General features: G+C 41.1%; 1 long non-coding RNA gene across 1 annotated transcript; it reads left to right on the forward strand.

Moving 5' to 3' along the window:
- Positions 1-3,404: 3,404 nt before the first annotated feature.
- On the forward strand, positions 3,405-21,943 carry LOC116485332. The gene is made up of 3 exons (XR_004252852.1): positions 3,405-3,491; positions 7,836-7,840; positions 21,933-21,943. It is a non-coding gene; the product is annotated as an uncharacterized LOC116485332 (long non-coding RNA).
- The last annotated feature ends 50,146 nt before the right edge of the window (positions 21,944-72,089 follow it).

Here is a 72,089-nt window from a genome sequence, read left to right on the forward strand (position 1 = left end):
TCTCTCTTCTCTAACATGTTGCTCTCTAGATTCTGCAACTAAGAAAAAATGTGTTAAAATCTGGATTAATCTCCTGTGAGCCAAACTTTTAATTAACTCGTGGAAGAATATTTCCAGAAATGTGGCAGAAGGTTCTGCTGAGTCTATATCTTTGTATTTAAGTTCTCTGCTAGTGTTACCACGGATCCTAAGTCCCATCTCTTTACTGTACTGCATCTCACCATGAAGGTGGGCAGCTGCCTAATCACTTTTAGTGTGAGCATGTAGCCAAAAGTCTGCATTATTCCATCTAGAAGAGTAGTTGCTGATGGAGATGATGTATTTAATAAAATTTTGTTTATTTACAGAAATGTATCAAATCCTACTTGCTTGATGCAAGAAGGATCCAGAGACAGGTAGTTTCATTGCTTGAAGGTCCTTTGCACCTTTGTGTAATTTCTGCTGCTCTCAGGTCATGAGTTCTTCCAAAGTGGCTGATGCCTCTGTTTTCCTTTCACATTGCTCTGTGTATTGCCTACTTTCTTTCACACCCTCCCCCATGCTTTTCGCAAAATATCAGAATATTTCTTTTCTGTGTCAGCTTTTTTTTTTTTTTTTTTTTTTTTTACAGTTGGTGACAACACATGGTTTCTACCATGTAGAGGTAGGTATCTACCCCCTACAGTTATCTTAAAGGTTGACAGCTAGCCATACTGGCCTGAAATAGGTTTAACCTGATATATGTTCTTTCTCTCAGATCAGTCCACTGAAACGGTGCGACTTTATTTCAAAGTCAAGACAAAGTTTATTCACATTTTAACAAAGCAAAATTAAAGCAAACTTAGGTATTGCTGCATTTTTAAACTCTTCCTATTAAGCTAATTTCACATTGCCAGCCTTTCTAATTATCTGAGTTGTTTTGGCCAGCTGCCAATGGAAAGTTATCTCTAATGAATCCCTGAATTTCCAGTATCCCCATATTTCCCCTGAATGATCCTGTATTTTCTTTTTGGGTGTATACTCTCCCCTAGGTGAAGCCGCTCTCCTCCCAGTACAAAGAAAATCTCAGTAGTGGTAGCCTACAAAAGAAGCAGTCACTAGCACAGTAGGCCACAAACCACAAATCAACATCTTCCTACGGCTGTATGTGTAATCAGTAGATGGGGAACTTCCAGAGTTGTCTTACAGGAGATGACAACAGTTGAGGCAAGGCTAAGTCCCAGTACAAGTTGGCACTGCAAACTTTAGAAGTCCTACATCATTTGATTTTTGGCATAGCCAGAGATTGAAGTGACTCCACGGAGACTCACTTGACATACTCTTGGCCTGAAAGCAACACTGGAGATGCTGAGGAGCCGTGTGCTTCAGGAACTGAAGGAATGGTCACCACCCAGCAGAGACAGTGGGAATTAAGACCACGTCTCTGGTCTTAATGCCAGAAGGTATTAAGTTATCCTTCCAGGTGAAGGGTATATTTCTATTCAGATTTCTGTTCTCATTGAGCTTACAGAGAGGTCTTGGTGCTATTCACAAGTCCACAACTGTACAAGAGGAGTCATATAAAACTTCTGCCTCTATGAGAACACGATGTATATGTAACTTCCATACCATCTCAATTTTTGTCTGTCTTGGGACTTATTCCATCCACCAATTCAAATTTTGCAAGCTTGCCTTCTTATTCTTTCTTTACTTACAGCATCTTCTGCTTAACAGCAAAAAACAGGGACTTGATCCTGGAACAAATTTACAAGAACTTTGTTAGGTAAAGTTTCACCAAGATTTTGGGTCATAAAACAGACTTCTGCCACTCTCCTCACTTTGCCATTGTAGAAAAGACATCAGAATGCATTGCTATTCTAATGGTTTCTATACTCGGAAACAGGACAGCTTATTTGCTGCAAACCAGTTAGAAAATCATTTGTTTCATTTCTTTCAGCTAGTCCATTTCTTTAAGAGGATTTTCCAAAGACGATATTTTCAATATACCCATCCTGTTGTTACTAGGTATGATAAACCCTATCTCACTTATTAACTCATCTGTTACCTCAGTTACTCATACATCTTGTTCACGTTACAGAGGTCCTCCTGTTGCAGAGCCTATTTTCCCAGTTTGTAGATGTGTTCATATTCCCCAGACATTCTCTACATTTGAAATCAATTAGGAAGTTCATTTTGGATCTCCCAAATCCCTAGCCTTTTTTACTTGTCTAGTTTAATAAATATAAGGTTTGAAACAACATCTACAATTCCTTCACATTTCACTGACTCTATTATACATTCAATTGCCAAAATCCCTGTTCTTGTTGTTAGCTGTCCAGACTGAAATAAAATGGAGTGCCAGTCCTGTTATATGTCCCTGAGTTTTGACCATTCAGTCTGGTGTCCTTCCATTCCCTGAGCTGAAAGAGTTCTCTGGGAGGTAATGATGGTCTGCCTAGGGCAGCATTGTATTCGTAATAACTCTTTTCACAGCTCAAGTTTTCAAATGAAGTTGACATTATTCTCAGTTTTATTTTACTGGGCCAATTTTGTCATCTTTATTATTTTCCAATAATATTGTGGGGCAGATCTGTATCCCACTTCTCTGATACAGAACTGCTCTTAGAGAATTTGTGGCAACCGTCTTTGATCCCCGTCACCAGAAACTGTTTCCTCCTTTGGTCCATTTTGGTCCATGGATGCAATGGGGAAATCACAATTTCCTTTGCAAACTCCAGAGACCTCTTGGAGTATCTCTGGCTGCTAGTCACTGACCTCGGTGTGAAAGCTTAGGTAGAGTTGAGCACCCTTGAATTGATCCATTGCCAGTTTATCCTGGAAATCCTCACTTGCACCTACACGTGCCAGAAATGAGTTTCTGTAGATTTTCTTGTAGTTCAGGTGGGTTTTTCTTTTTTTTTTTTTTTTTTTTTTTTTTTTTTTTTTTTTTTTCCTCTTTCTATTCTGGCTGTTAGTTGCATCTGGTTGATTCAGATTTATAGATGGTTCTAGTCAAGAGGCAATAGTTTGCACAAGATCTCTTTTTGGTAAATCCAATCCATGACACTTTCAGGGCATGGCTATTCAAGCTTGTTGCTAGAACTTCTCCATCTTCACCAACTTTCATTCAGTCTGTGAATTTATATTTAGTAAAGTAAATATCCAGTTGATTTTCTGCTAAAATATATTAGGTATTTGCATTATTTCCAGTACCTAACGGGGGCCTACAAGAAAGCTGGGGAGGGACTCTTTGTCAGGGAGTGGAGTGATAGGACAAAGGGGAATGGCTTTAAACTAAAGGAAGGTCGACTAAGATTAGATATAAAGATGAATCTATAAAGATCTATACTCAGAGGATGGTGAGGCACTGGCGCAGGCTGCCCAGAGAAGCTGTGGATGCCCCATCTCTGGAGGTGTTCAAGGCCAGGCTGGATGGGGCTTTGGGCAACCTGGTTTGGTGGGAGGGGTCCCTGCCCAGGGCAGGGGGGTGGAAATAGGTGATCTTTGAGGGCTCTTCCAACACAAACCATTCTGTGATTCTATGATTCTTCCTGACCTGTGAAAGCTCAGCCTCTTCCACTGCACTTTGTGACTTGCCAGTCAAGCAGATCAACTGCAGTAAATGCTTTTCCAAAGTTCTTTGCTTGGCCCAACTGAATGTCCAGGTGGCTGGCTACCATGATGGGTCTGTAACCAAAGGTTTCTTCCTGGGGCTGAAATGTAGCCAGTAATTCCTTGCTCCTCTTCATCCCTGCTAGTGGGTTCCCATCTGGTGTCTCCCAGCCCTGAAGGATCTATGGCAGTATGGTTGCCATTTTTGGGGGCTTACCAATTCAGTTTTGCAGCTGGCCTTCTCAGTCTGTTAGGACTTTTTGTAGTCATTACTCCTACAGAGAGTTCACCTCTGCCTGCAAATCACTTCAGCCATTCCTGGGAAACCTCCAGATGCTGTTGTAATTCCTTTTGTAAAGTTTCCAACTCTTGTTTTAGAGCCTTCTGGCCTTGTTTTAGTTTCTCTTACCTAGCTTTGTTTTCTGAGAGAAGATTTGTTGTTGGTTCAAGAAGAATACCAGCTCATAATTTCCCTGCTTGAATGAGGTCCCAGTGTTGACAAAAGGATTTTGTTTGTGACCTTATCAGGATAGCCCAATTAGAAAGAGAAATGGATGAATGAATTACTTCTGATACAATTCTGTTAATTTAAAATAACATGTGAATTTCTGCTTTCTTAGAGGAAGTGTAATCATGCACAGATTTCTTGCCGACGGCTCTTCCTGCTAGCAACCTGCCCCAAAAAATCCCATATAAACCTTCCCTTAGGGCTTGTGAGAAGGTTGCAGATCTTCACACTGAAGGCAAAAGTACCTTAAGACACTTGCTCCGCCCCCATACAGAGGTAGGTATATCATGCCAGAGAGTTCCAGATACAACAAATGGGAAATGCTCAGAAAGCAGTGGCTGCCAGAGAAAGAATGAAGTAGGCAAGTATATGGCATGTTTACTGGGGAAGTGCATTTTGCTTTTCACAACTGTTTCAAAATCTTCCCCAAATGTCAGCATGTTTTGGGTCCCCACATACAAAAACAGCCAGGAGAGGCTTTTTTCTTAAAGCAGAGCCACAGCAAAGCTGAGAGGACTACACATCACCTCTGTTCAGACTGTTGCTTTGTCTTTCTCCTTGTACTCTGTCTCTTCAGCACAGAGCTCTACCTCAACAAATCCCCTTTATCTAGGGGGTTAACACTCCTATATGTCCTGTATTTCCAAGGAGATAGGCGGTAACCTTATCTAATAGATACCTTAAATGAGGGACAACAAACAAACTTAAGCTCAGGACCTAACACCGCATAGACACACCGTTTCATCAACTAGCCAGCGAGATATCCGACAGCCAGCAAAAGAAACAAGGAGTCAAGACTGTTGGCCAAAAGAGCTTATGAGTTAGCAGAACAAAGCAAATTACAATCAATGTTGAGAAGAAAGAGGGCTTGGGAACACAAGTGGTGAGAAGATCAGGATAGCTCTCCCGTGGGCTTTAAGGCAAGACGTGCATGAAGGAGAGGGGAAGAGCTAACTCAAAACGGCATGAAAGAAGGCAGAAAGCAGAGTGGAGGAAGGGGTCACAGGGAGTACTGCAGTCAGCAGAGTAGGAGAAATATGGGATCAATGAGGGAAATAAGATGAAAGGAGTGCAGAGATAAGGTTGTGCATGGCCCCTAAGGAACAATGAAGGCAGCTGATGTTGGTACAACACTTTCTTCTGATTCCTAAATGCAGTTAAAGGTTGGTGCCTGTCCTGTACGACGACAGCTGCAGAAGAGGAGTACTGCTAATTGTAAGTGCTGCTAAACTCCTCACCCCTGGCTGAGGAAAAACAAAAGGGCAGTACTGGTAGGGCACACAGAGAACTTTAGAGGACTGTGCTGAGAAGCAAATTTTAAGAGCAGAAGTCCCCTACAGGAGTTGATAGCTGGCTCAGCCACTAACTATGGCAGTTTGCTACAGGAAGAGACAACACCTTAATTTAACAGATCTGCAGTGATGTAGAGGGTTTTGATTTTGCTCAAAACACATTTCTTGAGTTCCAGCTAATGAAAAAGCTAAAACAAATGTGAAATGGCCTGAGTTGGAGATAAGGTAGTTTATGTGATTAAATGCAGGTGGGAAAAAAGTGACATGTGGAGTCACTTCCCACCAGCCCCAGAAATACATGTACTTTTGGCTCCTTGCCCGGTCACACTGTGGCTTCTTATAGGTATCAGCATCTCCTTGTAGTGTCTCATGACCCCCTTTTTTCCTTGCCTGTGCCAATTGTTGAATTGCTCCCCCCATGCAGAATTTGCATTATATGCACTGTGGCTCAGCCAGCAACTCCAGTGTCCATGACTTTGTTTCTTCCAGATGTACTCGCTTTGTTGTGTGTAGATCATATTCCTGCTTTTTTTAATTTGCCATGTTCAGTCCCTACCTAGGCATCTGGATACAATTCTGGTCACCTCCTTGTGGAATTTCTCATATCACTATGAGATTAACATAACATTTGAGCTTTCTTTTGTCTGCTGAACTTTTTACGGTTTTAAGGGAGGATGGATTGCTGCTAAAATCATAGTCCTTTCCTTCTGCAGTGGCTGCATCACTTGCCACTGTGAATTACTTCACTGGCTGTCTATCATCTTCCACAACCAATATAAAGGGAGGCACTGTCCATACCTGAGAACGTTGCAGTTTCCATCAGACACAAATACCGGCTGAAAGCCAATGCAGATAGGTCTTGGGGGAGTGTCAGTACAAGGCACTGGGGAAGAGGTGAGTATAAGGAAGAATATAAACGAGGAGTAGGATGTAAAACAATTTTTTGGTACTATAAGGTGATGGGATAGAAATGGTATGTGTATGTCCAAGAATAAAGAGATACATGGCAGTGAATAGAAGGATGAGAAATATGATCGTCATACAGAATAAGGAAAGAAAATAAGTAAATGGTCTGAAAAGATTAGCAATGTGGTGGCAGGATTGGCTGCCTGGCAGGAAAAGGAATTAGCAGGAAGAAAGGAGACAGAGGTATGCCCATAACAGTGCATAAAGAGATGGAAAGAAAAAAGGAAGAAATGAAGAAAGAGCAATGTGTGTGTATACAGAGGGGATTTAAGGGGATTTAGGAAGTTTATTAGCAAGATATCAGACAATTAAACAGAAATATAGTTACCTACACAAGAACATTTACAATATAAATACAATTTTCAGCTATGGGTTTCATTACCCATTATCTAGTGGGTAATAGCTCAAGGAATGTAAGTTGTATTTTAATTCTGACTAGCACGTAAAAGTAAATGACAATTTGCAGCATTTGGTGAAAAGGAAAAGTGTGCTGTTCAGATGCCTGTATAAATTTAAGTTTCATTGGCAGCAATACCATAAACAAGGTGCCCTACTTGTTATCTCTTCATAGAGGATTCTTGTTGTGTTCAGCTTGAATGTTGTAAAAAATATAAAGTCATTACAGCTTCTGGATATTTTTCTATACTTTGGGGTTTTCATCAAGATTCAGAACCATTTTCAGAGAGTGCATGCCCTAAGACCCTCTCTGTCACTTACAGAATGCTGCAAATTGACTCTATCACTTTACCCGCTGCTGTAAATTGGCTCTGAGCACACATAATGTGTCAGGTTTGCCTACTCACTTTCAGTTTTCACCCGCCTCTACTGGGCATATCTAGGAGTAATGGGATGAAATTGAGCAAAGGAAAATTTAGACTGAATATCAGGAAAATTTTCCTAACAGTGAGATCTATTAGAATGTGGAATAGTCCCCCAGGAAAAACGATGGAAACCCCGTTGCTAGAATCATTAAAAATAGACTGGAAAAAAAACACAGTAAAAATACTGTAGAAAATAATCTGCATTGTCAGGGGATGGACAAGATGATTCCCTAGGTTCTCTCAGGCTCTAATTTCTAGGATTTTAGGAGCTGAGCTCCATCAGTATTAAATTCCCTGAATGCCCAAGATCATCTAATTGAAACAATAGAAAGTTTGCTCATAGGCATGCCAGGGAGAGTGCTCAGTAATGATCAGGCTGCATTACTGCTGAGAGTGTATCACTTGATCTGCACTGTACAAAGAAACAAGGAAGGAGACAATTTTTGTCACAATTTACCCTTTGCTAACGCTGCTCTTGTAAGTCAAATATGCTGGCTTGATTCTGCGTTGCTGATATTATAGGAAGAGATCTTTAAAGCTGGTAATAATGGAGTCCTGATCACAGTCTGTACTGGTGGATTTTTGTATCAAAAGCTAACTGCATGTGTTCAGAATCAAAATTTCCCCCCGCAATACATGTACTTTTTACCACAACTGTGCTCCTTTCCCAGGAAACAGATGAGGTGTGCTGCCATTTCATTTGTCAATGGAAGCCTTACTTGTACGTCAGGGGATAACAGATTAACTCCATAGGGAAAGGACACTGATTCTGAGTATTTCCTCTCTAGGTTGAGCTTTCTATCAAGATTTTCTCTTTCTCATTGGCTTTAATGTTTCAAAATCAATGTCAACATCTCAACAAATTAAAGAAATAAAACCAAATTGCCAAAATAATTTTGGGTACTGCAGCCACTTTCAGCAACGTTAGTCACTCCCCTGCTGCTGTGGGTAGGACACCAAAGAACAAGGAGGGAGAAATGACCAAGCCAACTAAACACGCAGGAGAACGGGCTACTCTGCATGCTGCAGGGACCCCACTGGCAAGTTACTTACCGAGACCTGGAACCTTCATTTCCAGGGCTGGCCAAGAGAATTGCACTGGGGAAGCTGGAAATAACATGGCAACAGACTCCTGGAGTTCTTTCCTCAGCCTTTAAAAGCAGTGAAACTTTATGGCCAAGACCTTCAACCCTGCTCTGAATGGTTTGCCTTTGTGAGGGACAGGATGAAGGTTGTCTTGTGGGGAGAGGCCAGCTGGTGGTTCCCCATACCCCTGCATGGTGGTGACGAGCTGTGGATTCAGCATGGCACAGTAACACAGCCCTGCAAGTGTTGTGCAGCCCCCAACCATCCCAGACCTCTAGGTTGCATGGCTTGGGCTCTCACGAGCTCCCACAGAGCTCACCCAGCCGTTCCCCTGCTCCTCACCCAGCTCCTCTCCCTAAATTAAGGCAGCCACTTCTCCATATCCCCCCTGAGAGTCTACAGCTCCCAGTCCTCAGCTGCAAAGCATAGCACGTTCACTGCGATCCCTCTCCCCCTTTGGGGGCTGCCCTTCACTCAGTGTAGGAACGTACCCACTGATTAAATTGTAGGGGCAACGGTGGCCTCCTCCTCCTGCTTCGAGGACTGCAAGGGTCTGGTGAGAGCCTGGAGGTGCCAGGAGATAAGAAGACTGCCTTGTAATTTCTGACCATCTGTCCCTAGCTGATTCAGGTCATTAGAGTTATTTTGCAACATTCTCTTAATAACCTGCAGACACTCTCCTCCGATGCTGAAATCATACACAAAAGGCCAAGGTTTAGGGAGATGAAGACAACACTGATAATGAGTCCCTGATTGATTAAAAGTAAATACATTTTTATTCAGAGAAAAGGGCATTTGTTACCACAAACATTTCACCTTCAGCACAAATAGGAGTTACGCTTACATTTACTAAGGGATTATAGCAGCACTACAACTAATTACTTCCCAGCAGCTATTGGCCTCAGGTTAGATGTAAGCTACTTCTGGCAATATGTGGTGTGGGTTCATGTAAAAGGGGGCCAGTATTTTCATTGTGTTGGTGGAAAACAGTACAACGGTGAGACGTGAGTGAATATACTATGCATAATGCAGTACAAAATAAGAGCTTATTACAAGGAGAAGACTCAAGGAGATCAAACAACATTAGTCCATCCCACCATTTTATGTTATGAGGGAGATATTAATTATTCTGTTTGTATTTTGTAGATGGCCTCGAGTTGTACAATTATCACATAGGAAGGTGCACATTACTTGCTGGAGACAGATTCCAGATTCAGACTCTTTGATTACCTTGAGTTACATAAAGTCAGTGGTACATTCCTGATACGACCTATGCAAATGGCACACTGCTAATCAGTAGGATGTTATTTGTCCCTGAGTAATTTACCAGACCTTCAGTGTGAGATTTGTCTTTTTTTCTCAAATCCCAAATAGTCACATCCTTGCTTTTCTGATGCAATGCTCTGAACTCTCTACTCTTCCATTCAGTGGCACATAAATTTTGCTAAGCCGCTGGCAAGTGATGAGATTACTTTAAAATATCTATTAGAATTCAAAGAAGGAGGTTTCTACAGGTCCAGGCAATGAGCTGCCCTGAAATTATTGAGTTATTCATAACTTTGAGCAGTTACAAATTACTGCTATTAACCGAATCCTATAATTACAGCAAGAAGCTAGGTTTTGTGGCATAATTTCTGGTGTGGATAGTTATAGTGCATGTCTTGGGGAGCAGAAATTAAGAACACACAGAGAAATGGCTGTTATGATCCTGTAAAAACATTTGATGTTTCCTTAAGTGACCTGCTGTACACCACAAACAACTAAAACGTTCACCTTGGATGAATGACAATTGCTACTCTGATTAAAAGAGTGTAGGAATGGTGTCTTCTAGCCCAAGTGATGCTCTCACTGGCTGGAGTATTTTTCACCATGACACAAATAAGATCCTCCTTTAATCAGAAAGTTTGCTTTGACAATTGGCCTGTAACATCAAGAAATTGCTGACTGACTCTAGAGAACCCCTCTGAGGCAAACTCTGGAAGGACTGGCCTCAGGGTCCATATCAGAGAGCAAGAAAAGATCTGCAGTACCTCAGCACAAACCTCCAATAGCCCCGTGTTACCACCGAGCACAAATGCAGACTGACTGCTCCTTTCACCTGGGCATTAGTGCTGGCACAGCCGGGTCCCTTTCTGTTGAATGTGTTTTGATGTGTCTTGAGCTTACAAGGCACTTAAGAAAAATTGTGGTAGCTTAATTGTAGCAAACAAACAAACAAAAACAACAGATCTTCAAGTTGCTGGATTTATTCCTCTAACTCCTCATGGTGGAGGTCAGCACACAAAGTATTGCAAAGTGTCTTCCATGGCTGCTGTGCACAGCAGCTGGGCGTGAAACTGGTGTGCACATTAGTGCTTCCTAGCCGCAGTAAGAATGACTCCAGTCTCTGTTTGCTACTTCCAGGACCCCATCGTTCACTGTAACTTGAGAAAGAGGCTTTCGGGAGGGTATTTAAACCTGACATATTCCTTTCACACAGTCAGTGAGAGGCAAATAGCCCTACATCCAGTCCAAGCAGAGTGCAGCAGAGTGATTTAGATTTCATACCATGTATTTTTGACCTTTCTGTTGGAGGAATAACACTGAGCTTGTTTAAGAGTAAAAGATTGATGTATGTCTCGTTCTGAAAGCAATGTTATAAAAATGGTACCTTCTTACTCAGCAGATCTGCTCCTGTTGTGCATTGAGAATCATTGCTGCCTGTGTTCAAAACTAAAAAGTTTATGGTTTCTAGTCCTGAAAAACCAACCAGCTTCAAGACAAGTAAGCCAGTTCCTCTTTATTGTATTATTAATAAAGCTCGGTACTCCTTATCAGTCACCAGGCCAGTCAGTGCACATGCTGATTGTTAACAAGTGTTCCTGGATCTCTCCCGTTTTACCCTTTAGTGTTGGCATGAGTGGAATTTCTTCTTGTATAAGAGAACAGGAGTGTTTGTGTGGTAATAATTCGTGCATATCTTTGCTGGCAGAGATTTCATTACCTGTGAGTGATGCATTAGAAGGAATGAACCTTGCTTTGCCTTCAGAGTATGGCTGAGTTTGGAAAAGAAATGATGGATTAATAGCAGAAATCAGTGAAAAGCAAACTGCCACTAAAGGGTACGGGAGACTAAACGGAAAAGAAGTAAGCAAAGAGCTCAGGATTTGGCCCTGAGAAAGTCTATTCACATGAAGCATCTCATCTTCTTTATAGAACGGACTATCAGATATGGATTTCTTAATGGAGACCATCTTTTACAAGAAGGCAAACATGCAAGGCAAACTCTCAGCTCCGAGTGTGTTTTTATTGTAAGAACAGCTTGTTTGCTTAGGTATGGATTATCTTTCCAAAGCAAGAAAAACAGGAAAATGTTAAAACACCATCCATTACTGCTGGTGCAAGAAGGGCTATATCCAGCCTGCGAGTCTGCTCCCCCAGGAACATGCAAGGTATAAGACAGTAGGGGTAGTTTGAGGCAAACTTAGAGATCCTTGGTCAGGCTTTGCACAAAGAGGCTCTGCATCAAGGATCATGCCACTTGTGCCAAAAGGCAGAATTAATTTTGTCTATCTGTACCCAGACTTGCTGCCTGAGGGAGCCTGAATGTCTGAGCAAGGTCAGCAAGCAAAGAGAATCACACTCACCCTGTCCTTTGCCATCATGCTGCTGGACTCCTATCTTCTTCTTCCTTTCAGCAGTACTGAGTCTGTACTGAAAAAACAGTAAGTGAAAAGAAGGCAGACAAAGAAGTGTGTACCCAGCTGTATTTTACAAGAATTTGAATCTCTCCAGCCTCAAGGACGTGCACGAAGGTGTACACAATAACGGAACAGTTGCTTGTTGACACTGTGAAAATCCCGTTTTTAATACTCCTTCAGCCTAGCAAAACAAATAGATGGATTCAGAGCTTTCCCCCTTCATCTCTCACACAGTGTCCCATAAAGAATCAATGATGATTGTGAAGGAAGTGATAAAGAAATCAGGATATTTCTTGTGCCAGGCTAGAGAAGGTATCCTGTTGAAACTGTAATCATACTGAAATCAAGTAATGGTGTATGCCTGTGTACATGTTGAATACTAATTGCTTCTTGAGGTCTTGTATGGCTTGCTGAGGTTGAACCATAAAGAGGCTTTCTCTTAATGAAAACTTTTTGTTTTGTTTTGTTTTGTTTTGTTTTGTTTATAAATACCATAGCTGTTCTCATGATCTCCACTGACAACTCTTCCAGTGCCATTGATCGATGTGGTCCTTTTCCTGTCACCTCCCATCAGGAGGCTGCCCAGTCTGTTGTATGTCGTGATTAGTGTGAGTAGGGAAGCATTCCTCAGTGTGTGATGGCACACTGGCTAATGGAGACTGAGCATATCAAGCCCTATTACCAGTCAGGTGCTGCATTCAAAATTTTAAAGAAAGGGTTAATGCACTCGAGTTGTCAGACTCCCTGGGGAATCAGGGTAAAATCCTTTGTCGACCTGAGGTTTGAAAAGGAAGATCAGAGCCCTGCTGCTATTGCAGGGGTTGGCCTAGGATCAGCAGAGATGAATTAAGGTTTCCTCACTTGCCCAAGGTTCTACAAGGGTCTATTAAAAAAGACAAAACTGTTTACCTGCCTTCTCTTCCTCCAAGCTTAATCACTTTCCCCACAAACATTTCTGTACAATACTGAGACACAGGCAAGAAATTTGGAGTGAAGCTTATGGAGGGGCTGACTGGCACCACTGCTTGTTTACACTGCTTACAGGGTGAAATTACTTAGGCGCTGCGACCTCTCAAGATACACTTATCGCTGTCTGAAGTACGCCTTAAAGAGCACATGGGCCTCGGTGGGACCCCCGCCACTGCACACTGTGAAATTCATCTGGATGCGATCCCCACAGCTGCAAATCCACCTTCCTTCTCGATTACCCATTCTATTAGCCTGCTTTGCTTCCCCTTCAGCACACAGCAGCGCTGCTCCTTATTTTAGCGTTATTAATTTTTGACATGAAGTCGCTCTAAACATGGTAAATACAGAAAGTAATTGGTATGTTAAACAGAGGGAGCATAATGAGTCTCATGTACAGACGCGACTCGCTGCTGCTGCAGAGCCGGACTGAAACAGAATACACAATCGCGCTGCCAATTTCACAGGAACTTCTCCACCAAGTCCCCGTGGTTTGCAGGCAGTGCCTCGACCTCTCCTGTACTTATGATACATCCAGCCACAGTTTAATGGCTGAAATGACTTTGAAGCTTTCCCAGAGGAACCAATTTCCACCCTCTGTGAATACACGCTCCAGCCTTTCAGCGGAGTTTAGTTTGGTGATGAGTTAACATGAGAGGCCAGCCTGCGAATAAATTTTGACTGGTGCCCTGATGGTAGGGCTTTCACATCGTGACTCGACGCGGGGCTTTTTGGGAGAGACGCGCTCTCCAGGCTGATAAGGGCTGATGGGATATTTTGTCAGCGAGGAGAAATGTTACTTACAACTAGCGAGGCTGCTACTGGCTCGTCAGCACTGATGGCAAATCTTTGCTAGGAGGAGCAGATAGGGAAGTCATAGCTCATCTCAGCCCAGGCTGGCAGTGATAGCAGGTTGACTGTGAAATACAGGAGGTGAATTTCAAAGATACAGCCCTGCACAGATGAGAAAGTCTTCTCTAAACTTTTCTGGAAGTCAGTGGGAGAGGGAGATTTATTAGAAATGGTGAGAAGAAAATTAGTACAACTTTTATACAAGCCTCAAAATAATACCAGCCTAGCTTAATTTTGTCCTTTTGCAGATTCTAGATTTCTGGTTTTGCCATGTGAATAATAGACACTAATACACACTATTCCAGCTCTTATGTTATCGATTCAAATCCAATCAATTTTATCCACAATAAAGGCTGCAAGATTGGATCTAAATTATTGCACAATCAGGAATTAACAAGACGTATATGCTGCATGAGATGACACTCTCCTGCCAGCTGTATGCATTTTCTTTAAGTGGTAATTCACAAATAAAAGACAGCAGCAGAATGTGGCCATAATACTCGACCAGGAACGGTGCTGACACACATCAGCAAAATGCCCACAGACAGTGTAATCAGGAACCTGACCTGTCTGCTGCTGTACCAATGATACTGCATAAATAATTAATTGTACCTGCCAATGTAACACATAACACCGGGTAGTTCTTTGCTTTTTGTTTTCTACGACAAGCCTTGATCTTTTTCTGTGTTAGCTGTCATACAGAAGAAACTGGAAGAAAGAGAGCAGACCCTTGTTACTTGTGTAATAGCCTACTTGCTTTCCCGGGTTATTCTTGAAGAGGGGTTGTTGACAGGATATAAAATATCTCAGCAATGCCTGGCAGAGCAGAACTGGCAGGAAAAGCAGCATCTGGCTACCTTAATCTGAGTTTGGAGCGTGATCCAAAAGAACCCATAGGTACAGTCTTTGCTAGGGACATTTAAAATCAGGCACTACAATGTCCCATAAAATAGGTACTAGGAAACAAGCAGGATAGATTTAATGGCACAACAGTTTCTTTCTATTTGATTTTATGATCTTGGTTTCAGAAGAATCCTGAGAACAGTCTGGAGACAAATTTTTCCTTCCCTTTTTCTTTTTAACACCTTTGTGATTTAATTTAAGAATGACATTTCATTCTGGACAAGAGGCTCACAGCATAAGCCTGACGGCTGAGACCTGATGCACACATTCTGCAGTTCGGCAAGTTCATAAATAAAAAGCACAAGTTAGCACTAGTATCTTCTCTGAGGAAGTGTCTGAGATAAGTTGCAAACACTGAAATGAAATACTCAATGCAGCTGAGGTACCTACACACATCTTTAGTCAAGCAGCCAGCAAATGCATGCCCCCTCTTCTTTGGTTCCTATCCTAGGGGTTACAGCATTATTACTATTTCAATTTAACATATGTTTTCTGAAAGAAGATGGAAGCCGTGCCCCATGTAACTCACATAGCTCTGTTAAGGAGACCATAAAGCTCACAAACAAAATGAGTTAGAAAACCCGGCATACTGATCACAAGAGTAACTCCCAGAGCCTATATGAACAACATGCCTTAATGATGCAGAAGCAGGACAATGGCACATGATCTCATAAGGGATATGGTTTCAGCCTGGGCCTGATAAACTTCAGTACATAAACTCACACCTGCACTTTCCAAGTGCAAACACCTGGCTTTGCTTTAGAATAAGAGCTGAAAGCCTGCATGCTCTCTTTCAACAGTTTTGTACGTGAAAGGATTGGAATCTGTATCTGCAAACCACATTCGTTAGCTACTCTTACTAATATCCTAGTTCCTGCAACCCTCTTCTGCCTATGCTACTCTTCAGTGCTTCACCAAATGCTAAAGGCATTCACCTTAGAAAAATCAGAGAAGTTGGATTTGATCACGGGGAAGGAAGGAACAAAGCCTGAAACTGAAACTCTGCTCCCGGTAGATCTGTCAAACCTCTTCCCATCAAATAAGGGTTACATCTGCGTACCAGATTACTGAGCGTTAATTACCATGCATTGCAGAGGCATTTTCCATCTTTCATCCTCAAGCAGAAACCTTAATCTAAGACATGTTCTGGGCTCAGATATCACAGATATCTCAGACCCTTCCTTGAGCTTGTCTGAATGCTGGTATCAAGCCAAATGCCTAAAGTCTGAGACAACCTGAGTAATTTCTGTTTTTTACACTGTTAAATGGAGATTCTTCAAATGGGAAGTTTTGTCCATTGGCATGGAAAGATAAAGAACTCAGATCTGAAGCTGAGGATTAGGGTTTGGGTGTAGGCTAACCATGAATTCGTAATGCACCACCAAGATGGAAAATGGTACCAGCAATGGTGGCTCATCTCCATCATCCACAACTCTGCTCTCAGGTAATGGCTACTCAGTCTGCAGGGCAGTGGGCAACAGTAACAGTAGAAAATACCGTTCATTGATAGAGATGTGCAAACATCAGGAGGAACCTCTGAACTCTTCTGAAGTGGCTTAGCTCCTTTTTAGATGTCATCAAAAGCAATTAAAACAAAGCTCCCGGAGCCTTCATGAACAGCTTGAATTGCTAGGCCCATGGTAATGGCCTGCCACAGAAGCTCTAATCGACCGTGTGTGTGTGTTTTCTTTTCACGAGATGACAGTTCCCAAGTGGAAGGACACTTCAGCTCTGATAAAACTTTCCTTCTATTGTCTGAGTTTTGTTTGTTTTCTGGCAAACCCCAGCGCTGCCTCTGCTTTCTGTGCAGGCACACATTTCCCATTCTTGTGCAGGGAGGCCAACCAAAGTCTTTGGAGGCTTCTCAGTAGTATTGCCTGAAGCAAATACCACAGCTCAATAGCAATTTAATATTGTAATCAGGGAGCAAACTGTGCAGTTTTGGCACATTGTGATAATTATTAACTACATGTATTAGTGCTGTAATTCTAGTAACTAATATTTACAAAAGGTTCTCTGTGTGGGGAAGACCTTGCCTAGACAGGAGCAGTTGAGCTATTCCTGAGCGATTGTCAGTGGGCCTTTAAGCCAATGCTCGTGTTCGCTGTTTAAAGATAAAACATCAATACTTAGAAATTGTACTTCAAAAGACCTATTTCATGAATAATAAATTCGCAGGGTGTAAAACCATACCAAGCGCCAGAACATTTTGTGAATTTATGGGGAAGTTTTCTTGTGGAAAAAAAAAATATCCTGGAAGATAAGATTAAAAAAGCACATCTCAAACTCCCTAACATAATATAAAGGAGTTTTGATTTAAACATTAAATCATTCTTGATCTTAGGATTTTTCTTTCATGCCGTGACGTGTATCGTTCTCTTGCTTTCCCATTGCTATTATAATTAATGGCTGGGGCAGTAAGGACTGAAGGTGTTTGGCTGAGTATATTAGAATCAAACACTAATGACTCTTCAATATTCTTTACTAACTTTGAACCTTCCATAAGAAAGCATTTACGCTGAGAGTACATAATTGTATTTCCTTCAGTATGAAATTGTATACTTTTCCAAACAGGCAGGGACACGAATAAATACGTGTCTCTAGTCTGTGTGCTGTACACATCACTGACATGCATGTATGTACAAAAAAAAAAAAGGCCTTTATTTTCTAATAGGATCACAGTTGAGCGAAAGATTTTCATATGCAACTTAACCTTTGTGTAGTTTCTTCTCTTCAAGCTCACACATATTTCACACATTTTTTCTGGCAGTATTCAAAGTGCTTTTTAAATTATGTATGCTTTTGGCTGGCACGTCAGACTTCTAGTTTAAAAGACTAGACTTCCCTACATAGAACTCATGATTTGGCATTGTTTATTTTGCTGCGTAATCACTTTAGATAAGATAATGTCATAAAGCTGATGTGAAATAACCCTATTGTGAAAAACACTCGTTAGCTAGCAATGCAGACTCAGACAAGGATCTCGGTGACATAACATTTTATTTGCAATTGCAATGGCGGCCATCTCACAAACAGGAGAGTGATTGTGGATACAATTTTCACACCTTTTATGCTCCATTTCCCAATGCTTACTTTCTCCTCTTGTTCCTCATTGGCTGAGTACTGCAGGTTCACAAACTACCCGACGCTTGTTTACTAGTTTCTTACAAATATTATCAACCTTTAATTCCTCCTTTTGTTCTTCCATTGATTATTATTATTATTATTAATATATTTTTATTATTCCATGTTCAATTGAATATCAGTCTAGTACTTGCCTCCCTCCCCATACACTGTGCAATCCCAGGAAGCAGCATGCCTGGTACTTCCTGTGCTTATGTTACCAATTCTGGTGCAAACACCAACATTTTTGTTCCCATAATATGTAAACAATACGTTGCCATTCTTTTACCAATTGTTTAAACAAATGAACAAGTAAAACATATTCTTAGCTTCAGGTACTTCCTGTGTCCCAGCAGCCAGACATTAACCTGGATTTCTTAGTATTAAGAGCTGTGGTCAATGTTCTATCAATGTGGAAAATAAAGATGGTTCTTTCCAGGTGTTTGCAATATGCTTACCAGCCAGGAGTGAACTGATAGATGCTGGCAGGAAGTAACCAGTGAGGCAGTATTGGATAAAATGGTCAGTAGTGATCACAAAGCACTATGATATACCAAAAAAGAAATCACAGAGGTAGGAGGACAGGCAGAAAGAGTCAGAGAAGCTAAAGGAAAATAAGATTTCAAGAAATAGTTAAGGGAGCAATGTCTGAAGTTGTTCACAGGTTAAGGAGGGTAGAGCTGGCTATGAAGAGGTCAATGAAGACTTCACCTGACTGCAAGGCACCGGAGACAGATTGAAAAAGTTTTCTGGGGGGACAGAGTAGGAGGGAAACACTGGAGATTGACTCGTCTGATGTGTGTAGAAACAGGGTAGTAGTAGTAGTGGCAACTGGGGTCAGGTATAAAAATGTATAGTACATAGAATTAGTATTAGTATTTATATAGTATTAAAGACCATGGTTATGTTTTATTAATTTTGTACTTATCAAAAGTCAATGTGATCTAAAAATGGCCATCAAGAAGCAGTGGCATGCTTTATACATTTTATTTTATTTCATTTTATTTTACAGAATATAAACCTGAAAAATGTATTTAATGATAATCAGATAGTGTATGTTCTTTATGTGTGTAGACACAACTCATCCAAGTCTAATTTATAAAATGTAACATTCAAATGAATTGTTTCCCAACTTAAAATGTCACCTGCTTAGTTCCAAGTACATATTTTAAGACTAATAAATCAGCCACTCCACATTCCATTATTCTCACTATGTTACTTCTAGGGCATGTAGGTGCAATGTTAGTTTTTATAAATTCCTTTAATTAAAGTAATTATGCCAAAGATAAGATACGACAAACATATTAATATTTTAAGTAAATATTTGTACTTCTTTTCAGAATGAATAGAAACAGGAATTTGGCTACTGTTAGAGTTCTTTACAGGTTACAAGTGCTATAATAAAGAAGGGGAAAAGTAAGTGTATGCCTATCTTTAAGTATGTGCTTAGCCTTTCTAACCTGCTGTGAAAGCAGCAAGTTAAGGGGACTAAGTACATACCTAAAGGTAAGCACATGCTTGACTGCCTTGCTGATCCGACGCTACAGACAGTAGGATGATGTGGTACACATTTCTGAAAAGGCTCCCGGCAAACATTATTTCAGGGATAACGAATAACTTTTTCACTAGCAGCTTAATGATTGAAGGGACCAAGGATTCAGTTATGCAATAAATTGGCTTTGGCAGCAAAACCAGATTAAAACTTTTTTTTTTTTTTTTTCTTTTTCCTTTTAAGTAGAGACTTAATTCTAGCGAACCAGTTCAAAGCATGGCAGCGGTACTGTCATGACTTCAGAGATGATGGATTTTGGCCTAGGAACAAATGGCCTCTGGCATGGAAGAAGCTATTAAGCCAGCTTCATGGCCAAAGCCATGGAGTTGTATCCATGCCCCTTTCAAAAGTATTTTGTGGTTAGATAGACAAAAAAGTTCACATACCTAGTACTGGCCTGATGTTACCTACCTGCAGGCACCTAAGTCCAGACTTCTGATCTAAAAATCCTGGATAATTCTGGAGGCACTAAAGATATTGATATAAAAATCTACCTTATACTGGATTTCTAAAGTTCTGCTTCTCTGTATCGCCAGAAACTCTTTTATCATCCTTGGCAGTGTTTGGCTTCTGTGTCAGTATATTCTCTTTTGGATCCACAAACGAAGGGTTTTCTCAGTCTCTAAGCGGAACACTGCTGTAGATACCTGCAATGAAGATTAGAAGGAAGGGGAGAAACGGGGAATTAACTCTACTATCCTCCCATCTAATATTTCAGTGATTAAAAAACTCACACAGCACACGGTACAACTGAGTAAAGTACTGAATAGTTAGCATAAGCTGTTGCCATTGCTTTCTTTGTACATATTGTAGTATGATATTCTATGTTATCCAGCAAATAGTCTAAATTATGTGCTATACCTTATCAAGCTACTCTACTAGGGAAAAAATATAACTGAGAAGCCTTTAGGAGTTTATTAAAATACTGAAATATTGCTAGCTTCTTGAAATACTGCAGGTTTACCTGGGCAAACCCCTAATTCTCCCCATTTTTTCCATAAATACTGGGAAAGCAAACCTGAATATTCTTGCCTATCAAAGAAATTACTTACCCGAGGCAAATAGATGACTAGGAGTTTGCAAAGCTGGGATAGACTCTGTTGTTATGAAACTCTGTATATATAAAAGACAGCATGCCTATTAATATTTATAGAAGAGAACAGTTAAGCAAACACTAAAGCTCCATAACTTCTGATGATAAAATGTCAAGTTTGCTAAATACGCATACACCTACACAAATAGATTGTATTTTCGGCTTGGGGGAAGGGTCGGAATGGTGTCTCTGCATAAACAGCTCTCAGACCAGTTCTTCCCCATCTCTTCTGCTGCTGCTGCCTCGGGCACTGTTTTTTATTTTTATTTTATTTTTTTTGCCTGCTAAGGCCAGCTGCTTCCTCGCTGGTCAGACACTCCTCTGTGGCCAGGGCTGCCTCGGGGATGGCGAGGGACCACCTCTGCCGGGGCCAGCCGGGCTCTCCCAGCCGCATGCGTGCATGTGGTTTATCTGCCCGACGGGCCTGGGTAGCAAGCAGAACTGCTCCTCTCTTCTCACTTTCTTATCTTCCCCTCGCTTCCCCGGCAATGGTGACCTGCATCACCTTGCCTGAGTGCATCGACTTGGCTACCGCCGGGACCTGGCGCGGGCTGTTGTAATCAGGTGTTCTGCCCAGTTCCTGATGTTTTTGAGTTTATCGCTACTTACCTTCCCGGTTGCTCCCGGGACTGTCAATACCACAGCAACCGGAGGCAAGGCGCTGTGCCTCCTCTCGGCTCGGCTTTCAAGGGGTTACGCTTGAACAATGGCATGTAGGCTGGGGCTGCCACGGCAGCGTTATAGATTGCTGATTTTAGTTGCGGCTATATCTAACTCTTTGAGAGGTATGCAAGGAAAGGCAGCGTTTACAGCCTTGAAATTGCCCATTAATACTCCAGACCCTCTGGTCAAAGGACCTGCTAGGAGTCTAGGTCAGTGCTATGTTGCCATTTCAGTGGGGCTGCTGTCGGGCTGCCCCTTTCTAGTGCTCTGCAAAGAGTCCTTCCCCTGGAGCTCACCTCTCCCAAAGAATAGATTCTGCAAACAGTGTTGTTAGCTGAGGATTTTAATCACAGCTCCTAAATAAGAGAGCATGGGGTTTATTTAGCACAAGAAAGGGATGAGAAACAATTTGTGAGTCACATTGAATGGCTGAGACTATCGCTCAGTGAAACAAGGGCCACAGAAGTCCATGGGAGGCAACACACTTTTTGGGGCAACACACTCACTGGGGCTGGCCCAAGGTCTCCTATCATGCAAGTTACAGGAATCCTGTCCACCTCCAGGACAAGCTGGACCTCCAGTTTGTATGTACATGACCAGTGTGTAGAAGAAACACTAAACATTTCCTCCCTGCTCTGGAAAATGCTGATTTGTTAAAGTCAGAAGTGTTGACAACGGAAGAACTTTATTGAATTACCATTATGATTATGGGAGCTGCTTTTGGAAAGAAAGTGACACAACTGTCAAACCATTCTGCATAAATGAACTGCCAGTAAATTTGGGCTACTGAAGTTTTAGGAAAACTTAAGTCAAAATGAAGTTTTTACAAAAAAAAACACCAAAATAAAAATTTTCAGCCTTATCTGTCTTCGGTTGGACTTTGTTTAGTGCTTTGTGCAAAATTTTTGAGACCTGAAATTGTGAAAGGACACTACCACAGAATCTCCTATTTATATTAAATAGAAATTTGTTCCTAAATAGTACTGTATGTGGCACAATAGCATCACAAGGCACTTTCCATCATCCTTTCACTCACTGTTAGAGTCCTTTTTCAAAGCATGCTGATGCTGGTGTTTTTTCAAAGCAAATATTGCCAGAATTGTCATGAGGAAAACAACAGCCTCCTTCCTAGCTTCTCAGAGCAAAAACAAAACCCTGTTGAACAGGACAGACTGTCAAACTACATTTTGCTCCTGGAATATCTAGATTTCCATACACAAAACTTCTCGTGGGCAAGCCACTGTGCAGCAGATGAATGAAACACTCCTTAGTATTTGTAGAAATTCTCTTCAAACTAAAAAGCTGGGGCTGGGCGCAGGGGGTGTTAATATTGTTTCTGATTATATCTGAATCTGAACTGAGCCCAGTGCAGGACCTGATCTCTCAGGTAAGACTGTGGCTGTATCCCTGCCTGGTGGAAACTTTTCCTTCCTGCAGCAGGTTGGAGTACCTAGAAGGCTACCTCACCACTCCACTCACAGGAGCAATGTGCATTTATCTCTTCGAGACCTTACTACGTGAGTAGTAAGAGCACCTGACATCTCCCAAGATGTAAGAGACCCTTTTTCAATTGATCAAAACTCAGCCAACAGATAAGAATGCTTTCCCCCCCCCTATATCATGACAGAAAGTCTAACTCTCATCCTCTGTAATAAACTACACGTTGAAAAAAGCCCTTTCTCTGAACTCAGGATGTTTCACAGCCGTGATCTAGATGTGCACTGATAGATTCTGACAGTAATTCAGGAAAGGCACTAGTTAATTTTGATTTCTCAACACTCTTTGGTTCTGTTGTCATAATTAGAAAGTCAACATTTACCCACATCTATCATGAGACCTAGGGAAACTATTAGTTGCAAACAGCTGATTTGTTGAATTTAGCTCTCTTTGCTGATTGTGGTTGATCAACGACCACATTTTAATTTCTGTTAATTTTATTCACTGTATAAATTCTTCCGTGACTTGTTCATGTGAATATATTTCAGCCTATGTATTACTTACAGACTAGAGGGTGTATCAGAGTTTTTGTGAGTTGTAATTCACTGTTTAGTTGATGTGCAATGGATCATTTGAGTCCCAGTCTATTCTTTCTCATCTGTAGGTGAATAGTATTCAAAAATATAAAGTGATTTCAAGATGACTTCTGTAGACAGTTTGGAAGCTTGATGTAAACAAAGTTCATGAAAATGTGAATTCAATTTCAGTGTCTTTTCTTTTAGATGTGTGTACAAAGAAAAAAAACTGAATACCTATTCAAATGAACAGAAATATTCTCAGTGAAATAAGATAGAATTCTATAAAGTTCAGTGTGGATTAAATGGGTGAAATCATTGTCCTATTAAATGTATGTGGGGTTTTGTTTAATTTTGGTCTTCTCTGAATTCTTAAAACGGATCCTCAGAGCTACTTTCCTCCTCTCCCCCCTATTATTTACTGATCTGTCAATCTCTTTCTGGTCTTAGACACATCTTAATAATTTTCTCTGTTCTTCCCAAATGACAGCATGGGGGAACGCTATGCTAAGCCTTAAAAAACAAACAAACCACAGAGTAATGTTATTTGAGAAACACTGCACGGCCAGATGAATGTGAAAAGATGCTGTATATTTTTCCTGAAGTGTTTAAAAGTCTTTCGAAGGCAGGGAGGCTTAATTCCAACAAGAAACTCTGTCATTCTCAGCAGACCAGACTGAAGACCATTAATCTGAGGTCACCGCTGATTGCAACCAGCGCTGAAATAGGTCTGCCCAGCTTGCCTGCATGGGCAGCAGCTACTTTTAATGGTAAACTGTGAGTTTTTAAATGTCAGCGTGGGCTGGCTATGGGTACTATGTGGTACTATGGGTACCATTCTGTGCCGTTTGGCCATCCTCTGCCAAACCCTGCAGAAGGGGACAGCCTCTCTGCCCAGATCCCAACATTGGGGACTGGAAACATTGCTCGGAGACACGTTATTTGGAAACCCTTGCATTGGTGTGCTCATACTGGTGCACGCACACGCCTGAGTGTAGGAATATATATATATAAAAAAGCATTTTGTAGAGCCCGCTGCTGGGCTTTCCTCTAGGAAAGGGCCTGGGCTATCACAGCACATGGCTGTGGGCAGCGAGCGACCAGCAAAAGCTGCCAAGGACCCAGGGCTTTGCCTCGGGCCTGCAGCCTGGTGGATCATTAGCGGCAGCAACAGCAGGTTCCTGGGGGCCACGCCGATAATGACAGGCGGTGTTTCACGCCCTGCCGGCCCCAGCCCCGATGGCCAAGGGGGGACACCGGCACGGAGGTCCCAGCCCTGCCCGGGCAGTGGGAGAGGCCGGCGGGGCCAGGACCAGTGCTGGGGCCGCAGGGCGTCCTCACACCGAGAGCCGAGAGCCGTTGCCATGGCGACGCCGGCAGAGCCGAGCCGCGGCCCTGCGAGTGATCATATCGATTAAAGGAGATTTGAAATAAAAATAATAATTTTATTTTGATTTCTTTCTTTCTTTCTTTCTTTCTTTCTTTCTTTCTTTCTTTCTTTCTTTCTTTCTTTCTTTCTTTCTTTCTTTCTTTCTTTCTTTCTTTCTTTCTTTCTTTTTTTTTTTTTTAAGGATTGAGGGGCTGGGAGGGCTGGAGGGCCCATCGCAAGTCGTGCAGGGAGGGATGCGCGGAGAGGTGGAGGCATCAAGGGCAGCTCTCAGGGCTCACCACCACCATCGGCGGTGGTCGTGCTTGTGGTGATGCCCTCTGGGGCATCTCCCCTCCACAGCCTGCTTAGCGAGCACCCTACGTCCTCCAAGAGCACGGTCAAGCCTCAGACGCTCGCAGGCGGGTGGTGGGGAGAGTCTGGAGGCAAAGTTAATTTGTTTTTGTGATGCTCAGGGATGGCGGTGGGGCACGCACCAGCCTGGGCTCCGCTCGCTGGATTGCCTAAAGTGGCTGTCATCTTAGGCCTTCCCGCTGGGATTTGTAGGGTGGCGTGTAAGGGCCTTCCTGCTGGAGGTATGGTTCCTGTAATATTCATTATCCTCAGCCTGACCTCAGCGTGAGGATGCAGTGACCTCCTTATAATAACAGGACATCACTCGCTCCCCAGCCTCGTGACCTTTGCGTGCACACGTGTGCATGCCCGTGTGGCCCTCTTGCCTCCCCCACCTCCAGCAAGCAGCACAATGCAGTGCAGCAGCCTGCCGGCGGGTCTGTTACTGGAGGAATTCATGCATCTTGCATCTTGAAGATGCATTATTAATGCCTGGACAAATCACATCAGGTGGAGCTCAGCAAGTCCCTGGCACTGCAAAAAGGAACAAAGGCTGGTTCTACAAGAGAGAGAAGGATGAGACAAATTATAACAGCTGGGAGTTTCTTGTCGGTAAGATAGCATAAAAACAGAAATGCTAAAATTGTTTGCACATACGGCAAGCTTATATTTTTATTGGAAAGGAAATTGCACATTGGACTGTGAAGAAGATAGTTTAATTGTATCCTAATAAACATCACGTGGTTGGGCATCTTTGAATTTCATGGCAAACTGGGCCAGCTTGCTGGCATCCAAATTACATCTAAACACAGTTTTATTTAGTATCTGGAAGGGACTATAAAGAATGGATTTGCTAGCAGAGGGCCTGCTTCTGGTCTCCTTGAAGTCAACAGTAGATCTCCCTTTTTGCTTCAGCAGTGACAGGATCAGGCCAGAGTTTGTAGCAGTCCTCCAAAGGAAAGGAGGCATCACTGTCTGTGCCAGCACGTGGGAATGCATGGAACCCAGCCTCCCGGGCAGAGAGCAATAGCTCTTCTCTATAACTCTTGATGAGAAGATCTATTTTGTGCAGCCCAGGCTTTAATGCCAGCTAATATTTTTCTCCCCAAAGTCTGAGTAGTTAGCCAAAATCTGGGCCTTGTTGGCTTAGTTGCATTAGGAAGGGAAGAAGATGATGAGAACCAAGGATTTCTTTTGGAACGGTCTTGATTATTTGTTTAGAGGATGCATGTGAAGTCTAATTATAGCAAGGCAGGAGCAAACAAAGTGGTTTCTTGTTTGGAAATGCATCTCTTTTTAGTGAGCATTTGGCTAGGAAGAACTATCTTTTGGTTTCACCCTAGAGCAATATATAAATAGTACATAAGAATTGAAAAAATCAGATCACAGTGTCATGTTTTAAAAACTGTACCACCATCTAAGCATCTGTCCAAACAGTAAATTTAGGCACCAGAAGTTTCATAAAAACTGAACATACAATCAGGCAAAGTTTATTGAGAAGGCATACATGAAAGATTAAAAAAAAACAAAACAAAACAACAGCAACAAAAACTGATCTCTAACAGTATCAGTTTACAATCTAAAAAGTCCCAAATGTGTAAAATTTTTAAGCCTAGAATGCTTAGTAGCTATTCAAGTATCTAAATTCAGTATAAAGCCTATGTTCTCTACATTAACAGCACCAACTAAAAATTGTGTGGCTAACTACAGATAAGACAAACATTTATTAGTCAGCCAAATAATTTATCACAGACTTAACCAGCTACCAGAAATTAGACATTAAGCCTACCAATTTGGGGAAAGCTTTTATCTCACTGTTGCCACATACAAACAATCCTAACGTTTTTCAAGAGGCTCTTTAGATATTTTCCTCATCATCCTCTGTGCCACATGCTATAGGCGTGCCACACCTGCTTATTACTCTAGTAGGTGGCTTTCTCTATGTTGTCTGTTTTCTCATTATTTTTCATTCCCTCACAGATACACCTACATGTACACAAATCCCCAACTATTTTGCTCACAATCTGCCCCTAGGAAACTGTTGGGTCTGGTGTCAGTACCTGCCCCTTCTGCTCCTGCCTTTCTTTACTAAGTCTCTGAGGGCACACAGGTGATTTTTGTTTAGCTGACAAACAAACAAACAAACCCCACCCACCCAACCAAAACTCTTCCAGGCATCTTCTACCAACTTGCTATTTTTGTCTTCTCACCTTCCCACTATTTATACAAACATCTATAAATTTTGTATCAAAAATATTTATTTATATTAAAAAATAAAGTGATCAAAATGCTTAAAAAGAACTCAAAGTAATTCCTTTATCCTTAAAACTATATGAAATGCATTTCCACTAAGTCACTGAAAACAGATCTAGCCTTTGGTATGAAGTGGAGAGAGATTATTTGTTAGGGATCCACGTGAGGTTGGAGGAGATTATTGAGATATCTCCAGTTATCACTGCCGTGATAATCACTCCCTCAGAGCAAGAGATAAAGCCCTCCATGAAATAGGACCCAGTGAGGAGAAAGGAAAAAGAGAAAGGACAAAACAAGCAGTTTTCACTATAGCAAAAAAAAAAAAAAAATCTAATTTCTGAATCAGGGCTGTTCTTTAATATGTTGGTAAGTTAATTGTGGTGACCTTGATTTGTCATAACCAGACAGGTGAGTGAAGACCACAACACAGGAGCATCAGAATGAGGATTATATGCAGGTAGGTATGCACTGTGGGCTTATAAATTACATACACCCAGCCAGGAGATAGATCTCTGGCTAGTGAGAACATTGGATCGGTGTTTACAGACAACCAAAATACAGTGTTAGTACATAAAAGGAAAGGTCTCAATAACGACACTTCAAATATTTAAGTAATTGTCATACAAAGATGTGAAACATCATGTCATGCAGCATTGTGTTCAGTATTAATCAAGCACTATTAAGAAAAGTAAGTTATTTGGAATCGGCAGCCACGATCACCACAAAAAAAAAAAAAAAAAAAGAAAAAAAACCAAACAAACAAACTGAAAGCACAGGGAAGCTTTGTACAGCCGGAACAAGGCCAGGCTGGATGGGGCTTTGGGCAACCTGATGTAGTGGGAGGTGTCCCTGCCCATGACATGGGGGTGGGATTAGATGATCTTTAAGGCCCCTTCCAATCCAAACCGTCCTATGGTTCTATGCACCTGCAATGACAGTGCCATTTACATGTAAATGTGCCAAATAGGTAAAAATCTCATAAGCAAGGGTTCCTTAGTCAGCCTTCCTTGGGACAGGACAACAGCAGGATGCTTAAGGTGGTTGAAACCATCTAGAGCTGTCTTCTTCTGAAGACTGCACACATGCACCAGGCATTGGCTCTAGTACTTGAGACCCAGACAGAGATAAAGCATTCTCAGCAATACCTCTATTTCCTTCAATAAAAGTCTTGTTTGATTATACCCAAAGTGCATCTTCTGCTCATTGCCTAAATTCTGAAAAGAGGATTTTATTTTATTAAATCGCAGACTGATGATTTCTAGCACGTTAAAAAGGGGCATTTTTCCAAAGCTACTTCTGTGTAGTTCTGGGTGTTAAATAAGAGTCTTCCTGGCATCCTAAAGGAAATGACATTCTATTTAAACGTGTTACCTGCTGATCTACTAGAGAAGCAGGCCAGCAGTTTTTTGTTGTTGTTGCTGTTTGGTTTGTGTATGCATGTGTGTGTGGTTGTTTCACGGCTCCTGGGTAATATTATCCATATTTTTCTGTTTGGAGAATCACTTTTCCCTACGCACTCACCAACCAACATGAAACCACCTAATTATATTTTCATAATCATGATTAAAAACCATCTAAATTATCCTGCTTGATGTACTCAAAGAGTTTGTTGATTGCTTTTTGATGTGTATTAGAGCTTTTTGCAGAGCCACATCAAATGGTTTGCTCCACAATGAAATAAAAAAAAATCTTGTAATATACATATGCACATCTTTAAAAAAACATATATAATTTATATTCTGCTAATTAAGCTACATCAAAACCAAGTCTATCACCATGAAATAATTGTGTAAAAGCTACTCACCTATTACAAGAACATTAATTTCCACTTTACTTTTTTTTTTTTTTTTTCTTTTTTTCAAAATATTGATTTTATCTTATACAAGGCAATTCACCATTTCAAAGCCTCAGAGTCTCAAAGTGTTTTTCCACATCCATGGAGACCTTAAACCTTGAATATAAAATCTAGTTTTAGAATAGAAATCTCATGTAAATAATATTTTCATGTAGAATATGCTCCTTCTGCATAATGGATCACAAACATTTTAATTTTGTCTTTGTGTTGCTTTCATGTCTTAAATTTGTGACATCAAATCTTGATAGAAGTTCGGTCTGCTGCAGAGAAGGTGTTGGAGAGAAATGGGGAGAAAGAAGTTTGCAGAATTTGACCGTGGCTATGGGTTTGAGGCTGATCCTTGGCCTTGTTTTGCCAGAAGGCCATCACAATGCAGGGGTGTAGTTTTGGTGGTGGTCAGGTTAATCCCAAAGATGTTGTTGGGACAACATCATGAAGAGGATCAGAATTTAGTGGAAGCTGGAATTCCTCAAAGCAGTGAAGGACTTTACTAGTTCAGCCCAAGAGCACGTTGGAGTTAAGGTTTACTTCATGGCTGTCCAGCTCCAATCACAAAGTCAGCACTCATTAAATAATAAAAATAAAATACTCTAGGAAAGCAATTAAATATTTCAAACTCTGCCTACTTGGTATCAAATCTGTTGTCATATCAAATATTCATGCACAATAAATCTGGAGGTGTATCTCATCAAGAGAGTGCAAGTGCAAATGCCAGTGCTTGGCTCCAACTTGATGGCCAGCACTCTGAGGCAGGTGCACGGAGGTTGATCACTCATGTACGTGTCCCCATTCACTGTAGCCTTCCTTAGCTCTGTGTGAGGTGACATGGGGTGGGGGCAGCCTCTCCTCTTCGAAAACTTTGACATGCTGCCACTTAATTTGTAGTATCAGTGACAGCTACGGGGTATTCAAGTACAACTGCGTTCATCCATGTGTTTCCAGTTTGACTTTCAGTAAATGTTTAATGATCCTTTTCAATTACTGGACCAAACAGTATTTGACAAGAATGCACCATGTCTAATACTAGCACTTAGACAGGAGTGCGTTTTTTAGATAGCACTTAGCATCCACAATGTTGTCATGATATTTGTGAATGCGCTCTCGGGTTGATCTTAATGACCCCATTACAAAGGTCTTCTCATGCGTTATTGTGTTACATACGGTCTTGCTTTCCTTGACTTTACTGATAAAGGGCTGACAGAGTTCATCTGGGAACTTTCAGCATCCTAAGTTCAAGCCCTAAATGGACATTGGCTTTACTGGCATGGCTGTCACTGCCATTGGAGAAGTAGGTTTTCCTGTATGAGACCATGCGAGATTGATCCTTCGACTTCTCTTAGCTGCATTTGATCTAACCTGTGGCCTGTGTGCATTGTGCCCACCTCCACTGTGGGTCTCGTGCACCCTTCAGCCTCCACATGGGAATGGTTTGAAGCATGGTATGGTCCCACTCTGGCTGCTGCTCCTGGGCTTCACATCTGTGGGAGCCAGGCTGTGCCATGGGAGAGGCTATGTCCTACAGGGATGGCATGTGCACAGGAGTCAGGGCACAGTCTGTACAGAAGACACACGGGTATACAAATAAGACAGATGATGGAATATTTCTGTTCAAGTGACTTGGCCAAATTAGTTGGTAAGTATGCAATTAAATAAGCCATTGTGGCATATGGCAGAAGAGCCGTGACTTCCTCTTTACCAGACTTTGTGTAGTTCTGAAGACAGAAAATGAACTGCCCCTCTAATGTTATGCTTGCATCTTCTTCCTGCTAACTGCTGTCTCTGCAGCCCAACAGGGCTTGAAAATAGTTTGGCTGCAGGACCCCTTCCTCCACAGTAATGAACAAACAGTAGGGTACGGCAGCCCCTTGAGGGGCTCTGGAGATGCTCTCAGAGCATGCCCAGCATAGCCTGACTATGCTAAGTTCCTCGCAAAACTCTCTGAAGGATTCGCTTTCTTGTAAAACTCTTCTGGAAAAGCAACCACCAACATTTCTATCTTGCATCAGCCAAAGAGGTTAACAGGTAGGAAATCTACATTCCGTTTCTATCCTTGTTGGAAAGAATTCAAACACACTTCTAGTCATTAGACTATATACATTTATATATATATATATATATATATTTTTTTTTTTTTTTCTGGGAACACTTTACCACTCCTCATGAAGCTGCACAACTGTGCAGGAAAATGGTTTGAATTCACTGAGAGAAAGAGAGAGGGAGAGTGAAAGCATGACTCCCCAGGCTAATGATTAGGCAGCTTTTTCGGAAGTAGGAGGGGGTAGGCTCCAGTCATTCCTCCTGTTTTTTGCTTTATCTCATGCCTGTTTCATGTCATGTCCTAGTTCTTTCAGTTAAACTGGTGCACTTTGGTATTTTGAACAAGAAATTAGAGTCTGGTATCTGCCTACTGTGCATGCTCATGGTGTTCTGCCTGCGCAGTGATTTTGTTCTGTGTATGTCAATGAAGGAAGATGAGATAGCTCATCTATTTCCATTTAGATGGGATGGGATTCACGAAGCTGATCCAGTCACAAGGAAAACTTTTTGTCAAGTCCCGTCCCCTTCATCCCGTTCCTCCTCCTCCCCCCACCCCCATTTCACAGTGTCATCTTTTATTAAGATCACATTAGCGCTTCTGGAACAGCCATATTTTGTGAGGATCTATCAAAAGAGGATGAGTCAGACCATCTGACTGTGTTTTGTTAAGTTCGTTTTCGATTTGCTGGGTTTAGTTCAGATATGAACACATCTTGTCCAATTTATCTTTAATACAATACGGACGCTGGCACAGGCGCTGATCTTGGTTATACTAGTGTAAATTTGGGGACATGCCAATGGAGCGCTGCCAAGGCCGTATTAAAATTTCACTTTCAGCATGGCTAGAACTGCTAACTTCTCAGGAAGCAGTCTGCCGTGGTGGGATGAGCCAACGTGCCACTTCTCAATAGCTCTGCAGTTCTCTCTTGGCTGGAGAATATCCCAGGTAACACAATACAACCAAAGTCAGGCTGGGCCAAAAGGCTACTTTGCATAGCCTGAGGCTGACTGGATCACTAGTTCACATAAGCCTTGACTGACAGGGATAATCTGATGGGATTTAATCAGTAAAGAGGGAAACATGAAATAAACCTCATATGGATGGTAAGAACCATGACTAGTCAATGTATTTATCACCTGGCTTTTTCCCAGAGTCATAGAATAAAACAAAGAAGCATCTAACCTGTCTGAACCATATTTGCTCAGAATTCGCACACACTGCAAACCCCGTAACAGGAAAAGGCAAATGGCTACTGTCACGGCTTTTCCCAGAAAACAAACAGCTTGTGTAATTCCCCCAGTTTAAGTGTGTGCCCCAACATTCTGCCATAAATATTAAAAATGTCAGTGACATTGATGTATCCAACCACCTCTGATAATCAGTATTCTAACATATTCTCGGATTTTGACCCATGCAACATAACTTTAGAAAATGCAGCTAAGAGTAGCTTAGTTTTTTTTTTTTTTTACACAGAAAGGATAATTTGCACTTTGTATCCAGTGGAAACCTGTATTTTTTCTATTTTGTAGGCCTGAAGGCTGCATGCCACCTCTCAGTTAACTGCAGCCACAGCAGATGATACAAAAACCCTTTTAATACGTAAGTCATGCTAAATCAGTGATAAACATGGCATGTAAAATTGACCCTGCTTCTCTGGAATGAATCATGACAGGCCTGGACTGGCGGGAGTGGCAGCCTGCTGCGAACTTTGATACCTCCATAATTATTGATTTATGGGACTCTCCTGTCTTTGATCAGTTGTCTCCCTGACCATTTGCGTGTCTGTTTAGTTATTAAATCTTGCCGATGCTCCAACTTGCAAGCTCTGTGGGTTAGTGGTTCTCTTTGTATTGTTTTGTTGTGGCATCTTACTCTGACTTCACAATCCTTAGAAACCTCTGGAAGTAAAAATAGCAAACTGCAGGTCTGCAGTCTTTGTTGACCTAAAAGGCCTTTTGAAGTTCATGGCATTGAATATATGCAGTATTTCTGCCATTGAATCCTGATTATTTGAATTAAGATTTGATTTTTTCAAATATTTTACAGAAGTTTAATCCTTTCAACAAATAAAGCTCCCCATTAAAATACACAGCACACTTTACTGCCAAGAGTAATAGTCTGGGATGGAGCCAGCACTATGGATGAACAGGGTCTGCCAGGCCTCCAGGCTTTCTGCAGACCTTCTGGGACTGCCTTTGTGAAGGCCCCAAGTGTAGCTGATTGCAAGGCAAGCCCTGCAGCTCTGGCACGTGGAGACCAGACCTCTGGCTTTCCTCTCTGCCCACATGGAGGACCCAAATTCTGATTTAAACTTTACTTATCCTACTTTAGTGAAAACTGCAAGCTTTTGTGACAGTGCAAGACAAAGCTTTTCAAAAGACTGTAAGGCAACTTGAAAGCCCCTGAGTGCCACTGGACTTGGGACTTTGAAGGGTGGGTGAGCACTGATGGGTGTTTGGGAGGAAGTTTTTTTCCCACTCAGGACCATGGTGGCTACATAAAGACCCTGGACTACAGTGATTAATGTTCTTATAGTCCTGCAGCAAAGCAAAATTTAACCCAGGTAAGCCACATGCTAAATTTTTCAGCTACTGGTGTGGTTGAAACGCTGTCAGTATCCAGCCTCATGAGCTTAAATATCTTTGCATGATGCTGTCTATGACTTTGGACTGTATTATCTTTGGAGAAATCATCCCTTTTGGCTCCAGGGTTCTTGTCAGGTGTGGGCTCTCAGGAGGTCCATGGGTCCTTTTGGCCTCTTTCTCCTGCTGAATGAGCCCTGCCTGGCATGCTGTCCAGCCCCAAGTCACTTAGTTCAGCTGCATTCATGGGGAGATGGGGACGCCTCTGTCATGTAGCATCTTCAGTGAGAGGGAGCTTCCACCTGCCCTGCAGCCCACTTCACTCCTTAGAAGATCCTGCAAAACCTCATCTCATGTCTTTTTTCCCAGCTGCTTCTGCTTGCACTGGAAGCTTCTTCAGCCATACAAGATTTGGGTCTGAATATTAAAGGCCTTGTGGCCATGAAGGGTTTCCACTTGGCACCACTGTGGATAATTGATTTTGCCCCTCTGATCCCTGCTGGTGAGGTGACAGGGTAGTTTTCACCCTGGGGCAGAATGTTCCCTTGCATCTCCCAAGCCGTTCCTGGTGAATTGTGTGAGTGGGACAAAATTTAAAGGTTTGTCATACATCAACCTGGGTCTTACACCCAGACAGGTGCAGCACAGCCTCTCTGAAAAGGGCATCTCTTAGGTAGATAGTAAAAAAGATTTCTAAAGCTAGCTGATGGCTCTGAAATAGAAACAAGATAATATTTCCTTTCTCATCCTCTGTGGTCTGTGGGGAGGGAATAGAGACAGCCACCACTCATTTAGCAAGAGCAATTCAATTTTTAAGAAATGGGAAGAGACACTAAAAAGCACTCTACGACTTAGGGTCATTTAAGCAGACATTGCTGAAGCAAAACCTGTGATTAAGAGCAGCAATTATTTTTATATACATTATCACATATTATTCAAATTCATTGCAACTGGAAAATAATGCATCTATCACATTCATTTCCTATTCATTTTCTCTTAAATAAGCCCTACAAATGTTCTAAAGAGTTTCAAACATAATTGCTAGCATGACTACCTTATCTGCAGCCAAACAAGCATTTTTTATTAGACCCCATTTTATAAATGGAATGTGGCTTACAAGTTTGAATTCAATCCTTCTGTGCTCAGCACTAAGCCATATATTGGAGAGGTACAGCATTTAAATGTTGCCAAAATACCTTTGCAACCAGAAGGGCAAGAGAAAGTTCACTTCTGTATAGTGAAGGCTTAGATTCTAGAAAGCAGAGCCAAATCTGTGGAGAAAATCCTAAAATTGCAAATACTGTGGATTTAGATTGATCCTAATAATGGATTTTATTATTTAGATGTAATAAAAATTCAAATGATGTGAAAAATAGTAAAACCTCTAGTTTAGTGAGAGAGATTGAAGTGTTTTTAGACTATGTTATATGAATGCCAATACAGACAATAGAGTTTTGATAGCTATTCATCTAACATTTGCAGAAAGACATTAATACTATATCACACTTCACTGCCAGCTGCAAACACATAATATCATTCAAAAATTATGTATTTGGGTTTTGGGAACATGAGACATTTTTTATAACACAAATACCAGAACTCTGTGTCCAGAGATATTGAACAGAGAGTCTCTGGCCATACCCTGATCTCTTTGATATATCTATTGACATCAAAAGCAAGAGCCATATGCAAAGAGTTTAACACTTCCATCTGCAGATTGCTATCAGATTTGCTGGGTTTCCTCACAGATACATGCCCCTGCTTTCATTTAGTAAATCACAGCAGTTAAGTTGTTGCCCTTTCTATTCATTGCTGTCTGCTGGACATCCTCTGATAGAGCTTGTCTGGGAATGCCTGAATGCTACTCCAGGCTTTAAACATTAAATCAGTTTTGTCTTTTTTTTTTTTTTTTTTTTTTTCTTTTTGTCATCATGTCTCATTCTTTCACCTACCCACCCATGAGGGGACTCTAAGTAATCAAGCTACTGAAGTTGGTGAAGACGGTGAGCACTTCTTAAGTTCTAGGGCTCCTTATGAGCACTGAAGCTCACAGCTGGTATCTTACTTGCACTTCATAAAAGTGCCAGAAGGGAAATACTTTCACTGTCAGAATAACAATGTGAGTGGATGAATTAGGATTAATAGACATTTTAAATGAGATTTCTGAATTGGTTTTAATAGAGAAAGCATTATAGTGTGGCTAGTGGGGTGGCTAATGTGACCCACAATGCCACCCCAGCATAGGAAAAATGGAAAAGAACAAAGACTGGACACAAATGATTTTATGTAAACAGGTAATTTGCACAAGAGAGATAACAAACTAGAAGAATCTGAAAATCACTGCATCACAGAACAGAGTGACAACACTATAGGGTTGGATGCTTTAATAAGGATGAGGTATGCCTACAACAGAAAACAGAAAACCTGCTGCAGAGATTTGTAAGCTATCAAAAGCCTGAATAAGCAAGTCAATGTGGCACGGTGCAATGTAGTGGTGAGTTACCTCTTTGGGCTTGAGACTGGGATATCCTACATTGATACCGCACAGAACCTGAATTGTGTAAAGATCTGCTTTGTACAGAGTCAGCTTTGGAGTCCAAGCACGTTGCTCTACCATACTTCTAGCTCTATTGTGGGTAAAATCTGCTGGAGAGATAGAGACCCAGGCAATTTCAATTCTGTTCTGAGCTCTGGTGACTGTCTACAATGTGACATTTAGCACAAATTGTTTCCATCCTTTGTTTTCATATCTAAAATTGGGATAAAAGAGTAATCATATCCCTTTGTAATATGTATCCAATTTTTAATTTTTTTTTAAAAGGTATTTGAATCATTCTTTGATTATTAATTAATTTTTGTTACAGGTTCCAAGCAAGGATTTTAATTAGCAGAGAGAATAAGCAAATAATCCGATTGTGAGGGCTGAAATAAATCAGTTTTAGTCAGTCTTCATAGTCTATCCATTTTTAGTGGATGATACGAAGCTGGGTGCTAGTCTTCTTCAAGAGAGTGGTGTAACTCTATAGGAGAATTTATCTTTAAAAAGGAAGAGCAGACCCCACAAATGAGCTATTAATATTTTCTTCATTGTGGCAAGGTCACATGCAGCTGCATTTTCGAAACCCAGGTGTTCTGCATTTCAGGCAGTGGGTGCTCAGGCAGATCTCTGCATGCTGCTCTGGCTAGGAGTTTTCAACTGTTATCTTAAATGCTGATCCCTTCTAAAAATATGACCATATAATTACATGCTCAGATACTAAGAATCGTGACGGTGGTGACTGGAGGCATGTATACTGGTTCCCTGCTGGACACTTGGAAATTAGCAGTCCTTTCCTTTACTTCTCAACGGGATTGCTACACACATCGGCCTGTCATTACAGATGGCTTCCTTATTCTCTGCCTAGCAGCGACAGAAAAATGATGCACCCAATTACTAGTGCCACTTGAAAAAAAAAAAAGTGCACAGTTCATTAGTTTGAATGGGCATGCAGTTCTGACCTAGTGTGTCATTTACATATTATAATGAGCCATTAGCATATGCTAATCACATGCCTGAGCCTAGCCCTGGCACTTCTAAAAGATGCTGGATGACACTCCGTAGATGCTCGATGGCACTCCATAGATGCTGACTAGTCTTGCATGTGCTCTGGATGCCAGCTCCTGCTTCAAGCAGTGGCCTGTCCTGGCTAGCTCCAAACTTGGTACCAGATATCTGCCTTTTTTCTCTGTGGTCTGTGACTGCTGGGTCAGGACAAACCCAAAACAACCACAAGTAGAGGTTTTTGAGGCAAAGCATGTGAGGGTGGGCAAAGGAGGTTTCTGGAGACCAAAAGTGCCAAACACCTGGCATGGTGGTTGAAGATCTTCATCGCAGACTTTGAAAGTGCCATCAGTAAGAATAAAACAAGTTGAAGCTGCATTTCTCTATTGCCCCACACTTCTAAAAATGTTTTGAACTTGGCTCACTTGCCTTGGAGTTCAGTCTCTACAGTTTTATCTAACATCTGCTGCAGGAAGGATGCAGCTCCTCCCTGGATTACCTCCTGCCTGCCACCATGGAGAAGAGCACTGGGTGCCCCGGCTGCTCCTCATGCCTGGAGGAAGGGTAGGGAAGAGGATTCTTTTGGCTTCAGCCTGCTGGACTGTCTTGGCTGCCTTTTACCAGGAGGAAGGAGTCAGTCATAGTCCCTTGATTTTCTTTTTCCCTGTGGCTGTCTGTTTTTGTTTTCAGGCTGTCCCAGTTAGTGGTGCTCTTGAGGAGATCATTTACTTAATTGGCTTTGTCCAGAGCCTTTCATTGTTCTTGGCTGGGGTACATCCACCATGCCACATAGCATCTTTCCTATTAGGAAATATGGTTTATCGAGGCAGATGCCTTCACCTCAGAAGAAACCTTGCTGGCGTTTCCCTTCCTGTTTATGCTGCCCACCCTTTACCAGGGGAGTAGAGCAAGGTGGTGTTGCCTGCCATTCTCACAATTTCTGGAGATCCGTTCCCTTCTTCTGCAGGCAGATTTCTCCTTGTTCATGCTCATAGTTCTCTCCCACTGATAGTCTTTACTGTCATTATACCCTTCCAGGTAAGATGCACGGAAGGTGCCTGGTTGCATACACAAATCTTCCCAGCTGCTGGTGCCCCTGCTCAGCTGCCTCTTGGGTGAAGGGTAAAGCCACACTCAGCACTGACAAACCTTGGTGTTCAGAAATCATGCATCAGGCACTTATTAATCATCAATTGGCATTAAAATCACAGGATATGAAAAATATCATGTACTTTATGCCTTCTGGTTCTGGAGCCACCAGGACTCAGAGTCTCTAAGGCATTTCCTGCAAGTGTTAGACTTTGCTGGAGAGGAGGAAGGCAGGGAATAAGGGAGCAGCCTCACATGAGTATTCTGACTTCAGGAGCTGGGGCTGCAAGAAATCAGACAAATGTTCTGGAGCTGATGATAAAATTTGGCAATACCACACATTTTTTGTCTATGGGCAGAATAAAACAGGCAAGTGAGGGTTAAGCCTAACTGAAGCTTTAATTTCTTTCTGTTGAATCTATTTTTTTTCTTCTTAATTCCTTCTGATCTCTATCTCCATTCTGTTACACATAACCACCCAGAAAAACACGCTCCCTGGGTGTTTTCGTCCTTAACTCCACACTTGCCCATCCTGAGATTTCACTGCCCACTACCAGAGATGATGGCTGTTATTAAGTGACTCTGCACAGGTTTCACTGCAGCCCAAGTATCCTGTTTTTCAAACAAACTTCTATCAAGTAGAAGTGATTAGCCAAATTAATGTGAAGTTAATGTCCCAAAGCAGCACAATTTGTTCTCAGAACTTCACGCGACATTTAGCTAACAGCTTAAAGAAAGGGTTCCATTTGATAAAGCGATCAGAAAGAGTCACAGCAATGAGCTCGGCTGTGCAGGGCTTGGTATATTTTTTTCACGACCATAAATTAAAGAATAAGTATCAAATAATGTATTTAGCCAGGCAAGCATATGCAAAAAAATGCCATTTGGAAAGTTTCTCGCTGTTTCCATGGTGCATCTTGGGAACAGTAGCTCAGAGGGCTGCTGGCAGAGAATAGTGATTGGGAAGAAGGAAGAAGGCAGGCTTGGAAAAGCCAAAATTCCTAGCTTGAAGTGGAGGTGTTAACATGATAGGCCTTTAACGAAATAGCTCAACACTGATCCTTACACAATGGCCTTTCACTTGTGGAAACTTATGTCTAAATCATGTATGGAGCAATAAAACAAAGCAGACTGTCATAGCATGATGGAAGTTGGCTGTTTCTTAAAAGACAAACTTCTCTGAAGAGCCCTACCCTAAAGGATGCTGAACACTTGTTAGTGATCGTTCCCACTGAATAAATCCAGAGGGATGCAAGACTGGGATGGCAGTCCTTTTGCAGGTGCAATGCCTGAGCTCTCTGGGGAAGCACATGCAACACCTGTTCAGGCACTACCTGACTGGAGTAGAACCACAGCAATTAGTCCTTCATTTTAATGAGTAACAGAGTCAGTCACATATTTTATAAATCACCCCCTTGTGATTTTATCCTTTGAAGTGCTGTTAATCCTCCACTACTGGCAGGTTCAGCAAGGAAGTGGCTCACAGCAGCACCCAGGTATGCTGAGCACCTTGCAAGATCAAGTCTGATCTATATGGCTTCTTGTGGATCATTTTCAGGGTCTACTTCAGCTGCAAACGGGACCCTCCCAAGGAGAGCATCCCCTATCTGACAGTGGGGTAGGTGACAACCATAACATGGCCGACGGACTGCTTGGCCTAGGCTGGCTCAAAATGGCGGTGTGGCCATTCCACACAGACAGCTCATGGGTGGTTGTAGATTAGCCCACAGAGATCTCCTCACATTTTAAGCATGCTTGTTCTTTGCAAGGACAACTCCATGTCCTTTGAACCCGGACTCCACACCTGCCCCCCCTGTTCCTAGAACTCATCCCATCGCTGTGAATTGCTCTGCGTTCACCTCAGCTAATGCAGATAAAGTACAAAAAGGCTTTCAATATGGTAAATGTTCGGAGGATGAATGTCTGTCTGTTGAGCAGAGCAATTCAGCTTGCACTTCAGTATTAAAGAAATTCTGCAAATTAACATTCCATCAGCTACAAATCCAGCAACTTTGTGGGAAGCTTTTAAGAATGCATTCCGTGGTCAGATGATTGCGTATTGGGCTAGAACCAAAAGTGATAAATGTTGAAATTAGAAGCCTATAAAATAAGCTGGGATCCCTACAAAATCAGTGCACAGCTTATTGTAAATTTGATTATGAATTTTTTAGGCACTGAGTAGACAAAATTACTGTTAATCGCATGTAAATTGAGATACTGGAACTAATCCACTGAAATTAGTGGGATTTTTGCCATTGACTTCCACAAGAGCAGGATCAGTCCTGCTCCAAGCAAGGAAGAGAAGGTGGAAAATTAATGTCTTGAAGAAGAAAGACTTAGGCCAGGTCTCACTATCAAAATGATGGATGGCTGGGTAAGTAACCACCTCTTGGCTCTTTTGCTCTCCCCCAAAAAGGCATCGTTAGCTGAAATTCTGTGCCAAGCTCAAGTGTCACGTCTGTTAAAAAAAAAAATAAATTTTATTAGCATGATATATTAATATCAAAGGTCACAATTTGATTTTGGGCAATATAGGGGCATAACATCAGAATTAAAAATAAAAATCAGCTGCATTTCAGAGCGAAACAACTGCAAGCTAAAAAAAGTTTTGAGTATCCAGAGTTCTGCCTCACTATGTATTTAATTATTGTAGCATTTGGGAATAAGTAGGCCCAGTTTATGAATCAGTTATTGATGGTGCTGTAACCCCCTCCATGCAAACCAGAATGTACAAATGGCCTTTGCACTTTTAAGGTACAACCATCCAATATAGGCCACTATTTTCTATGCTGTTTAACCTCGTGGACAAATCATTATCAGCTCACACTTATGGAGGAAGAGATTCCTTAATTCTCCTTTCCTGGACTCAGTACAGCAACTGAGGGCAGAATGAGAGGGAAGCTAATGATGACTTTAAGCTGCCTTTGCACCATATTCTCAGGCTACTGGAGTTTCTTGGTAAATTTTTATCTCGGGAAGTCATTTGAACAATGACAGCCACAGGCCATGGCTTACCAGCTATGCTTCTTCTGTTTTCTCTTGTTTCATATGCCAGAGAGTGGTGGAAATGTCTCTACCCTGCCTGCAAAATCCCTTACATAAGGTAAATTCCCTAGAGGCCCTTTATGCGTGATTTACAGCATCATTATGCTATCACACAGCCATAAAACCCATAAAGTCCCAAGTACTGAAAGCAAGACACACACATGCTCATGCTTTCCTCTACCTACTCCTATATCTCTTGTATACACGCAATACCAACAGCCTATCTCTGCCTCTGTGACCCAATGCAATGCTTTGGCAGGTTGCTGTGAGGTGCCGACTGATTGCACTTTGCACGTGATGCCTCTGGGTGAGAGGAGAGCTGGAAAGCCCCTTGCAGATGCGGAGGTACCTGCGACACAGCCAGGTGGCAGGGGCCTCTGGTTGTGTTTGAGCAGTGTGGTTCGTCCCACATGATCTGATGCTTGGAAGTTTGCTCCTGTCATTGGATAAGCCACTGTGTGGTCTCAGCTGTCAAAAAATAAGAAACCTGAGAGTCTAGCCAAATGTGAAATAAACGTGCATGCTCAGGTACTGTGTTATGACAAGCACATTTCCATCCATTATTTCCAGCTACCCAACAAGAAATCATTTTGATATCAATGGCTAACTATATACTCACTCATTTGAATATAATGACTTTGGTTTCTTCTAAAGACTTAAAATTCCTCTAGGCAAATCAGATTTTTTTTCTTAATCTTTGCGAATTGAAAAATTTAGTAGCCATGGTTGATTTCCCATTTTGATGGGTACATTGCTCTCTTAGCTATCTCTCAGGCAGAGTATATCACCTGAAGTGTGAAGTTCTATAAGCACAAATTATGCCTGATACTGAGATGCCTTCTTTTTTTTCCCCTAATTAGTAAAGTTAATTTGATTTAAATGGCAGTTCTGCTGAGGTACTTGTATTTATTCCACTTCAAATTCATGAATGCTCTGAAGATGTTTTCAAAATATTAAATGAAGCTATACATTTCCTGTGGTCAAGCGAAAAGAAAAAAAGCACAAATTATTACTTGAATGTGTTATTCCCAAACATTTTGAGAGGGCTTGCTTTGCTCTATTCACAGGATTTGATTTTTTAGGACTGGTGACTGCTCATATGTGGCAGAAAACCACAAGTTTCAGCTACCAAGACCCAAGAAAAACATAAACCTCTTTATGAGAAACACATTATCCTAAGACAGTCTTTTTCCATCTGGTGTGCTTGCAGACTCCTGTGGGTCCCAACACTATGACTATGGAGACCATGAAAGGTAAGCAAAAACAGCATGCCCACTGCCAGTAGATTCTCATTTGCTGTGCAGAGATCCATGTCTCCAGTGACAAATCCTTAAGGGTCCACAAATTGAAAAATGTTGAAAACCACTGCCCTAGGAATTGTGCTCCTACCTTGGAGCTATCCTTGCTAATTGGGCAGAGCTGACAAGTGGGTCCAATATGGTGAAGAGAGATCCCCAGATTATTAACAACATGATGGCATCTGGAAGTTTTGTAGAGCAATAGAGGCACAACACTAATCAAGGACTTATTCAGCTTCTTCTATAGCCCATCTGTTAAAGATTTAGCATATTATATAGAATGCCCTCAGCAACTGACTTTGATGTATGTTCAACTGTGAAACATCTTTTGTAACTAACATAAAGGAATTATTGTTTATTATCTGCTAGGTCCCTACAATGGAATCTCTGCAAAGTCATCAAAATAAATGATCTATGTTTTCAATATCTATGAAATATTGGTATCAGATGGAATCATTCTTCTATACAAAGCCTGCTAGGTCACTAGGATTCTAATCATGGACAAACTCTGTGCAAGAAAAAGGAGATGTCTTAAGGTGCTCAGATTGTAGGTGGAAAATAAGAAGTGATGTGGTGCAAACAAACCACAGCTCTGTCTGTTATGAAGTGATTTATTGTATTATAATACCAGTTATTGCAAAGAATTTAATCAGTTTCATCTTTGTTTTTCTTCTTTACTTGGTGCAGCACAAGCAAACGGTAAGAGATGTGTCCTGGCCAAGTTCCAGTGGGGGAAATTACATTTTCCTTGACCCTAAAATCACCCTACAGCACTCCTCACCCCCTCCCCACCCCCCCAAAAAAAATAAATAAATGAAAAAAATCCTCTAGTCCTAAATCATTCTCTGTTGCTGTAATTATTAATTGGTGGGTACATGTGACGGCTTCCTTTAGATTTGGGAAAAAAAGATATTACTGTTTGCAGGGTTTCTTTATTAGGTTATTGTGCTCTCATTCTCTAGAATGAAAAGTATACTATAAATATAAAATAACTGTTTGGGGGAAGCTTTTATTTGTTCCTGAGCTAGCCTACATCTTCAGTAAGTAATATTAGAATGATACAATTTCCTTCTCTTCAAATTTGTTTTCATTGTTTGACTTGGAGAGCAAAGAATCCCTTTCCCCATTTTCTGCAAACAAAATTTCAGTTTAATTCATGGAGGGCTTGCTTGTGTTAAGAATGTACAAATCAGTCAGATCTTCAATATTTGGCCCTTATGGCTGCCATGGCTGGTCAGCATCAGTGTCTCAGGGGTAGCTGCCAGAGCAGTTGTCAAGATGTCACCACGCAAAGGGCAAGAGAATATCTCCTTTTTATAGACAGTGGTCTATGAGACCTTGCAGAGCATTTTGCTGTTCCAGGAGCTGCTCAAGCACATAATGTGCTGAGCTCCACAAGTTGGAAATGCCTGTTTGAGGTGATGTTTCAGCAAGAGGTTTGCCTCTTGTAGCCAGGTCAGGATTTCATTTCCTTGATCTTTTGACAAGAATGCTGAATTGTTGTGATCTCTCATGTCATTCCCCATAATATCTGTGCTCTTATTACAGTGTTGGAAATGGGTGCAGCAGGAGTGTGAGGAGCAGATGACACATGGACTCAAGCCCCCATCCATGCCACCAGACCATGTGCACACACTGCAAGGACATTCAGGAACCGGGGTGGAGCACACAGCCCCAGTGCCATACCAGGCACTCTCTAGGACCGAGTCAAAGTTACATTAACAGATCTCCATGTTTCTTCCCTGGCTGTGTAATCTGGCAGCTTTCTTGATATGGTTAAGTAAGAATAAATGATGTAATCATTATTTTTCTTTGTTTGTTTATTTGTTTGTTTGGTTTGGTTTCAGTGTGTTTTTAGTGTTTGTAGTTAGAGTAGGGCAGCTCTGCAGTGGAAGAAGCTGTTGAGATACTGTCATTTTTAAGGTAGACTATGCTGAGTACTTACTTTCATTTAGAGATAATAGACTCTAAAATTGCCCAGTTTTGATTTACAGACATAAATTAGTAATAAAAGTCTCTAATGACTTTAAACATTTGGCGTTGATAATTAAATTGTAAAGGGGGCCATAAATGGATGAGAAGAAGAGAATATGTTCCTGTTAATATTTATTATACACATTACTGGCTTGACTTAAATATTTGAGGAAGATCAGAGATCCTTTGCAGGAAGCAAGGAACAATGCCACACTCAGCATAAGGTCCTGCCCCGACAAGCCCACAGCTTTGAGAAAGAAACAAAACATGCAGAGAGATAAATAAATTTGCCCAGGATCACTCTGTTGGTACTTACCAAGTATCGTGCTTCCAGGTCCATGACCCTGCCCACTGCACAGCAGTCACTGCACATGACATAAAGGACAGGAATTTGTGTCAAATTCACACCATACTAAATACAGAAATACTTTTGCTTGTGTTCACAATCAGGTCATTGTCGGAAAAAAATGAATGTTTTTTTTTTCCTAGACAAGCACCACAGTAAGATGTGAGAGGTAGTTTAGTCCTGCCAATAGATGCTGTATATGCCAGAGAACTGCAAAGAAGATTGACAAAAACAGGATATTCTAAGAGGCTCAGGTAGCTATATTTTTGTTTTCAGTGTAAAATGGCAGTTGTCCACATTGAGTGTTCAGAAACCATCAGAGTCCTCTCTCTAGTGATGCAATGAGTCTTTAAATCTTGAAATACGTAAATAACACAATAATAATCATAATAAAAACCTGATCCTTGCATGTATTTAATGTAAAACTTAGAAAATGCATGGTGTGCACCTCAAGGCTTCCTCTGTAACTGTAAATTAAATCTTTCTTTTTAATGAAAACTGAGACCTTACTGTAATCACTTGGCCTTGGCATGGATGACTTTCAGAAATTACCACATTGCAAGACACATGAAAAGCAAGAACCAATAATTGAGGTGGTCAGTGTTAAAGGAACATTGCAGCCTTTACTGGACATTATCAGTCCCTATATTTCATGTTTCCTTATTTCATTGACAGTCTTTCTCATTATGTAATTAATCATAATTTAAAATGTATTTCTCATTTCTAGATTGTTATTTTTCTAGTATCGCCCTCCAGCAACATTGTCTTCTTATGTATTCAGGCACCTGTTACTTTCCTGTTATAGTTTTTGCAGACTTGTCACTGCTAAGTTTTTATCTTTAGTGAAGAAACTCTGTGTATCTCCCATGTATAAAACCCCAACATTTAAAATTTGTACCATATTGTCTAAAAAGATGTAGTCAGTTTCTTTCTTATCATACTTCTTTGCTTTCCAGAGAGGGAAAACAAATGCTTTTTCTGAGTAGGAATAAAACAAAAACTAGATTTGTTTTAAAACACCCTGGACTGTGTGACAAAGTTAGCTTGTTTACCTTCCAAGAAATACTTCAGATATTCATACATTGATTTACAAAAAAGAACAAAGTAAAAAATCTGTATATAACTCGCCTGGCTTTTTCTGACCTTGAAAGTTCATAAATGGTTATTAATCGCAAAGTTCAAGAAAATTGCAATAGGGATGTACTGACAGGGTTTACATTGTTGAGAGAAACTTGCAAAGATCAGTATCATAGATTTTGATGAGGGGAAGGGTTTTACAAAGTGATGGTATTGGCTTATAAACATCCTCTGCATGGGCAGGGGCAAACCAAGAAAAGAAATTGCTTAGGACATGCCTTAAAGCTCAGAAGGTTTTTCAAGGACTGTGTTCATGTATCTTCTCATCTGAAATAAAGCAAAAAGTCACTGTGATTGATTTTTGCCCTGACATAAAAACATTTTATATTTATGTTTTGCATTGCTCTAGATGCTGTACAATGGTTGAGTACTAAATGGAAAAAAAAAAATAAATTAAGTCATTCACTCTCAGAAACTTCAAAGGTGAACGATACAGTGCCTATGATAACCATCTAGCCTTACACAAAGTACTCTTGCTTACTTTCATGGGTTTGATTACAAAACCACACAATCTTATCTAGTTCACTAATTAAACTAACAAGATGAATTAGTATACATTAATAATACATAATTCAGCTGCTTTTCATCATGATCAGATTTTATGAAATTTAAAGTATTTCTTATGGTGGATTCTCAATATGAAATATGATTCAGAGGACACTGTCAAATTTAGGGCTCCATTTTTCCACCCAGGTTTATCCAGTTCTTGCTGATGTCAATCACAGTTCCCATGGATAGTACTAGCTAACATTGTGTACAATACTCAGTAGTAAAGAAGTAGATTGCTGGAATTGTCTTCAATGTGTAGATACATTTTATTATTTGAATACTCTTTATGCTGCTGGAGGTATCAGAATAGTGTATAAGAACGTCCTATCTCAGAGTGACTGTCTGCCTAGTCCAGTAGCTTATGGCTAACAAAGCTACTAGGATATACTTTTAAACTCTGTGTTGGTGGTCCAGTTAGTTGGTTGCATATTGTCCAGATTGCTTCCTACAAAGTCCGGAGAATGTCAGATGAGCTGAGTTTGTCTCTACACAAGTGTTTTGATTCAAAGCAGTAAACAGATTTTTACAAGAATTTCCAGTTGTCCCTTTTTAGAGTGTATTGCTGTGGTTCACAGAGTGGTTTGGTGCACATGAATAAGATTTCTTGGAGAAGATACTATATAAGAAATTCTCCTCTTAGTTTGTGTTAGATGCACTCAAAATACAGATGAAATCATAAAGATACAAATGATTTACTGGTATTTTGAATGTTTTTGAAACACATGCATAGTAGGAATGTTCAATCCAGAGGAATAGGTTGAATCTCACTTGAAATAAAATCCTACAGTTGTATATATTATAAGTATAGAAGCTTCAAGACAGACCTCTCTAGCTATGTCTGAGAGTGCAAAGCCACAGCTCTTTCTTGGGCTACTGAGCTGCAAGCTCTTTCCATTATCTTTGTGTAACACTTTAGCATAAGGAACCCCATAAAAAACATAATGGATGGAAATTCATGAAATTGGCCTCACCTCGAGTACTGTGTGCAGTTTTAGGCACTACAATATAAGAAGGAAATAAAACAATTAGTGAGGGTCCAAAGGAGGGCTACAAAGATGGTGAAGGGTCTGGAGGGCAAGACATACGAGGAGCAGCTGAGGTCCCTTGGTTTGTTCAGCCCAGAACAGAGCAGGCTGAGGGGAGGCCTCATGGCAGCCTGCAGCTCCCTCACGAGGGGAGCGGAGGGGCAGGTGCTGAGCTCTGCTCTCTGGGGACAGCGACAGGACCCGAGGGAACGGCATGGAGCTGGGACAGGGGAGGGTCAGGCTGGGGGTTAGGGAAAGGTTCTGCACCCAGAGGGTGGTCGGGCACTGGGACAGGCTGCCCAGGGCAGTGGTCATGGCACTGAGCCTGCCAGAGTTCAAGGAGCATTTGGACAATGCTCTCAGACATGTAGTCTGATTTTTGGGTGGTCCTGTGTGAAGACAGGAATTGGACTCAATGATCCTTGTGGTACCCTCCCAACTTAGGCTATTCTTTGATTCTGTCATTCTATGATTTATGTAACAGCAGTTAATATTAAACAATATTACCTATATATTCATCTCTCTGACATAATTGAAGAAGCTGCTGTCTTCTTGTTCAAGGAAACCCAACATTTAGTAAAGACTTGAAAACAAAAAAAATACAGATGGAGAAAGCTCTCTTTTTCTCACAAACTTCCCTATATGGTTCACCAATTAGTTTCTTTACCATTGAATTTATTGGAATTCTAGATATTTTCAGCAACATAAATGAGTTTCCTGACAAAATTATATAAAACAGTAATTCCGTATGAGAGAGGATTGGCCGCAGGTAATGATTAGTATCTAAAAACCTGCTTTAGGGAGGAGAAAAAAAAAAAAAAAGTTAAAAAAAAAGTTACAGAGTGGTTATACAGTCCCCCTTCCATGCTGCATAGTCACATCCTGGACTTCTACATCAGAATCCCCCTGCATGGCAGGTGGCATATGTGGGAGGGTAGATGTGGGAGGGTATATGTACAGCCACACCAGTACATAACCATCTAGAAACTAGCTGATAATGCAGGATTCATTGTAAGCTACTGTTGCTCTGAGCAGCAATAACTAGCTGGCTGGCTTAGGGAATTGTAGGGCACCAATCACTGTAGAATCTAAGTGCCAATAATGCTTAACATTTATTTTACACTTTACAGAGTTAAAGTGCTGTACGAACATTAGCTAATTAATTATTGCATCTCCCTTGCGAGGTGGATTGGTTGGTAAGTATTAGTCCCATGTTACAGATAGGAAAACTGAGATGCAGTGTTTTCCCCTTTTATTTTCCTGCTGCATTCTGTAAAGCCCCAGACACTCTCTAGAGGAGTTTGCTGCAAGTTAGTTGCCCAAAGCCACTACTCAAGTTGTGGGCTTAGGCACTGTTACAAAATTGAACTTCTGCTTCTCTGTCTTCTGCTCAGTCCTTCATGCACTATCCACCATCCTATTTCTGGATGGCAGGGAGACTGATGTGGCACCAGTCACATAAAAAGAGCAAAAAGACCAGCCCTAAAGCAACAAAACCAGTGCTCTGACAGATCTGCTTTGCTCAGAAGTCCAGACATCTTATCTGGGTACTCTCAAGGTAGCCTCTACTACTGGTTTGCCATTAAGCACAAGAAACAAGGTAGATATGCAGTGACTTTTCAATAAGCATCCAGAGGCAAGTGGAGAACCCTGTAAGGAACAGGAGCTGTGCTTCTCAGTCAACCTGCTGCTCAGGAAGCCCAGACCCATGACATACTGGGATGCTTGAAAACTTACTACTAGTTCTGAAAGCTTACTATTGTGTCATACCATTCAGCATATAAATCACTGTAAGTGGCCCTAAAGTCCAAACACTAACTTTGTTGCTCAAATCCAAGTTTTAGCAGAAGTTAAATTTATAGGGGGCTTTTATTCTGGGGGAGAAGGGCTCTCAGATATTTGCTAGCACTTGGAGATGTGGCCCCTTGTTTCCTCTGTGTGTTGCATTTGTAATCCAAGAATGTTCATGTGTTTGAAAGCGTGACATTGTTGGCATAAGTCAAAAAGTTTTGGAGTTTACAAAACCAACAGACCTTTTAACATTAAACTTTATGGCTTTCAGAAACCACTGCTTTCTCCTTTCAGTCTGTTCAGTTAAATCTTCTGAGGTCATATTTCTGAGTCCTGGATGCTGTTTGTGAAGTAAAAGCCTTCAATCTGAACCCTGCGAGAGGGACTGGGTTGTCTTCTATATGTTATTACAGTTACAGCCCAGACCAATAAGGTAAGACGCATACACTGAGCACCCACTACATTGTTATATTTTCTAATAATGAAAGGATTCTGAAACATTAGAGCTGTAATGTGGCTATAGGTGGTACACCCTCAATATTGCTATGTCACTGATGAGAATGGTCCAAATGTCAAGTGTGCATGATGGAGCATACATTGGTATTTTAATGAAAATAGTCCAAAATATTGAGTGATGAAAGACATGCTCAAGAAGTCAGATATTTGGAATTATCTGAATCTGTGAATGGTACTTCCATGAATAATTTCTTACTTGTAGGGCTCTGACCTTCTCTGAGCTGAGTATTTCTGAAGAGACAATAATCTGACCATAGACATTAAATGGAGTATTGCTCTATTTTGAATTGTACAGGTTATGTTTGGAATTGGGAAAGGGCCAGTCCTGAGCACTTAATGATTATAAGTCAGGTCCCCAAATCATCTGATGAGTACTGGGTTATTATTTGCTAGTCATTTTTTGGCAAGCCTAAGATTGTCTTGCCTGTGCAGTTGTTTGCACTAAAAGCACAATCTAGCTTTCTTCATTCTTAGCTAAGAATTTGATCTAATCACATGCCCCTAACAGCTGATGCCTGTAGAAAACCCCAGGATTCACAACACCCGGCAATTTCAAAATACAATCCATAAAGCTAATTGCAATTCTTCATGTAAGTAGAACTAATTACATGCATGCACTTGACCTTTAAACACCAGTTCTGTTTTCTCTCTGAGACTTTTGTATTTTTAATTTCTTCACCTCTCTGTTTATTGTTCTTAATCAAATTGTGCCCTCAAGTGATTAAGAATTCAAATTAAGTTTTCATACTTTTCTTTAAGTATGTGATGGGGAGAAGAGGGTTAATGCAAACACTTTCATGGCAATATTTTAAAATTTTAATGAATAGTTTGGTTGATTTAAATATTTCTCCAAAGTGCTTACAATACAAATATAGCTCCATTATGCTAGTAGTAAAGATCCAATAATGAGTGTTTTCCTGTAAAAGTATTATGGAAAGTGCAATAGCAAGGTGTCTTCTTTAATTAAGCGAGGTGTAAATCAAAAATATGTAATGAAGAGTGCACTTGTTTAAAAAAAATCACTTTAAATAAGATAATACAAAATCAGTAGTGTAAGCAAGATTATATAAAAAATATTTAACTTTTTGTTCTGGCAACAGCCTTTGAAAAACCACTTCTGGTAACCTTCCCTGGCATTCACTAAGTATTGGCAGCCTTGGCAAACTGGCAGGAAAGTGGATGCAGAAATTATTTCATTGAAATGTCTGAATCATTGCACGTTGGCTCTGCCAATCTTTACGTCTTACCCTTGGGTTCTCCTGCACCGTCCATCACTGTGGTGCTGGGGATTGGGCTGGTGCCTGCAGCTAATGAATACAGCATTTCCAGCTCTTGTTTCATCTCACCTATCAAGATGGGAATGTGAAATACTGTACTTTGAATCTCATCCTGCCTCTTACCATCAACATAACCATGAAGCAATGTCGAAGTGGGAGAGACTTGGATGGATGGTTCTGGGCTGCTCTCCCTCCTGTCCTGCTGCCTCTACTGGAAAGCTGACACCACTTGCTGTGGGCAAGTTGTAATATGGTTTGTTTAACAGGGTAAATCATGCTTTTATCACTAGAAATAAGATGTGGTGGAGACATGTTGTCATGGTTACTTAGCCATTTCCCCAGAGTCACAACACCAGTGTCCCGGAGGGGACATAATTCTATTTTATGCATATGCATGAGGCTAGCAGGTGCTTTGGCACTTTAATTATATATTTTTTAAATGGCTAACTGTAAAATTGTGACAGAAACACAGAGTAAAAAGGATAAGAAATGGGCTTGGAATGCAGGCAAAAGGGTTGTCAGGGAAAGGAAAAATGATAATCCAGGTTCTTGAGGGTTGCTAACATAATTTAAAATAAAGTAAATAAATACATTTCCTAATTATGTAGGTATATCAAGGACACGCTGAAACTGATAATCTCCAGGTAGTGAAAGAAACTTTACAAGTTAGTATGTTCATGTAAACGGAAAGAAGCCTGGGAGTGACAGAAACAAAAATGAATAAAATATTAATAACTCTTAAATAATTCAAACCCCCCCCCCCCCCCCCCAACAATAAAACCTGTAGCTACAAGTACTATTGCAAATTAATGGCATTGTCAGATGAATATTTACATGCCTGCTCAAGAGGTATTGTACCTTACTGCACTTCATTTAGCTGCTGTCCCCACATGTCAGTCATTACCTATCAGCTCCTTTTATCACAGGTGTTAATTGATGACCCTCAACTAAAAAGGAACAACCAGCCAGCTATATATTTTTAGCTCAGTCTAGTAGAAAGTAAAACAGCCTTAAGTCAAAGGAACTTTCAAGGACAAAGATTTCACAAGTTATCTTCAGATATATCAGATGCTGTGTTATTACGGTACATTCAAATATTGCACAAGTCTGTGCATGTATTTTTCAGATAGCTGATATTTAGACATTGGTTAATATGTCCAATAGAAAGATGAAATCACAAAATCTGGCAAACCTCCAAATACTGATACATATCATACAGAAAAGGTATGCTGACAGAACAACCCTTTATAACTAGTTGACCTTATATGTTTGTGTCTCCTTCCATTAAAATAAAAAAAATCACTTTTCTAAGGCTGATCGTGTTAGGGAAGTTTTAGATTTAATAAAAACATTGTGGATTATTTTGTGAAAAATATCAAGATTTTTCAACTCAGATCAGGCATTATTTTGTTTTGAGGACATTCATGTGGGAGTTGCGATACATGAGATGATCTTTATTCTGTTACATGGATATATAGGGACACATGCAACCTTTTTTTTTCTCTCTCTCTCTACTTCTTATCTTTCCCATGTAATTTTTGCCAAAATTGATAGATTTTCATGAAATGTCTTTTTTTTTTTTTTTTGACAGAAAACTGTCTTCGAGTGAATGTTTTGTCAAATCTTTTTAATCACTCTGTTTTTATGTTCTCAAGCATCTTTTTTAAGAGTAGGTTGTACTTTCATGGGCATTTGGCTCAAACTCAATGCCCTTTTGTATTCCAAGGTTGCTTTTAACTCAGATCAACTCATGGGACCTGCAAACAGATTCAAGAAAGGTGCAACTTAGGGGAGGAAGGAGAAACTGCTTACAGAAGCAATGATATGAAGAAGAATGTTTGTGTAACTGCAGGCTTTGATAGAACAATGATAACGTGTCCTGTGAAACACTTCATTTCTGAAGAGAAGTCAAGTATATTCAGGCCTGTCTTTCCCGAGCAACTTTTATTCTGGAGCAAGAGCACAGAAGACAAAGGAACCACATTTATACTTAAGGTGAAGAACATCCATAACCAATTGAAGTTAGGTGTGGACTGAAATGTTGAGAAGCATTGCTGTCTCCTGTCACAAATTTGCCCAACTATTTATGTTCTCCTGGAAACGTTTCATCACAACCAAAGCATGTGTGGCTCACACAGGTTCCAATAAAGGTTAAAGTCTGTTACCAGAGTTCTCCTCCTCCTCCCAAAAAAAAAAAAAGAAAATCATACATAATCAAGAGATATCCACTTTATGAATGTTATAAGCATTTTTCCCTCTGTTGTGAATTTGAAGCCTGAGAATTATCCTGGCTGTTTTCTATGACATTCTTGCTAGCTAATGTAACTGCACTGCTGTTGTGGACATGTACCATGAAATTTATGTGTTCAATACTGCCAGAACACCAAAGAACAGCACTGGATATTTAACACACTGCTTTTCAAATGGAGCAGAAATCTCCTAAAAGGTTCCAGTAGAGTATGCACATACGTTTAGCCAATACGCCCAGGGAGATACTAACAATTCCCTCATGGCAGTGCCAGATTTTAATTTTGAGCTGCATAGCACTCAGTTTTAGCAAAGATTTCTGAAAATGAAATATTTCAAAAAATGTCAATTGCAGTTGCTAAGATAGTAATTTACCAAAGGTGTTAAGGGATACCTGGGTGGCTGTGTTTTCTTCTGGTTCCAGATGTACCAGGTACTGTCCTTTCTTCTCTCCAACTTGCCCAGCACTGTTGGCTGTAAGTTTCTTTCCTTTAGGCTCTACCAATGGAGCTGCTCCTCTAACTTGATCCCTGATTTCTGTCAATCCAAATAAGTCACGTTAGCTGACACCATCTAAATAGGTCTTTGCTAGGAAGGCTTGATCTTACTGAATCAGGTTAGAGAGAGCTCATACAGCCCTGCTAAAAGGTCTGATGGGACTTCTATGCTCCAGAAGGGCCACTGCTCTGTCACCGTGTAGCTGAGGTGATCAAAGGGCAGTAGTCCACTGAGCTGGCTAAGGTCTGGGGGCAGGGAGCAAGTCAGTTGCTTCTACATGTAGTCCCTTTAGAAGAAAATCATCTTGATTCAGTGGAGCACTAAAGCACATATTTACACACCCCTGAGATAAATGGGGTTGAAGCTGAGGGAAACCTCAGTACCACTGGAGCCTGCAGTGAAGCTTCTGTTGATTTCAGCAGAGCAAGATTTCATCCCTTTTGCATAAACACTTTGCTGAATGGGCCCTGAGACCCTCCGGTTGCTCAAAGTGAAGTACAAAAGTAAGCACTGTTGCCTAATCAAAGATTGGGTTTTTATTAAAAGGAGAAACTTGGGTCTGTGTGACACTGCTGTATCCACCTCCACTCCAACTTGGATCAAATGGCCAATGTGCTACATACAAAACTTAGGAGGAATTGAAATCAAAACTGTCCTCTTGCATCTGCACAACCTGCACAACATTTGCACTGTATGGGCTGATAACACCCCAGTTACTACTATATTTTGGTACCTTGTGAACTTGTCCTCATAACTCATAAATCTATGGAGTGAGGCCATGCCGCCATTCATGCAGTACTGGCATCTCAGCAGAGACAAATGATTGTACAGTGCCACACAGATAATTCCCCATTGGGCTTCACTCTTCCACAGCTCAGGCTAACACTCACTTATTTGAGGCTATGCACGCCTCACCTCATGTTTAACAAAAAGCCTATTGCCTTGTGTACATTGTAGTTTTACTGCATAAATAGAGACCCAATTACCATGGTCAAGCCTGGCCCAGAAACCTCTACTCCTGCAAAAAAATCCATGACATGAAGCTTTTATGGAATTACTGTTACGAGAAAGATGAATGAAATAGGTTGTGGAATTGGTTACTGTAGCAGATTAAAGAGTAAAATTTTACTTGGGACAAAACTTGACACTGATGGGGGGCTGGGATCCATCAGGGCCTGGCAGGGGCCATTTCTCCCATTTCCCAGATGCCAAGCAAAAAGAAATGGTGGCTGTTGTATGCTGCAGGCTGTTAGATGTGCACAACACATAGCAGCATCCAGTGCTGGTTCATCCCTGAGCTACTCAGGTACCACTTCTCTGTAGATACAACTGTCCTTAACTTTCAACTCAACCCCAGCAAGTCTTTCAAAACCTGAGGTAAAAGTGAAGAGTTTTGCAGGAGCTGAGTGAAGCTATCATGATGTTATGTCTTATAGCTGAAAACTTGAAACAAGGTAAACCCAGAAAAAAATGTTAGAAAAAGATCTCAGGAAATCACCCATTCTATTCACCTGTTTTCTTCTCTGTAACTCTGTGGCATCTTGTCATACTTATGCCATCTCTGACAAGGGCCTAAGGATCTCTAATGAAAGATATACCACAACCTCAGTAGGCAATTTGTCCCATTTCATTACTGTCCTTCTGTTTAAAAAGATTTTCTAAATTCAAGCCTGAAACTTCTTGGTTCTCTTACCCAACTCCTTCGTCACGGATGTGACAAATTATTTCTGTTCTCTTTAACATCTTTATATGTACCAGAGGGCTAATATTAAACCCATCCTCAGCCTTTTCTACTTTAAAGTAAACAATCCTAGATTATTAAAACTTTCTTCAGAAGACAACTTTTTTCTCACCCCTTTCCTCATCTTTACATTTTTTTTTTTTTTTTCCCTAAAAGTTTTCTCCTCTGTCCCACTCAAAAGAAGTCCCAACATTTCAATAAAGGCTTATCAGTTCTGATCAGAGCTGCAAGACTACCTCATACTCTTAATATCTCTTTGAAGTGTTACTTGCAACTTGCAATGTCTTCTGAAACTAACAGCGTTGCACTGAACTGAACCAGACTAAGGTCAGACCTTGAGAGGATTTCATGATAAACACTTTTGGTTTGATCATAAGACACTGCACTTAGAATCCAAAATATTCTCTATCTTCGCTATAATCTCTTATGAGTGTATCAGGTAGAATAGTGTCAAAATCTTACTAAAGTCAAGGTACTTATCATCTACTAAATCCCACTATCCACAAGGCCCATTACACAGCCAGAAAAGAAAATAAGGTTCATTTCACATAGTGTATACATAAATATTGATTTCCAGATGCTTTACTTCTTACAGGTTTTTTTCTAAGGATTTAAGTTAATTTAACTTTTTCAATAACTCCTCAATTCCCCCCTTTGCTTAAATAAAAGCACAATATTGTGTTGTTCTAGTTATCTAGTTCTTCATTCCCTCTCCACAAGTTCCCAGAAAAACTAATGACTTTGAGATAGCTTCAGCCAGTCCTTTAAATATCCTATACAAAATTCATTACACCTGAAGGACTTAAAAAATGAACTCAGATAAATACCCTTTGCTTATTCTTTCTCTTTTCTGGGCATTTTTTTTTTTTTTCTGATTTTAATCATGCTAGCCACATGCTCACATTTGACCTTTTAATTGCTGAAGGTGCAGAAGCCCCACTTCACACATCATCCTTCTCTGAAACCTTGTGTGTCTTTTGATCGTTCAGACAACACTACTCCTGTCTTACCTCTTACTTATAATACATATACAGAGAGATTTCTTCTTTGGTGCCTCTGCTAATGGTATTGTACTCTGTGTTCCAGCTTTTCTGTCCTTGCATGCTCCTGATAACCTTTCATACTCCATTCCTAGTAGCTGAACACAGATTCTTCCTTCTATGCACCCCACGCACATGCAGATCATCTACTCCTGCAGGGACTTTCCAGTTCCAACATTGTCAGAGTCCCCTTGTTACCACTGAAAGCTTCACTCATTAGATCAGAGCAGAATTTGGTTTTCTGGCCTGTTGTGGTGGCTCTCCCACCATGGAAGTACCTGTGTTTTTTTCCCTATATAATTATTACCCATAGCATTTTCATGGTTTTAGTCTTCTCCACATGCCAGGCTCACAGCAAATGAATGTATCCAGGGCTGTGGCTACACCCTCCTTTCTACCCCCTGCTTGTTCTTCCTTTCATGTTTTTATTCCAGTCATGTGAATTATCCCACCAAGGCTCTGTTATGCCAATTAAGTCATAATTTTGATCTTGTATTAAGACTTCCAGCTCCACCTGCTTATCCCAAATATTTCTAGCGTTAGTATACAGACATCTAAGTTGTTCAGTGGATTGATTCACTATCCTCTGAGTCTCTCCTGTGACCCTATTATGCATACCAAATCCTCCAAAATTTTAGGCCCCTATAAGGCTGCTCTGGTTTATGTTAGCTTTTTTGTTGTTGTTGTTGCTGTTGTTCCCTAGTCAATCCCTCCCTCAATCCTACTTTAAAGCCTTCTAACTAGGTTAGCAATTTGTTGGATGAACAGCATGGAGTTAGCGCAGTGGAAAAACCTGAATACCCTCCAGTAGCATCTCAGATTATGGCAGGCAGCACCCCTTCTTCCTGTGTCTTTCTTCTCCTGGAGTACAGATCCAGCCAGCAGCCAACCTCCTGTTTTCCCATCAGAAGAGGGTCATCATCCTTCTCAGCTGTTCTTTTGGATCTGGAGGGGCTGGTTACAAACATCATAGTTGGGATGGGGTGTGTGTATTTTTCCTTAGCAATAGGATTTAAATATTGTTTGCTTCCTGAATAACATACCTGTTCTTGATCTCCACAGGTAAAATTTGCCTCAGAAGGAAGCCAAATCCTGCATCGTTCCCTGTGGAGAAGCCATTTCCTTCTTTGCTGGTATTGCTCCCTGCTCTAGCTAGCCAGCCTCTTTCTGTTTGGAGATGTCCTCAAACATAGCATCCCTAGGCCCTTCTGGCTTCCTTCCCTGCAGTTCTCTGACCTGCCACCAAAGAGCCCCTGTGGGCACAAGCACCTCTCCTCCTGTTCATCTTCCTTTCCCCTCTGGGAAGGAAAGAGAGGCCACATTCCTTGCAAATCCAAACCAATAAGGAGCCAAGGCATGGGAGATCAGTGTTCCCCTCCTAAGATGAGCCTCCCAGTGTCAAAGTTTGTCTTCATGTATAGATGCAGCCAGACTGATATCAGTCCACCCTTAAACTGAAGGGTAGGGAGCTGCTCTTCTCTGGGAACACAATAGATGCTTCAGGGTGTATCTGCTGTTCATGGCCTTCAGTATATCAGTTTAATCACAAACCCATGATGAGATAGCTTCAGCCACTCCTCTAAATATGCTAGACAACATTTGTCATAACCAGAGCACTCAAAAAAAAAATGTAGAAGGGAGCCTTGTGTCTTCCACATCAAGGCTAGTTCATCAAGGCAGCCTGCTTGGAGTCCAGGCAGCATGAGTGCATGTCCTGCTGCCTCTCTGCGTGCCAGCATTTTGTAAAAAATATACTTCAGACGGATTTTTGTAAATGTGCAGGATGACAACACCACCACCACAGCCAGTCTTATGACATTGTTTTCTCTCCATGTACATTCTAATGAAAGAACATTTTGTTTAGCATGTGAAATGGTAAATATCTTCAATCATAGGAAAACATACAATAGTTGCATTTTATTATAAACAATGAGTACTCACTAGGAAAACACTAGAAGAATGCCACCCTCTTCCTTTTCCTGTTGATTTTCTGTCCTATACTTTCAGGCAAAATGGCATTTCCCTCCAAGACCTGATGCTTCATTCTTTCCCAGCACTTGTTATTGACATAACTTCCTAAGTTATTGTTATTCCTCTTATCGATTAATATTGCCAATGCACGGGAGGCTTATACCAGTGCCCAGCTCCTTCAAAGCCATGTGCACATCCTTACAAGAGGACTGACTGCATGCTTAAGAACATGGGATAAGGTGTGAAAGATCAGCATTAATAAATGTGGATAACAAATTTATAATACCTATGGAAGTCTATGCACCTGTTTATCTGGATGTGTTATTTTATACAGAATGAGGAAATTCTGACGTTGTAGTTACTGCTGGAATCGAGTTGGGCAGATCAAAGTGACAATTACCATGTTCTAGAAATCCCTATTTTTGATGACGAGATTTTTTACGCCTGTAACAACACACAGATCCAATTGCAAAAGCTTAAAATCGCCTCTTCAGTAGAAGCAGGGCTTTGATTTCATCTAATTTGACCCTTCCACCGCACTTATAAGTGCACTCCAGTGTGGCTAGAGATAAAAACTTTGAAATTTAAATGTGCAACTTGCAGCTGAGGTTGGATTTGCGAGCTAGGACACAGAGTACCTTTTGATGAGCAGCAGTTTTCATTACAGCTGTCAGAAAATACCTCCCCATTAGGAAGCGATGAGTACATTTAATTCAAGTCCAACCCTTCCAACACCATCACTTACAGACACTCTTCTGCTCTGTGAGTGAGGTTCTAATAATACACTGAGCCAAGTGGGACACACCAGGGTGATTAATGCTTGGATGTGAACATACACTGCACAGAGTATATATTTCCCCCTTAAATGAATATATCTGGTTTTCATTGATATTGAGGTAGATTTGCTCTGTACTTGCTCACATGAGGAAGCCTAGAACTGTGGGATCTATCATTCAGTAATAGCTCCTGATAACACTAACACTCAGAACACGGCAAAGTAAAAAATGTGAATTCATATTCACTTTTAATAAACTGGGGTAATTAGTCAGTTGAAATGCAATAGAAAGTGACAGCCTGTGACACATAAAAGACTGCAGACTGACAAAGACAGAGCTATTCTTCATTGCACTAACATCCGTTTCTTCATCAACATTGAATTTTTTCAGTCTCTTGGCATTTCAATTACATTATAAAATGAAGGGCTAAAATCCTGGCTCTGCATTTTTTCCTCCCCTCTTTCAGACTGAAGGAAAGAGATGAGAAAAAAAAGGATGAGAAAAACCCTCTCCACAATTTGCTTCTGCACCACCTGAGATGATGTCAGTGGGCCACTGCATCCAGAACACCCATGGTGTGTGCAGACGGTGCTCAGCCTTAACGTCATCAAGGTTCTGTCGGGACTGCGAAATCCCAACCAAATGAAACTGCCTGGAAAACAAAGAAAAGGGAAAAATAGGTAAAAATGTAGAAAAGTGTTTTTTTTTTTTTTTTTTTTTTTTTTTTGTTTGTTTTTTTGTTTGTTTGTTTGTTTTGTTTTTGTTTTTTTTTTTCAACTAAAACAAATTTAACCATGGAAGTCAAAATGTCTCAGACACTCCTTTGCTCCTTGCTGGCATCATAGCTGTTTCTCTCTGCATCCTGACTGCTTAGCACCTAAGAGGGAGCTTGGACAAGGACGTGTGTTTCAGTGCAGCTCCCCAGCCAAGGTCTCTCACAATTCTCTCACAGCAGCCTGGTCCCAGGACCCATGGCCATGCCTGAAGCCCCCAAACCCTGGGTAGGGAGGAGGTTACAGAGCCTCATGGCACACCCAGAGCCTGAATACCCTTCACCTTGTGTTGGCTCTGGCACTAGCTCATTTAACTGTGAGCACAGTTAACTCACTGGGCCAGCATGAAACTAATTCCTCCCTCTAAAAAGGACAGTTTTCTGCTCAGTTAGCAAACCAAAAGAAACCTGTGAATATCCCAACAATTTCCAGAGCCTATGGAAGTGGAGGAGGATGACTGTGGCACCAAGAGCAAGAGAGAGAAGAACAGTGGATACAGAGGAGAGAAGAAGGGATGGGATGGGATGGGATGGGATGGGATGGGATGGGATGGGATGGGATGGGATGGGATGGGATGGGATGGGATGGGATGGGATGGGATGGGATGCGATGGGATGGGATGGGATGGGATGGAGGTGAGGGCTCTTCTTTCAGCTCACCTTTCAGAAGTAGCAGCTATTCAGCTAGCTCTGCCTGAGAAAAATCCTGGTTCTTAGTTCGAGGACATAAATGGTGATATCTTATAAACGCATATGATGAGCCACCTACACTTGTGTCATCACTATTCAGTGAGGTTAAGCCTATTTAGAAAGAAGCAGTACCTTTTATTAGATCACCTGAGACAATAGTAAAAAATAGACCATCTTTTAGGTACTTGAGTGCTTCCACAGGAATGAAATAACCTTACTTAGAGCTTGGAGTGGCCTGGTGACCAGAGCACTGCTGCTCTTCTCCCCATTTGGTCCTCTAAAAATCATAGCATAACCCCCCAGCAGAGAAAAAGAAGTGAGGAGAAAGTATTTTTACATGAAGACCAAATTACTTTTTAATCCTTTTTTTAATGACATCAGGACATCTCACTGTGCAAAGCCTCAGCTTGTTGACTGGTGAAACATCAATGACTTACCTCCCAGGCGTGCTATTTTGTTAATTTTTATATATGGTTTTGAGAACCTTGGATGGAAGGCACCAAGGTTGAGCTGTATAATTTTCTCAGAAGCCTCATGGTCTCATTTGGTTCAGTCATATGTCAAAGCAGCTTTTAATTTCTCAGTTGTGGGACTCGAATCTTAAAATACGCTAGCAGCCAGAAGCTCCCCTTTAAGTACCTGAATGAAAGGGTCAGGTTTTCAATTGTTTCTAGTCTCCTGCAGTTCCCATTGTTTTAATAGAGATGTGCTGTTCAAAAAACCTTAGTTCCCAGCTGTAGGTATGAGCACTTCTACTGCTGTGACCTAATACTTCACAGCACAGTCACTACTCTTATCACCTCACTGAAAAGGGATCTGGAGGGGACATGCAGTCTAACTGGCATCCGCAGAAAAATGGTGATGAAGTGAACTGCTTCCACTGCCTGCTATAGAGTCTTATATTTAAGTGAAAAAAATCTTTGCAGAAGGGAAATAAGCAACCATATATTTTGAACAGTTCTTGCAAATCTCAGAGAGGGTAAATGGCAAAAATGTGTTAGTAGCATGGTTTGAATTATTCATCTGTGAGCCATTTTGTTGAATAATATAGCCCTGAGGTGTGCATCTCAATTCCTTCATCTGTCCCTACGGTGCTTTGCAGAAGGTGCAGCCTGGGCACTGTGACAGGTAACAGGAGGCACCTGTTGTCTTTTCCATTCACCAACTGGACTTCCTACCTCTGACGTCTTTCTTCCATCAATAGTGAAGTGTTTCTCAGTAATTGGATAAACCAAAACTCTGAATTTTAAGCAGTCACAGATATGAGCTTGAACCTGTGCTTATAAACTTGAAATTCATTGTTTATAAAAGCTTGTTTGAGTAAAATTTAGGCTGCATGAATTAATCTTCCAAAAGGGGAATGAAACAGAGGCCGGTTCCTCAAGCAGCATAAGTATTGACTCAGGTATTGACATCGGTGGAACTAAACTCTTTTACACCAGCTGAGGGCTCTGCATCTGTTGTTTTAAATTCAGGGAACTTTCCACAGAAAGGGTTTATCCTCACCTCATTCGGCCGGCTCTATTCATGATCCGGAATAGAGCGCTCATTTGCCAGGTCACTACAGAAGTGAGATAAATGTGCAGATGAAGAAGTCTTAATCATAGTTTGCTTTTAACCCTTAGATTTTGTTCACTGCTTCTTGCATTACTCATTCCAGTAAATCACCTTGACTCTGGCAGAAAAAAGCAAGGGAAATAAACTGGATCCTGTTTTCACCTTAAGCAGCCAAGTGGTTAAAGGACTGGCGTGTAAACAGCTCCACTACACCTATGCTGTATTATGAAGTCCGGTGGGATTCTGCTTTAATCTTGAGAGGGAGTGTGAGGGGTTTGTTTTTCACAGGGGCTTTAGCCTACAGTTAAGTGCAAACACCTGCTGAAGTACTGGTAATTAGTAGGTAATTAGTAGCTAATGTTCTTAGAATTTAAAAAGAAAAGCTTACATAAGTAATTACTTACTATTTCTTATAATGTGCTGCTTTTCCTGAGATTTCATATCCCCAGAACATTTGCCAAGTTCCTAGGTTCCTCAACATACTAAATTGTTTATTAATTACACACGTATATTGCTTGTAGAAAAAATAAAGTGCATTAAAGTGCTGGAAACAGGAGCGAGTTATCTTTTAAATTACAGTACAAGACTCATTGGAAATGACATAATTTGTAGAGGGTGATGGCTTTAGGAGGAGCTTTAATTTGGGGCTGGGGGAGAAGGGTAGTGGTGGCTGGATCAGGGAAGGCAGCAGCCAGGTAGCCCAGAATGAGTTGCTACTTCTTGGGAAGGGGCAGAGGCACAAAGTGGGAAGCAGCCTTCACAGTGGATGCTTTGCCCAGCCCAGTAAATGTCTAGCACAACTGTGGAGCCCCAGTTGGATTCACGTGTCCCTGGGTCTCTTCATGGATTTCAGGTGTGTTAGGCGTCACGGGCTGATCTGGCTCTGCAACAGAGCAGTTCTAATGGCATTTCACCTCTTGTAGAAGGATCTTTTCTGGATCAATGGGAAAGCTGAAATAACTGCCTTGTCAAACTCTGCAAAAGAATTAACTTGTTTGCATGTGTGAGCAATATGAAAACAAAGCGGTGGTTTTCTGCATGTTCTAGGCTGCAGCTAGCACATGATGCAGCTTCCAGGGGCTGTGATTGCACTTACTGGCTTCCAGTCTTGCTCTTGCAGCATGTGGGACAGGCTGTATGCAGAGGCAGAAGAGGAGACCATCTGCTGAGGTCCACCCATGACCTGGATGCTCATCAAAAAGTGTCCTTCTGTGGGACCCTACCTGCAGCCCAGTGCGAACCTCTTCTTACAGGACAGTAGGCTAAGAGAGCCCCATCCGCTCTGGTGATGACTCTCCTGTAAGTAAAAGTGTATACAAAGACGGGGTTATTAACAGCAAGGACCATGTGAAGGTGTCTCATACTTCTGTAGAGTAGTCTGGCAGGGAAGAGGTTGAATTTTACCTTCCATTTTCCCATTCTGCAGGGTGGGACACAAAAATCTTGAGAGATCTGCTGGCTTCCCTGACCCTGTGCCATGCAGCAGGGCCCTGGGGACAGCTGAACTCTCTCAGGACCTTCTCATGTACAGTGGTGGCTTCTAGAAGAGGAAAGATAGGAAAAGCTCCCTGCTTTTCCAGGTAGCTCACAAATATCAAGGAGCAACTGTCCACACCATGGCAGCGCAGAATGGCCCTGGAGATCTCTTGGCTTCCAAATTCCTTTATCCCTTTATCCTGTTTCACCCCATTTCAATTTGGACTTTAAAAACTGAGAAATTTCCTGGTCTCGGCTGTCATTGATGCTTTAACAGAAGAATGATTCAACTGAAGATGGGCCACTCCATAAAACATGAAGCTAACTCCTTAAACCATGAAGCTAAATTGCTTCTTAGTATTACTATTCAGAGTTAATTTATTTTTATTTTTATTTTTATTTTTTTTAGCTTGGCTGTGAATAAGAAAAAACAAACAAACAATCACAAATTGGACTAAATGAGATTAAAGCTGCGGGTAGGCACCAACTTAGCATACAGCCTGGGCTTCCTCAGGGTTTTAGGTCCTCCAGCATTCTTATTATTCCTTTCCAATCAATTAAGCTGGATGCAAATGGTAAAAAGTATTTTTTTTTTTTTTTTAAAAAGGAAAAAATGCTTCCAAAAAAAAAACACCCCAGGGGTGGGGGAGAGTTTGGCTCTTTCAGCCATATGTAGCTCTTGAGAAAAACACCCACATTTTCAAGCAGGGTTTTAATACTAACTGAATAATCTCTTCAAGGTGTACACCTTGGAAGACTCCAAGCCCAGCTGTATCTTAATAGCAACTAATATCAACTCCTCTCACACAGAGGTAGCAACTCTCTGAGGAGGCACTTAAGTGCTAGGGCAGCTTTTGTTTTCTGAACACCATGTCTGCTTTCTCCTGGTGAAGACAAACCAGATAGTCCCTTGTCATTCATCTTTGCTTTAGATTCAGACATTTACCACAATTCAAGAATTTCTGAACTGCAAACAGTATTGCCTGTCAGGACAAAGAAAACCCCTGAATGAAGGCATCCTAGGTGATGAAGATATTTGTCCTTGCAAAGACTTTACAGAAAGAGAGGCTTTGTGTCTCTCACAGCGTATCTCTCCATGAAAAAGTGCTAGCTTCTTTTTTTAATTAAAAATAGTGCGTGCTTCATACTTATATGGTAATGATTTGTAAAAGTATTTATGTTTCCTAAATAAGCAGTAATTAAAAAAATTAAACAGCAAATCTGTGGCCCTTTAGGAGCTATTTCCTGCCACTGTGCTATGCACCAGGGATGTGTGAAGCTTCCTAATCATAGCTGGGGACCAAAGCTGATTATTTTTGCTTCAAAGGCATCGGTCTGTACATCCAAACTACAAAGTACCATCCCTGTGTTTTGCTACCATTAGCGGTGTAGGGCTGAGAACTGAGTAGTTGTGGTTTACCTAAAAGGGAGAAAGAATGTACCTCTCAGCCTGCCCACGTTAATTCCTTGTTCCCACAGCACGTTTCATGCAGAAGGAGAAGTTACCGTGGAAGCAGACGTGGTAAAACGATTGACACAGGAGGATAGTCTCATATTCCTTGAATTGCATTAGAAAACTGTTTGAAAGAGCACAGAAATACCACCCATCATTTTAAGAAAGGAAGAGTAATTAGTTCAAATAATTTTGAGCACAAATTGGCATTAAAGTGCAAACACAATTTGGCCATGACATTGGATTAATGTACCTTGCCAAAGGGTTTATGGCATTAAATCATCTAATCTAGCCATGCTTTCAAACCTAACAAAAGACCAATTCTTTAACTCAGTCCCTTCTGTGTGCCCACTCCACATGTCCTGGGGTTCCTAATGCAGTTTTATTTATCTTTTCCGTAAAGACCAACCTTGAATAGACATTGTATTTTTCCTTTTTCTCTTGCATGCTACTTAAGATATGTCTCACCATGTGGACTCAATTCAGTTGCCTGGTTAGAAATGTCATATGCTGCTTAAGGTGCCCCATGGTACCTGAGACACCCACCAGGGCTGGCAGATGCCATCACCAAGAGGAGACTTGTATCCTTCTGGACCAGGAACTATTTCTTGTCCCATATGTCTGTTGGAAATACCAGGCTGGTGCTGTGAAGTGGCAGTATATTTGAGTTCCACCGTGATAGCCAACTTCATTATTATCAAGCGATACGTTCTCACTATACTGAGACTATTTTTTTTGTTCTGATTCTCTGTGAAAATTTAGGACCAGATGGAAAACAGCTTTTCTGAGGCTACTACAACTTCCCAGAGAGTTACTGGAGAGATGAGCTGGATGATGACATTTTGCAGTTTGATTCCTGAAAACTGGTTTGCTTCCAGGTCAGTCAATTTACTTTTGATGCAAACTGATATTAGATAACAGAGCAGAACTACACATGTTCTTCTCTGTCTCAGTCTCAACTGATACATCATTTACCCAGCTGATGTATCAATTCACACATGGAAAGCTGTGTGCAAGTAACACAGGGCAATGTTTATGCATTGTAGACTAATTTTGCTCTCAGTTATATCCATTGCATTCCACTCCTTTCATTGCAGTTGACAGGTGTAAAAGAGAGCAGCTGAGTTTTTCTTTGTGACCTTATACAGAACTGAATGAGATCGTTCAGGACTTGGTTGCCTGTACATTCATAATACTAAAAAAAAACTTAGTGATGATAAAATGGCTACTTCATCATTGCTGCCTTGGGGGACTACCTTAGCTCACGTAATTGGTAACTGTTTGATCTGCCATCCAGGTCAGTCTTGGCCTAGGTTAAACTTGGGATAGTGGTGGGGAACCCCAGTGTTGTATTCTTTGGTAGACGAGTGTTATGTTCTTAGAGAACAGAGATACCTCTTGGGTTTATGGTAAGCATGTGTCTGTATCTGGAATCATAAAAGGCAAATACTGTTCTTTAGCATTCTATGCCAGTCTCAGCGTCAAGGCTCTGAAGTTCAGTGGGCTTGAGAGATGAACCCTTCATTTTCTCAGTGTCTGGACTGAGGCAGATAAGTGAATCTGTGTTGGGGCAGGCAGCAGACTCAGGCTACAACTGGGACTCTTCCTGTAGGTCTCTTGAAGTCTGCAATAAGCCTGCATGTAGCTAACTGGACAATATGAAGCCAGAAAGAAGCGGCAAGTAATGTACAGATCTTAGTAGTTAATTCTTGTAGAATATTTAATGAAGGTTTCTGCTTGCTTTGAACATGTTATTCAGAAGCAACTCTTGATAGTCTTCTTTTTGTAACGATTTCAGGCTACAGAGACATGCTCACCACTGCCAGACTTTTAATACTTACATAAATAAAGAAAGCTCACAGGCTGTGGTTGATCAAGAACTGGATGAATAAAATAGATAGCACATAAAAAACTTATCTACTACCAAGTCCTATGATCTCAGAGAGAACTCCTTTTGCTCAGTTGATATGCCTATTCTGGAGAATAAGGGTTTAGGTATCCTGGTTCTCTGAGTATCATCTAACATAGCCTCAGTGGTTCTTTGCAGGACATCTGCCATTATAAGAGTCTGAGAAGAGGTATGGATGCCTAATGATGGCCATCGTGTACAGTCAAGAAGCAGGCAAAAATATTTCTATTAGCTGAGTGAATCAGTTGCTTATCTTGACAAAACATCTTTGAAACAGGGGCAATCATCACCTGACTAAACCTGCAGATCACCTACTGACTAGAGGGGGTAAACCTCTAACCCAGTTAGATGGCAGAAGAACAGGTGTTCCAAAAGTGACAGAAGTCAAAGAGCTCATAATTACTTAAATGATTTCTGGGTCCTCCTAATGATCACAGTTTGGATTTCCTGCAATCAAGAAGTTCTTCTCCCCATGAGTAAGATGACCATTGCCATTTTTTGCACATATACACAACTTCCAGGCTTACTATGCTTTTGTGTACATATTTCAGCACAGTGCATAGATGTCACTGAACCACTCAGTGATAGAATGAAGGGAGCAAGAAGAAAGGACACACACATCGATATACCACTTCAGCAAGACTCTATATGTCAAAAATTGGGTAAAAAATTTAAACTGTGATATTTGGCTTACATTACGCAGTGCTCTGCATTGGAGGTGCCCACCCAAGCCATACTGATGTAACGACTGGAAAGTCTAAAACCTCTGAACATCACCAAAGACTTCTGACAGACAATGCATGCACATGTGAGAGACTGCAGTAGCATTGTTTTGCTAGTCTTGTTTTGTTAGGCATGTTTTGTTAATTAAGGGCATGTCTTAAATCCATGGTGGTTTTTATCACTTAGATAAACAAAATACTGTAATAAGGATATAGCCCTTGTCTGAGGCCAGCTCAGCAGCCTTTCAGGCCCAAGAAGCTAGTGTGAGGGGAAAAAGAGACATAAAGAAGTAAAATGATTGAATGGCAGGTACAGAGCAGATCAATTTTGGACCCTCCTGCCTTAAGCCGAAGCAACCTTTCTTTGTGGACTTTTCTCCATGACAGAAATACTCCAGATGGAAGTTTTGACTTCAGCGATGGTTGCCATAACATTTTCAGATTATATGATGTTAGTGCCCTACTCAGCTTGCTGTCAAACCACATGGGCCATAGCCTGCATCAAGGTTTCCCTTTAACAGTGCAGTACACTGCTTTATTTTGTGCTCATTAGATGCCTTTAAATGCCTATCAGAATTTATCCTCTGCTTCTTTTTTTTCTCTCTCTCTTTTTTTTTTTTTTTTTTTTTTTTTTCTGATCTCACTCATTTTCACAGGTCTTGTCTCTTTAACCACATAATTCAATTATTGAGCATGACAATAGTTCCCCCTGTATTCTGATTGTTCTGTAGCTGATGATGGTTTGAGGTGCCATGACAGAGTGCACTCAAGGACCTCTTAGATGAGCCTATATATTTGCATTGCTAATTTCCTGCCTTGAGAGAGAAGGCAATGGTTGACTTTTTTCCTCGTTTGATTCATAGGTCTGTCTTGTTTTACCGAGGATTGATTTGTGTGTAGGCAGGGAGAAGGGCTGGATATATGGTTTGAATTGCTAGCACTTGTGCACAAGTGAAGTACTGCTTGTTTGTAGGCAGATATTGAAAAACAGGAAAACAATTACATTATGAAAGAATTGTTGAGATGTCTGTGAGAAAGCTCTGAGTGTAAAGACATGTACAAAGGGATGCTTCTGGTCTGTGCAGACCAGAAAATGGAGGTGATTCAAGGATAACTTAGAATGGAGAGTTTGAAAGAAAAGGTAATCATCAGTAACACAAAATACACAAATAAATTCTTTGCATAGGCTTAGACTCTTTGCATCAGATTCTTACGATGCTAGCAGGATGCATAAAAGCCATAAATCAATGGGATGCTGAAAAGCATAATGTTTCTTTAACAAGTGTTATAAGACTTGGAGGCTTAGCCCAGACCAAGTACAAAATAGAAAGCTTCACAAAAAATAACCGAGGTCCCTGCAAAATATTTCAATTTTTTATTGATTGAAGGCAATTATCCCTTAATTGCATATTTAAATGAGGTATTAGGAGGTTTAACTAAGCAATGCCTCTTAATTGCTGCTGCACACTAGGTGTCACAGATTGTGTTTATTTCATATGTTAATTAAAGAGAATGGGTATTTTATTTTATTGACTAGCTGGCTCTTCAAGGCTGTACTGCTTAGGACCGAGGATGTCTCAGGTGTCCACAGGACCCTGGGTATTAATGCAATCATTAGAAAGGTTCCAGTTTTAAATGAAGAGGTATATCTCCATTTCATGGATAGTTTCAGCCACTTAGACCACACATAAGCAGGGGAAGGGAGAACCTGAACCCAGGTTAACCCAAACAGTACAGAAACATGTAAGGGCAGGAACAACCACAGTAAAGGTGTATGTATCGGAAGCAAGGGCCTTTTTTTCTGGGACTGAATGCGAAGGTCTGAGATTGTAAAGAAGGATCCAACAGAACTGAGATTTGAAATGCATGGTATGATTTCCAGGCTATGGCATTAATCTCTGAGATTTTCTTGCATGGTTGCATGCGATGCATACCTTGCAGTGAGCAATTCCATCACTGCAAGGGGGAAGAGTCTGGATCCCATATGGAAGTTCTGAGCTTTTTATTGGTGATACCTTTATATGAATGATGAAGTTTGTAAAAAAAATCTTGTCTGACTAAACATGTAGCAGCTGAAAGAGTGACATATGGGTAGAACCAAACATTAGAGTGAAATGGAGTTGTGTGCTGATGTGTAGCACATACCTGCAGAGTACAGGGCCGTACACTTCAGGCTCTGGTAATATCCATTTCTTCTATAAGAAGAAAATAATCAGCTGGAAAGTGTGTGAAGCTGATGAAAAGGCAAGAGACGAGGTATCCTGCCTAATCACAGGAGTACTGTATTATATCTATATGGAAGGGGCAGATGGATGGATACTGCAAACTGGCCAGATTATGAACCGTCTCCAGGACAGAAACCATACAGCCGTGTTAGCGAGGTTTGTGCCGGAGCTAATAAGGCCCACTGGGAGGCAGAGCGTGTTAATTCAGGAATAATATAACACTCACACCGTCAGACAGCTTCTGGATCAGAACAACCATAGTGCAGTGCACGGGCAAAGGGGACACGTCTGTCTGCGCCTGGTGTGGCTCACCATCGTGGTGGTGCTGGTGGGACACTGAAAGTTTTTTCAGGGTGTATCAGGCATGTACCTGTTTGGGGCATGATGAAAATATGCACGATGAAAATATTCTCCGAAATATGCGTAAAGATGAACGATCTCAGATTGGAGACAGTGAAGGGAAGAGCTGCCAGAATGAGCAGAGTAGGCAGACTATCTTGTTACAGGAAACTCAGAAACGAAGCTTATTTTGTCTAGATAAAAACAGAGGCAGATGGCAGAAGCCTGAGCAATCTTCAGGCACAAGCCTAGGGCGATGGGCTGCATCCTTTCCCAAGGAGACAGTGACTGACTTGCAGCAGGAGCCAGGTGCCAGCTCTTGGGGCTGTGTGAAGTCAGGGTGCATGTGTTTGGTGCCAGGGCCCTTCCCAGTCTCTACCCAATTTCCACAGCACCACTGCTCTCTGGTTTCTGCCCCCTCTGGAACCTCTTCTGCTGGCCAGCACTAACAGGAAGGCTGTTTCTCAGTTATTGGTGTATTCACACAAATGACATTCATCCATAAAGATGCCAGGGCATCAGTATCAGGAGAACTGAAGACCCATGAAAGCAAAAAGGTAAAATTCACATGAAAGAAAATGGGTATAAGTTAGCCTTGAATCAATCTAAGCTGGAAATTGGGTACATCTTAACTAAGCAGCAGAGCACTGAGGTTCTGAAATGGTCTTCCAATTACAGTAGTAGAAGGAAGAAGTATTCTGAAGATGGAGTTGAACTGGTTCACTTATTGAATTACTGGTTGGTGTTGTGGAGTTGGTGGTAGGTGTCAGGGAATAGCTCTTCCGACTCTGAGTTCATATGTAATATTCCACACATTGTATTTCTTGTGTGTTTTCCTACCTTTTGCTGAATATATATGGGGTTCTCAAAGAAGAACCAAAATTCCATAGCGGTTCTTTGAGTTCAGGGCATCTGGCTTTTGTGTTTGTGTGTGTTTTGAAAATGACAACCAGAGCCAGTAATGATGGTATGATCACAGACATAATTTCTGCCTTCTGTCAGAATATAAAAATGCAGTGCCAGAGTAAGAACCATAAGCTTGAAGTATTGACTGGATGGTTAGACTTAACAGTGAATTTGCTCTCTTTTAAATGTGTTAAATCCGACCTTAGATTAAATTTAAACTACTTTGCTACAGCATAATCCACGAGAGACCCCCTGACTTTCCATTGACTTTAATGGAGCCTCTACTGAACAATTAGAGCAAATCACAAAATATGCAGTGTGGATGTAGAGCTGAAGTGGTTAACATCCATTTTTGGCGGGTAATTTCCCCTTTTAGATCTTACTGTGTCATTATAATTAGCAAAGCCCAAGGGTTCAACTAACAAAGGGCAGTAGCACGATAGTTTGTATGTTGTTACTACTGCTTATTACATCTATCATTATCATCTCTCTGTGACCTTGGGCTTTCCCTGCTGCTTTATCATCTTTTCTCTCTATCTTTTATGCCTGCTGTAAGCTCTTCGGGGCAGATCTGAAGGTTTCATGATTCAGGCCTCCAACAACAGGACCTTATTTTACATCAAGGCCCATAGGAACAACAACAA

The sequence above is a fragment of the Aythya fuligula genome, chromosome 2 (genome assembly GCF_009819795.1).
Source record: "Aythya fuligula isolate bAytFul2 chromosome 2, bAytFul2.pri, whole genome shotgun sequence".
In the NCBI taxonomy this organism is placed as follows: Eukaryota; Metazoa; Chordata; class Aves; order Anseriformes; family Anatidae; genus Aythya; species Aythya fuligula.